This window comes from Mesoplodon mirus (genome assembly GCF_964341445.2).
Source record: "Mesoplodon mirus genome assembly, chromosome: 3".
In the NCBI taxonomy this organism is placed as follows: domain Eukaryota; kingdom Metazoa; phylum Chordata; class Mammalia; order Artiodactyla; family Ziphiidae; genus Mesoplodon; species Mesoplodon mirus.
The window spans coordinates 136,910,650-136,982,738 of NC_138978.1; the positions used below are offsets into that span (position 1 = coordinate 136,910,650).

General features: G+C 42.6%; 1 long non-coding RNA gene across 1 annotated transcript; it reads right to left on the bottom strand.

Moving 5' to 3' along the window:
* Positions 1-35,180: 35,180 nt before the first annotated feature.
* Positions 35,181-43,540, bottom strand: LOC309801130. Its single transcript, XR_014293532.1, has 4 exons — positions 43,467-43,540; positions 42,981-43,011; positions 38,357-38,422; positions 35,181-35,228 (listed from the first exon to the last, which is right to left on the bottom strand). It is a non-coding gene; the product is annotated as an uncharacterized lncRNA (long non-coding RNA).
* Between the last annotated feature and the right edge of the window lie 28,549 nt (positions 43,541-72,089).

Here is a 72,089-nt window from a genome sequence, read left to right on the forward strand (position 1 = left end):
GAGAAGGATAGGTGTTAGCTCTTCTCTAAATGCTTGATAGAATTCGCCTGTGAAGCCATCTGGTCCTGGGCTTTTGTTTGTTGGAAGATTTTTTATCACAGTTTCAATTTCAGTGCTTGTGATTGGTCTGTTCATATTTTCTATTTCTTCCTGATTCAGTCTTGGCAGGTTGTGCATTTCTAAGAATTTGTCCATTTCTTCCAGGTTGTCCATTTTATTGGCATAGAGTTGCTTATAGTAATCTCTCATGATCTTTTGTATTTCTGCAGTGTCAGTTGTTACTTCTCCTTTTTCATTTCTAATTCTATTGATTTGAGTCTTCTCCCTTTTTTTCTTGATGAGTCTGGCTAATGGTTTATCAATTTTGTTTATCTTCTCAAAGAACCAGCTTTTAGTTTTATTGATCTTTCCTATCGTTTCCTTCATTTCTTTTTCATTTATTTCTGATCTGATTTTTATGATTTCTTTCCTTCTGCTAACTTTGGGATGTTTTTGTTCTTCTTTCTCTAATTGCTTTAGGTGCAAGTTTAGGTTGTTTATTCGAGATGTTTCCTGTTTCTTAAGGTGGGATTGTATTGCTATAAACTTCCCTCTTAGAACTGCTTTTGCTGCATCCCATAGGTTTTGGGTCGTCGTGTCTCCATTGTCATTTGTTTCTAGGTATTTTTAAATTTCCTCTTTGATTTCTTCAGTGATCACTTCGTTATTAAGTAGTGTATTGTTTAGCCTCCATGTGTTTGTACTTTTTACAGCTCTTTTCCTGTAATTGATATCTAGTCTCATAGCATTGTGGTCGGAAAAGATACTTGATACAATTTCAATTTTCTTAAATTTACCAAGGCTTGATTTGTGACCCAAGATATGATCTATCCTGGAGAATGTTCCATGAGCACTTGAGAAAAATGTGTATTCTGTTGTTTTTGGATGGAATGTCCTATAAATATCAATTAAGTCCATCTTGTTTAATGTATCATTTAAAGCTTGTGTTTCCTTATTTATTTTCATTTTGGATGATCTGTCCATTGGTGAAAGTGGGGTGTTAAAGTCCCCTACTATGATTGTGTTACTGTCGATTTCTCCTTTTATGGCTGTTAGTATTTGCCTTATGTATTGAGGTGCTCCTATGTTTGGTGCATAAATATTTACAATTGTTATATCTTCTTCTTGGATCGATCCCTTGATCATTATGTAGTGTCCTTCTTTGTCTCTTCTAGTAGTCCTTATTTTAAAGTCTATTTTGTCTGATATGAGAATTGCTACTCCAGCTTTCTTTTGGTTTCCATTTGCATGGAATATCTTTTTCCATCCCCTTACTTTCAGTCTGTATGTGTCTCTAGGTCTGAAGTGGGTCTCTTGTAGACAGCATATAGATGGGTCTTGTTTTTGTATCCATTCAGCCACTCTGTGTCTTTTGGTGGGAGCATTTAGTCCATTTACATTTAAGGTAATTATCGATATGTATGTTCCTATTCCCATTTTCTTAATTGTTTTGGGTTCATTATTGTAGGTATATTCCTTCTGTTGTGTTTCTTGCCTAGAGAAGTTCCTTTAGCATTTGTTGTAAAGCTGGTTTGGTGGTGCTGAACTCTCTCAGCTTTTGCTTGTCTGTAAACGTTTTAATTTCTCCATCAAATCTGAATGAGATCCTTGCTGGGTAGAGTAATCTTGGTTGCAGGTTTTTCTCCTTCATCACTTTAAGTATGTCCTGCCACTCCCTTCTGGCTTGTAGAGTTTCTGCTGAGAGATCAGCTGTTATCCTGATGGGGATTCCCTTGTGTGTTATTTGTTGTTTTTGCCTTGCTGCTTTTAATAGGATTTCTTTGTGTTTAATTTTTGACAGTTTGATTAATATGTGTCTTGGCGTATTTCTCCTTGGATTTATTCTGTATGGGACTCTCTGTGCCTCCTGGACTTGATTAACTATTTCCTTTCCCATATTAGGGAAGTTTTCAACTATAATCTCTTCAAATATTTTCTCAGTCCCTTTCTATTTCTCTTCTTCTTCTGGAACCCCTATAATTCGAATGTTGGTGTGTTTAATGTTGTCCCAGAGGTCTCTGAGACTGTCCTCTGTTCTTTTCATTCTTTTTTCTTTATTTTGCTCTGCAGCAGTTATTTCCACTATTTTATCTTCCACCTCACTTATCCGTTCCTCTGCCTCAGTTATTCTGCTATTGATCCCATCTAGAGTATTTTTTATTTCATTTATTGTGTTTTTAATCGATGCTTGATTCATCTTTAGTTCTTCTAGGTCCTTGTTAACTGTTTCTTGCATTTTGTCTATTCTATTTCCAAGATTTTGGATCTGGGAAATAGAATCTTGGATCATCTTTACCATCATTATTCTGAATTCTTTTTCAGGTAGAGTGCCTATTACCTCTTCATTTGTTAGGTCTGGTGGGTTTTTATCTTGCTCCTTCTCCTGCTGTGTGTTTTTCTGTCTTCTCATTTTGCTTATGTTACTGTGTTTGGGGTCTCCTTTTTGCAGGCTGCAGGTTCGTAGTTCCCGTTGTTTTTGGTGTCTGTCCCCAGTGGCTAAGGTTGGTTTAGTGGGTTGTGTAGGCTTCCTGGTGGAGGGGACTAGTGCCTGTGTTCTGGTGGATGAGGCTGGATCTTGTCTTTCTGGTGGGCAGGTCCACGTCTGGTGGTGTGTTTTGGGGTGTCTGTGGACTTTTTATGATTTTAGGCCACCTCTCTGCTAATGGGTGGCGTTGTGTTCCTGTCTTGCTAGTTGTTTGGCTCAGGGTGTCCAGCACTGTAGCCTGCTGGTCGTTGAGTGAAGCTGGGTGCTGGTGTTGAGATGGAGATCTCTGGAAGATTTTCGCCGTTTGATATTATGTGGAGCTGGGAGGTCTCTTGTGGACCAGTGTCCTGAAGTTGGCTCTCCCACCTCAGAGGCACAGCACTGACTCCAGGCTCCTCAATTTGGGATGATGTGTTGTCTATTCATGTATTCCACAGATGCAGGATACATCAAGTTGATTGTGGAGCTTTAATCCGCTGCTTCTGAGGCTGCTGGGAGAGGTTTCCCTTTCTCTTCTTTGTTCTCACAGCTCCTGGGTCTCAGCTTTGGATTTGGCCCCGCCTCTGCGTGTAGGTAGCCGGAGGGCGTCTGCTCTTCGCTCAGATAGGACAGGGTTAAAGGAGCAGCCTCTTCGGGGACTCTGGCTCACTCAGGCCGGGAGGGAGGGAGGGGCACGTAGTGCGGGGCGAGCCTGCAGCGGCAGAGGTCGGCGTGACGTTGCACCAGCCCGAGGCGCGCCGTGCGTTCTCCCAGGGAAGCCGCCCCTGGATCCCGGGACCCCGGCAGTGGCGGGCTGCACAGGCTCCCGGAAGGGCGGTGTGGGCAGTGACCTGCGCTCGCACACAGGCTTCTTGGCGGCGGCAGCAGCAGCCCCAGCGTCCCACGCCCGTCACTGGGCTCCGCGCTTTCAGTCGCGACTCGCGCCCGTCTGTGGAGCCCCTTTAAGCAGCGCTCTTAATCCCCTCTCCTCGCGCACCAGGAAACCAAGAGGGAAGAAAAAGTCTCTTGCCTCTTCGGCAGCTCCAGAGTTTTCCCGGACTCCCTGCCGGCTAGCTGTGGCACATTAGCCCCTTTCAGGCTGAGTTCTCGCCGCCAGCCCCAGTCCTCTCCCTGCGCTCTGACCGAAGCCCGAGCCTCAGCTTCCAGCGCTGCGCGCCCCGGCGGGTGAGCAGACAAGCCTTTCGGGCTGGTGAGTGCCGCTCGGCACCGATCCTCTGTGTGCGGATCTCTCCGCTTTGCCCTACCCAGGTATGTGGGGAGTTTCTTGCCTTTTGGGAGGTCTGGGGTCTTCTGCCAGCGTTCAGTAGGTGTTCTGTAGGAGTTGTTTCACGTGTAGCTGTATTTCTGGTGTATCCGTGGGGAGGAAGGTGATCTCCGCGTCTTACTCTTCCGCCATCTTACCCGGAAGTCTCCACCTTCACTCTTAAACATGAACCAAATGTTGAATTTTAAATGCATGTTTACTTCCATCGTTAAAACAGTACCATCAGGTTTAGTAAGTTTCAATTTGAACACATGGAATAAAAGAAGAATACTGCTTAATATTTCATAGCTTTTTCTTCAATATGAGGCACTGAATCAACTAGAATAATTATTCTTGAGTGAACCGAATGAGACATTTTCCACAGTACCTTCAGCTGGGTCATTTATAGGGTGCACCCTAAAATGTGGCCGGATCCGGATCTTTTTCAGCCAGCCTGGGGTTGATATTCTTGACCTCTGATGAGTGTTTCTTCTTCTCGCATTCTGGGAGCAGCATCCTGGGAAATGCATTACAATAGAGACAACTATTGACATCTTGCTGGCAGAAGACCATGGGGAAATTAGCAATAATTTATTCACAGTTCAATCCTTTGGTCCCTTTCCTCACCAGCGGCCCAGCAGAGCCTCCTGAATCAAAGTTGGATTTAGGAAGATCTTGCAGTTTGGTATGCAGTGAAAACACCCAACAGACAGGTATTGTGGGCAAATATCTTTATTTAACTGAGAATGTCTAGAAAGTCAGCAAACCATTGGGACCATGACTGATGGACTGGATTCAAATCCCGATTAGAAGAAGCATGCACTTGGGAAAGATATGTAGATCCCTCTTTGCCTCAGTTCCCTGTTCTGAGATGTAGAAATGTTAATATGGCCTACTTTTAGCATTATGTCATGTGGCCAAAAATGATTGAATGCAGGTAAAATGTTTGAAAAATAAAGGACCAGTGCTTCCCAAATGCTCTATAAGTGTTCAATCCTGAATGATGGCAAGAAGAAGCTGGATATTTCGTAGCTGTTGAAAGGAGAGAAGGGATTTGACGGCTCCAAGTAAAGGGGGATTCAAGTTTACTCTTCAGCTTTTTCATGGGAACAAGGCTTTACAGCTCATGGAGAATATCCATTATCATGTCTGACACCCAGCCCTGTTGGGGGTGAAGGGGAGGGCAAAGTGGGGGGCTGTAACCCATATGTTATGGTGGAGGGTGTGGAAATTTAGGGAGATAAGTGACTGTCCAAGAGTCACAACGATGATGAATGATGGATCACGGACAGGACAGACAGAGCCAGTGCCTACCCTGAGCTCAATCCCTGGGGTAGATCTCTTGGTTCTGTCTTCACTGTATGCAGTGTTTCTTGCCCAGCACACAGAAACAGGGCCGGCACAAGTGATGGAAGACAGACTTTCTACAGGAGAAGGACATTTCGTTTCCTTAGCACAGAATCCGATAGTGAATATTAGCCTCAAAGGAGAAAGGTGGAGTGAATTTCCTCCATCTACTCCTGGAGGCTCCTTCTTTCTCGGACTCCTCCAGAACTGGGTGTGGCATGTGGGTACAAGCATGGGCTCCCTGCAAAAGGAAGGAGGCCTGCCTAGCACTAGGTGCTTCAGGTAAGGGGGGAGGACTCATCCCGAGGCTCTAATAGGAAACAGTTAGAATGAGGGAAGTGGCAGAGAGATGTATCATAACCATTCAGAATGCTATGAGACCTACTAAGAGATGAGATTTCTTATTAAATTAAGTTGTAATTGACCCAGTAGTAGGGATTCTGAAACCCAGTTTTGTTCATTAAGAATCCAGCCATGGGACCTGGAGGAAGATGGCTGAAGAGTAAGACGTAGAGATCACTTTCCTCCCCACAGATACATCAGAAATTCATCTACACGTGGAACATCTCCTGCAGAACACCTACTGAATGCTGACAGAAGACCTCAGATCCCACAAAAGGCGAGAAACTCCCCACATACCTGGGTAGGGCAAAAGAAAAAAAGAATAAACAGAGACAATAGGATAGGGACGGGACCTGCACCAGTGGGAGGGAGCCGTGAAGGAGGAAAGGTTTCCACACACTACAAGCCCCTTCGCGGGTGGAGACTGCAGGTGGCGGAGGGGGAAAGCTTCGGAGTAGCAGAGGAGAGCACAGCAACAGGGGTTTGGAGGGCAAAGTGGAGAGATTCCGGGACATTGGATCGGTGCCCGCAGGCACACCCCTGCCCAAGAGGCTTGTCTGCTCGGGCGCTGGGGCGGGCGGGGCTGGGAGCTGAGGTTCCGGTATCGGCTTTCAGTCGGAGCGCAGGGAGAGGACTGGGGCTGGCGGCAGGAAGAGAGCCTGAAGGGGTTAGTGCACCACGGCTAGCCCAGAGGGAGTCCGGGGAAAGGGTCTGGAGCTGCCGAAGAGGCAAGAGACTTTTTCTTCCCTTTTGTTTCCTGGTGCGTGAGGAGAGGGCATTAAGAGGGCTGCTTGGGGAAGCACCGGAGATGGGCGCGAGCTGCGGGTAGAGGCACGGACCCCGGAGACCGGCGTGGGACGCTGGGGCTGCTGCTGCCACCGCCGCGGGGCCTGTGTGTGAGCGCGGGTCACTGTCCGCCCTGCCTTCTGGGAGGCCTGTGCACCCCACCACTGCCGGGGTCCCGGGACCCAGGGACGGCTTTCCCGGGAAAGCGCACGGAGCACCTCGGTCTGGTGCAACGTCACAGCGGCCTCTGCCGCCGCAGGCCCGCCCCACTCTGTGTGCCCCTCCCTCCCCTATGCCTGAGTGAGCCAGAGCCCCTGAATCAGCGGCTCCTTTAAACCCGTCCTGTCTGAGCGAAGAACGGACGCCCTCCGGTGACCGATGCGCAGAGGTGGGGCCAGGTCCAAGGCTGAGACCCGGGAGCTGTGAGAGCAGAGAAGAGACAGGGAAATCTCTCTGTGCAGCCTTGGAGGCAGCGGATTAAAGCTCCACGGTCCACTTGATGTGCCCTGCATCTGTGGAGTGCATGAATGGACAGCGAATCATGCCAAATTGAGGAAGTGGACTTTGAGGACAAGATTTAAGACTTTCCCCCCTTTTCCCCTTTTTACAACGAATTATCCGAAATTAAGGAGGTGGACTTAGAGAGCAAGATTTCAGACTTCTCGCCCTTTTCCTCTTTTTACAACGAATTATCCCAAATTGAGGAGGTGGACTTGGAGAGCAAGATTTTTGATTTTTCCCCCTGCTCTCTTTTTGTGAATGTGTATGTGTATTCTTCTGTGTGAGATTCTCTCTGTATAGCTTTGCTTCCACCATATGTCCCAGGGTTCTATCTGTCCATTTTTTTTTCAATAATTACTTTTTAATTTTAATAACGCTACTATATTTCATACTTTATTCTATTTTACTTTACCTGCTCTTTTTTTCCTACCTTCCCTTCCTCCCTCCCTCCCTCCGCCCCTCCTTTCCTTCTTTCTCTCTTTCATTCCTTCCTCCCTCCCTCGCTCCCTTCTTCCGTTCACTCTTTTTCTTTCCTTCCTCCCTCCCTCCATCCCTCCTGTCCTTCTTTCCTCCCTCCCTCCTCCCACGCTTCTTCCTTTCACTTTCTTTTTATTTCCTTCCTCCCTCCCTCACTCCTGCTTTCTTTCTTTCCTTCCTTCCTCCCTCCCTCCCTCCCTTCTCCCTTTCACTCTTTCTTTTACTTTCCTTCCTCCCTCCCTCACTCCTTTCTTTCTTTCTTTCTTTCCTTCCTTCATCCCTTCTTCCATTCACTCTTCCTTTTCCTTTCATTCCTCCCTCCCTCCTTTCTTTCTTTCTTTCTTTCCATCCTTCCTCCCTCCCTCCCTCCTTTCTTTCTTTCTTTCTTCCTTCCTTCCTTCCTTCCTTCCTTTCTTTACTTTTCCTTTCTTTCTCTCTCTCTCTCTCTCTTTCTTCTACTAATTCTTTCTACTTTTTCTCCCTGTTATTCTGAGCTGGGTGGATGAAAGGCTCTTGGTGCTGCAGCCAGGAGTCAGTGCTGTGCCTCTGAAGTGGGAGAGCCAACTTCAGGACACGGATCCACAAGAGACCTCCCAGCTCCACATAATATCAAGCAGCGAATATCTCCCAGAGATCTCCATCTCAACACTAGCATCCAGCTTCAGTCAACGACCAGCAAACTACAGTGCTGGTCAAGCTATACCAAGCAACTAGCAAGGCAGGAACACAACCCCACCCATTAACAGAGAGGCTGCCTAAAAACATAATAAGGCCACAGGCACCCCAAAACACACCACCAGACGTGGACCTGTCCACCAGAAAGACAAGATCGAGCCTCAACCACAAGAACACAGGCACTAGTCCCCCCCACCAGGAAGCCTATACAACCTACTGAAACAAACTTAGCCATTGGGGACAGACACCAAAAACAACGGGAACTACGAACCTGCAGCCTGCAAAAAGGAGACCTCAAACACAGTAAGATAAGCAAAATGAGAAGACAGAAAAACACACAGCAGGTGAAGGAGCGAGATAAAAACCTACCAGACCTAACAAATGAAGAGGTAATAGGCAGACTACCTGAAAAAGAATTCAGAATAATGATAGTAAAGATGATCCAAGATTCTATTTCCCAGATCCAAAATCTTGGAAATAGAATAGACAAAATGCAAGAAACAGTTAACAAGGACCTAGAAGAACTAAAGATGAATCAAGCATCGATTAAAAACACAATAGGTGAAATGAAAAATACTCTAGATGGGATCAATAGCAGAATAACTGAGGCAGAAGAACGGATAAGTGAGGTGGAAGATAAAATAGTGGAAATAACTGCTGCAGAGCAAAATAAAGAAAAAAGAATGAAAAGAACAGAGGACAGTCTCAGAGACCTCTGGGACAACATTAAACGCACCAACATTCGAATTATAGGGGTTCCAGAAGAAGAAGAGAAAAAGAAAGGGACTGAGAAAATATTTGAAGAGATTATAGTTGAAAACTTCCCTAATATGGGAAAGGAAATAGTTAATCAAGTCCAGGAGGCACAGAGAGTCCCATACAGAATAAATCCAAGGAGAAATACACCAAGACACATATTAATCAAACTGTCAAAAATTAAACACAAAGAAATCATATTAAAAGCAGCAAGGGAAAAACAACAAATAACACACAAGGGAATCCCCATCAGGTTAACAGCTGATCTCTCAGCAGAAACTCTACAAGCCAGAAGGGAGTGGCAGGACATAATTAAAGTGATGAAGGAGAGAAACCTGCAACCAAGATTACTCTACCCAGCAAGGATCTCATTCAGATTTGATGGAGAAATTAAAACGTTTACAGACAAGCAAAAGCTGAGAGAGTTCAGCACCACCAAACCAGCTTTACAACAAATGCTAAAGGAACTTCTCTAGGCAAGAAACACAACAGAAGGAATAGACCTACAATAACGAACCCAAAGCAATTAAGGAAATGGGAATAGGAACATACATATCAATAATTACCTTAAATGTAAATGGACTAAATGCTCCCACCAAAAGACACAGAGTGGCTGAATGGATACACAAACAAGACCCATATATATGCTGTCTACAAGAGACCCACTTCAGACCTAGAGACACATACAGATTGAAAGTAAGGGGATGGAAAAAGATATTCCATGCAAATGGAAATCAAAAGAAAGCTGGAGTAGCAATTCTTATATCAGACAAAATAGACTTTAAAATAAAGACTATTACAAGAGACAAAGAAGGACACTACATAACGATAAAGGGATCAATCCAAGAAGAAGATATAACAATTGTAAATATTTATGCACCCAACATAGGAGCACCTCAATACATAAGGCAAATACTAACAGCCATAAAAGGGGAAATCGACAGTAACACACTCATAGTAGGGGACTTTAACACCCCATTTTCACCAATGGACAGATCATCCAAAATGAAAATAAATAAGGAAACACAAGCTTTAAATGATACATTAAACAAGATGGACTTAATTGATATTTATAGGACATTCCATCCAAAAACAACAGAATACATATTTTTCTCAAGTGCTCATGGAACATTCTCCAGGATAGATCATATCTTGGGTCACAAATCAAGCCTTGGTAAATTTAAGAAAATTGAAATTGTATCAAGTATCTTTTCCAACCACAATGCTATGAGACTAGACATCAATTACAGGAATAGATCTGTAAAAAATACAAACACATGGAGGCTAAACAATACATTACTCAATAACGAAGTGATCACTGAAGAAATCAAAGAGGAAATAAAAAAATACCTAGAAACAAATGACAATGGAGACATGATGACCCAAAACCTATGGGACGCAGCAAAAGCAGTTCTAAGGGGGAAGTTTTTAGCAATACAATCCCACCTTAAGAAACAGGAAACATCTCGAGTAAACAACCTGACCCTGCACCTAAAGCAATTAGAGAAAGAACAAAAAACCCCAAAGCTAGCAGAAGGAAAGAAATCATAAAGATCAGATCAGAAATAAATGAAAACGAAATGAAGGAAACGATAGCAAAGATCAATAAAACTAAAAGTTGGTTCTTTGAGAAGATAAATAAAATTGACAAACCATTAGCCAGACTCATCAAGAAAAATAGGGAGAAGACTCAAATCAATAGAATTAGAAACGAAAAAGGAGAAGTAACAACTGACACTGCAGAAATACAAAAGATCATGAGAGATTACTACAAGAAACTCTATGCCAATAAAATGGACAACCTGGAAGAAATGGACAAATTCTTAGAAATGCACAACCTGCCAAGACTGAATCAGGAAGAAATAGAAAATATGAACAGACCAATCACAAGCACTGACATTGAAACTGTGATAAAAAATCTTCCAACAAACAAAAGCCGAGGACCAGATGGCTTCACAGGCGAATTCTATCAAGCATTTAGAGAAGAGCTAACACCCATCCTTCTCAAACTCTTCCAAACAATTTCAGAGTAAGGAACACTCCCAAACTCATTCTACGAGGCCACCATCACCTTGATACCAAAACCAGGCAAGGATGTCACAAAGAAAACTACAGGCCAATCTCACTGATGAACATAGATGCAAAAATCCTCAACAAAATACTAGCAAACAGAATCCAACAGCACATTCAAAGGATCATACACCATGATCAAGTGGGGTTTATTCCAGGAATGCAAGGATTCTTCAATACACGCAAATCAATTAATGTGATACACCATATTAACAAGTTGAAGGAGAAAAACCATATGATCATCTCAATAGATGCAGAGAAAGCTTTCGACAAAATTCAACACCCATTTATGATAAAAACTCTGCAGAAAGTAGGCATAGAGGGAACTTTCCTCAACATAATAAAGGCCATATATGACAAACCCACAGCCAACATTGTCCTCAATGGTGAAAAACTGAAACCATTTCCACTAAGATCAGGAGCAAGACAAGGCTGCCCACTCTCACCAATATTATTCAACCTAGTTTTGGAAGTTTTAGCCACAGCAATCAGAGAAGAAAAGGAAATAAAAGGAATCCAAATTGGAAAAGAAGAAGTAAAGCTGTCACTGTTTGCAGATGACTTGATACTGTACATAGAGAATCCTAAAGATGCTACCAGAAAACTACTAGAGCTAATCAATGACTTTGGAAAAGTAGAGGATACAAAATTAATGCAAAGAAATCTCTGGCATTCCTGTACACTAATGATGAAAAATCTGAAAATGAAATCAAGAAAACACTCCCATTTACCATTGCAACAAAAAGAATAAAATATCTAGGAATAAACCTACCTAAGGAGACAAAAGACCTGTATGCAGAAAATTATAAGACACTGATGAAAGAAATTAAAGATGATACAAATAGATGGAGAGATATACCATGCTCCTGGATTGGAAGAATCAATATTGTGAAAATGACTCTACTACCCAAAGCAATCTACAGATTCAATGCAATCCCTATCAAACTACCACTGGCATTTTTCACAGAACTAGAACAAAAAATTTCAAAATTTGTATGGAAACACAAAAGACCCCGAATAGCCAAAGCAATCTTGAGAACGAAAAAAGGAGCTGGAGGAATCAGGCTCCCTGACTTCAGACTATACTACAAAGCTACAGTAATCAAGACAGTGTGGTACTGGCACAAAAACAGAAAGATAGATCAATGGAACAGGATAGAAAGCCCAGAGATAAACCCACGCACATATGGTCAACTTATCTTTGATAAAGGAGGCAGGAATGTACAGTGGAGAAAGGACAGCCTCTTCAATAAGTGGTGCTGGGAAAACTGGACAGGGACATGTAAAAGTATGAGATTAGATCACTCCCTAACACCATACACAAAAATAAGCTCCAAATGGATTAAAGACCTAAATGTAAGGCCAGAAACTATCAAACTCTTAGAGGAAAACATAGGCAGAACACTCTATGACATCAATCACAGCAAGATCCTTTTGGACCCACCTCCTAGAGAAATGGAAATAAAAACAAAGATAAACAAATGGGACCTAATGAAACTTCAAAGCTTTTGCACAGCAAAGGAAACCATAAACAAGACCAAAAGACAACCCTCAGAATGGGAGAAAATATTTGCAAATGAAGCAACTGACAAAGGAGTAATCTCCAAAATTTATAAGCAGCTCATGCAGCTCAATAGCAAAAAAACAAACAACCCAATCCAAAAATGGGCAGAAGACTTAAATAGGCATTTCTCCAAAGAAGATATACAGATTGCCAACAAACACATGAAAGAATGCTCAACATCATTAATCATTAGAGAAATGCAAATCAAAACTACAATGAGATATCATCTCACACCAGTCAGAATGGCCATCATCAAGAAATCTAGAAACAATAAATGCTGGAGAGGGTGTGGAGAAAAGGGAACACACTTGCACTGCTGGTGGGAATGTGAATTGGTACAGCCACTATGGAGAACAGTATGGAGGTTCCTTAAAAAACTACAAATAGAACTACAGTATGACCCACCAATCCCACTACTAGGCATATACCCTGAGAAAACCATAATTCAAAAAGAGACATGTACCAAAATGTTCATTGCAGCTCTATTCACAATAGCCCGGAGCTGGAAACAACCTAAATGTCCATCATCAGATGAATGGATAAAGAAGATGTGGCACATATATACAATGGAATATTACTCAGCCATAAAAAGAAATGAAACTGAGCTATTTGTAATGAGGTGGGTAGACCTAGAGTCTGTCATACAGAGTGAAGTAAGTCAGAAAGAGAAAGACAAATACTGTATGCTAACACATATATATGGAATTAAAAAAAATGTCATGAAGAACCTAGGGGTAAAACGGGAATAAAGACACAGGCCTACTTGAGAATGGACTTGAGGATATGGGGAGGAGGAAAGGTAAGCTGTGACAAAGCGAAAGAGAGGCATGGACATATATACAGTACCAAACGTAAGGTAGATAGATAGTGGGAACCAGCCACAGAGCACAGGGACATCAGCTCGGTGCTTTGTGACCGCCTGGAGGGGAGGGATGGGGAGGTTGGGAGGGAGGGAGATGCATGAGGAAAGGGATGTGGGAACAGATGTAAATGTATAACTGATTCACTTTGTTATAAAGCAGAAACTAATAAAAAAATTATCTTTGAGCCGAAAAGGAAAAAAAAGAAGTAATCAATAAAAATTATTAATATACTCTCTCAAATAAAAAAAACAAAAAAAGAATTTAGCCATGGAGCAACTAAGCCTGTGCACCAAAACAACTAAGCCTGTGCTCTAGAGCCCGCAAGTCACAACTACTGAGCCCACGTGCCACAACTATTGAAGCCCATGCACCTAGAGCCCGTGTTCTGGAACAACAGAAGCCACCGAAATGAGAAGCCCGCACACTGCAACGAAGACCCAACACAGCCAAAAAAAAAAAAAAAAGAATCCAGTAAACATTTGCCTGGGTGGTGATAGGATTTGTTTTCCAGGTTAAATGAGGCTCACTTGGTATAAAATCAATGCACACACTGAAAGTGTACAGTTTATTTATTTTTATATCCATACCCATTCAAGATGCAGTCGTGATGGGAATATTTTCTAGAAAGTTGGCACCAGTAACAGTGATGTTTAGGGGAACATAAATCAAGGGAAACACAACACAAAAAGTTCACATACACACACAGAGTCATACCACTCATTTCACATACAGACACACCCAGTCTCATGCACACAAACCTACACCATCTAACCGTAATAAAGCTTCTTCTTGGGACTATAGTAATTGGTCACATTACTTGTAAATCACTTTCTATCACCAGGACTCTACTCTCATTCCCAGCACAAATTTGGAATCAGTTTGTCCTCTACACTAAAACCAGCAAGAATGTCCCATTTTCTCATCTTCAAAGTTCTTCCTCCCCAAGTGACTGATTCCAGAATACATATCGGTTTCATGTTCTGTGAAGGTCACCTGCAATTACAGAAGAGAAAACACTATGAGGATAAGATCACAGTGATGCTCAGGTCTTTTGATCATTTGCTGACAGTAGAAAACCTGATAAGAAACAGTGGTCCAGGGAAACCAGCAAGGGTTATCAGAGCAAACCTACTCAGGGTGAAAAGCAAGAACTTTGCTGGGAGGATGGAACTTCCAAGTCCATTTAGGTTGGAAATTACAGAATTCTTTTCCTAGAGGAAAAATCGCTGCAGGAGAGAGAGCTCCGTACACTACAGGCTGTAATGGATGCTGTCAATTGTAATGTCCTGTGGAGTCAGGCACCATGGGTTGGTAATAGTCTCTCACTCCACAATCTCCCAACTAAGGGAATTGTATGTATCTGGAAGGAATAACCTCAAATATTCATAACTTAATTCTATTGAAAGAGAAATAAAGCAATATTTCTATCTCAGACCAGAAGAAATCTAGCTTACCTTGGGGATACACGAAGGCTTTTCTTCTGTCCTATCATGGTGCATGTCATCCGCCACATCCTCAGGGAGAGCTGGAGGGACACAGAGTAACTGTCAGGACACTGGTGATGCTGCTCAGGAATTACTCAGGGTCTTTCTTCTCGATGAGGACATGGGGTGGTGTGTATGGATGTGGGAGGTTAGTAAGTGTGGGCTGAGCTGGTGTTGGGCCATCCTCTTTGGGGGAAGAAGGAAGGCAAAGGACAAGAGGAAGGAAATGAAAACAGAGCTTTGGCTTTCTAGCTAAGGGGAGCCTCATCAGAAGGGAAGGGTCGATCTAAAAAATGGTAAACACTAAAATGCATGCTCTGTTTCAATGACACAGACCCATGACCCAACCTGCCTCTTTTGAGCTTCTGCTAAATTGCCACTGTCTCTTGATTTTTCCCAGATCACTCTTTCCCCAGCATCCACAATTCCAGCTACTGCATTTGTCAGGTCTTCTATTGTACAATATTTTGTACTTGATTAACAGCAACCTCTATTAAAGGACTGAATTCAATACAAGACAAAATATGCTATATTTATTCACTAATCACTTGTCTTAAAGAAAATCAAATACACAAGATTTGACAAAACTGAAATCCTACCATTTAGATACAGCCACTATCAATCGTATCATATTTTACACCCAGTCTTTGTTTTCTATAAAATGTATGTATGCCCACTGTGTCAGGGGCTGTCCATACTCTTGGGAGCTGTTCCATAAGTGGGACAATTCGTTATGAAGAGGGAGCCCGGACTGAGCACAGCCTGTCTCTAACCCAGCTGTGCAGGAGAAGTGTACAGGCTAACAGTCAGGTTCCACATTGAGTCCTTGGGTGTGGGCTACAGGAATTGACCAATTCTAAGGCTTATGGTAATGTTATCCAATACAATAAAATAGCTCCCTGATTCTTATCTGCTTTTGGCCTTGTTTAAGCAATGACACCAGCACTGACAGATATGACCTGTACTGTATACATGGGGTCTCACACCTCTCAGAATCTGTGAGCTGACCAGGAGAATGCAGGTCTTGAGGTGAATTTCACCTTAATGACTGTGCCAAAGTCAACTGATAAGCCCACCCATAGCTGCCCTGCATTCTGTGACCACTAAGGCCACCTGATGGGCAAGGTCTGGACCTTTGGAGATGCTAGGACTTCCAGCCAAGGATACGGATGCAGGGACTCCCTTGCTCCATGACTGAGGATCCCTTGGCTGAGTGGTAAGTGCAGGTCAGGGATCCAGAGCACCCACATTGGGACCCACCCCTGGGTTCTCAGTTTGGCTTTTCCACTTAGGAGGTCAAGAGCTTAGAACATTTATCTCTGCACCATCTCCTTCTGAGGAAAAGGAATATTAACCAAATCTGGGCAACAGCTGTGTTGAGGGAAGAACAAGGTAGTGTACAGACAGTGTGCAGTGGTGATGAGCTTTGTTGACAGGTGAATTGTGCTGTGTAAGAGGGAAATATCTCCTCAGGAAACACACACACGCTTATGCATGCAGGTTCACAAACACACCACATAGGCTCACACATGGACCCCACCCCAACCCTGATACACACAAACCCACATCATCTAAATGATGCAGTTACTTCCAGGACCATAGAACTTGGGCATGGCTTTTTACTGGGAAATCAGTCTCTAGCACTACACCCCCAGCCCTCATCCCTGTAGGGACCCTGAATCAGGGTGTCTCTCCAAGCAAAGCCAGCAAGAGAGTCCCACCTTCTTCATCATCTAGATTGTTCCTCAGCAGAGGGGTGATCTCTGAATACGTACCGTTTTTGTTTGCTGTCCTATCCACCTGTGATTAGAGAAGAGAAAACAGTGTAAGGATCTCAGCATCCTGTGCTCTGCGGACACAGGTATTTCATCTCTTTTTTTGTCCTCAGAAAACCAAATTGGGAACTGTTGTTGAGTCAATAGCCCCAAAAGAAACCAGAGAAGACAGCTGTGGGAAAGGCTGGAGCTTTGCCTGGAAGATCTCTCAGGTCCAATTTGAGGGGCAAATACAAAAGTCTATTTCAAGGAGGGAAATTTTCTGCTGAGGAAAGTGTGTCTGACTATACAGTTTCTAACTGATGTTGCCATTTTTTAAATGGACTTTTGAATGAGTTATCTGTTGGGAAAGACCTTCAATCAGCATTCATCCAACCAAGCAAAACTGTATACATCAGCTGTCTTGAACACTGTAGATCTTCATATCTGAAATCAATTGGTAAAGAAAGAAATGAAGCAAACTTTTAATCTCTGATAAATAAGGGGAGCTTACCCTGGAGGTAGAAGGAGCCTCTTCAACTGCCCTCACATAGGGCTGTTCTTCCAACAGGTCCTCAGGGGGCTCTAGGAGGACACAGGGTAAGTGTCAGGACACTGGTGATGCTGCTCAGGAATTACTCAGAGAGCCTCGTTAATGTTCACACAGGGTGGGAGTGTATGGATGCAGGTGGTTAATGAGTGTGGACTGAGGTGCTGTTGGACAAACCTCCCTGGTGGGTGGAGGAAGGCAAAGGGGAGGAACATTTCAGAAATGAGGAAGAGAACCTTTAGCTTTCTAGCTGTAGGGAACCTAATCAATTTGAAAGTGTCAGTCTGAAAAAGCTTAAACACTAACATTGCACTATGTTTCAGTATAGAGTCCCACGGCCCCTCTGCCCATTTCAAAGTCCCTCCAAATCCCCCTTCTTCTTGAAATGTTACAAGACTCTTTCAGCTTCCTTCTAATCAAATCTGTCGCTCCTTCATTCATCGTCCATTCTGTTGGATTTTTGACTTATTTTATTGTGATGAAATATACATATTTATGCTTTTCATAATTTTTAAGTAGACAGTTCACTAGCATTTCTTACTTTCACAATGCTGTGTACCCATCAACACAATCTACATCTTAATCTTTTTCATCATTTCAACGTAACCTCTGTACCCATTAAATCATAATCCACCTTACTCCTGCCTCCTGACCTTGGTAATTTCTACTTCCGGTGTCTGTGAGTTTGCCTACACTAGGTTCCTCATACTAGTGGAATCATATAATATTTGTCTTTCTGTGCCTGCCTAATTTCACTAACAATAAAATATTTTTTATATTATTTGGATCATTCATTTTGTAGCATAAGTCAATCTTTAATTCCTTTTTATGGTTGAAAATTATTCCATTCTGTGTATATATCACATTTTATTTATCCATTCATCACCTCATGGACTTTGGATTGTTTGTATCTTTTGGCTACTAAGAATAATGCTACTATGAACATTAGTGTACACATTTCTGTATGGCACCATAATGGTGACAAATAATATTGTACATATTTCAAATATCATTGAATATAACAACACAAGGGGTGACTCTTAGGTGAACTACGGACTTTTCATTAGTAAAAATATACTTACATTGTTTCACTAATTGTAACAAATGTACTTCACCTATGCTATATATTATTAATAGCTGAAACTGGAGTGATAGGATACAGGAATTTTCTGTACTGCATGTACAACTTTTATGTCAATATAATCCTGTTCTAAATAATGTCTAATAATTTAAAGAAATCTCAAAACATGGTTTCAGGGAGGGATGTGTTGTTGCTAACGTTCAAAAATCAGCTAAAGTCTAAACCGTAACTAGAGACCATCTTCACTCTTAAACATGAACCAAATGTTGAATTTTAAATGTATGTTTACTTCCATGGTTAAAACAGTACCAGCTGGCTTAGTAAGTTTCAATTTGAACACATGGAATAAAAGAAGAATACTGCTTAATATTTCATAGCTTTTTCTTCAATATGAGGCACTGAATCAACTAGAATAATTATTCTTGAGTGAACCTAATGAAAAATTTTCCACAGTACCTTCAGCTGGGTCATTTATAGGGTGCCCCCTAAAATGTGGCCAGATGCGGAACTTTTTCAGCCAGCCTGGGGTTGATATTCTTGACCTCTGATGAGTGTTTCTTCTTCTGGCACTCTGGGAGCAGCATCCTGGGAAATGCATTACAATAGAGACAATTATTGACATCTTGCTGGCAGAAGACAATGGGGAAATTAGCAATAATTTATTCACAGTTCAATCCTTTGGTCCCTTTCCTCACCAGCTGCCCAGCAGAGCCTCCTGAAACAAAGTTGGACTTAGGAAGATATTGCAGTTTGGTATGCAGTGAAAACACCCAACAGACATGTTTTGTGGGCAAATATCTTTATTTAACTGAGAATGTCTAGAAACTCAGCAAACCATTGGGACCATGACTGATGGACTGGATTCAAATCCCGTTTGGAAGAAGCATGTACTTGGGAATGATATGTAGATCCCTCTTTGCCTCAGTTCCCTGTTCTGAGATGTAGAAATGTTAATATGGCCTACATTTAGCATTATGTCATGTGGCCAAAAATGATTGAATACAGGTAAAATGTTTGAAAAATAAAGGACCGGTGCTTCACAAATGCTCTATAAGTGTTCAATCCTGAATGATGGCAAGAAGAAGCTGGATATTTCGTAGCTGTTGAAAGGAGAGAAGGGATTTGACGGCTCCAAGTAAAGGGGGATTCAAGCTTACTCTTCAGCTTTTTCATGGGAACAATGCTTTACAGCTCATGGAGAATATCCATTATCATGTCTGACACCCAGCCCTGTTGGGGGTGAAGGGGAGGGCAAAGTGGGGGCTGTAACCCATATGTTATGGTGGAGGGTGTGGAAATTTAGAGAGATAAGTGTCTGTCCAAGAGTCACAACCATGATGAATGATGGATCACGGACAGGACAGACAGAGCCAGTGCCCACCCTGAGATCAATACCTGGGGTAGATCTCTTGGGTCTGTCTTCACTGTATGCAGTGTTTCTTGCCCAGCACACAGAAACAGGGCCGGCACAAGTGATGGAAGACAGACTTTCCACAGGAGATGGACATTTCGTTTCCTTAGCACAGAATCCGATAGTGAATATTAGCCTCAAAGGAGAAAGGTGGAGTGAATTTCCTCCATCTACTCCTGGAGGCTCCTTCTTTCTCGGACTCCTCCAGAACTGGGTGTGGCATGTGGGTACAAGCATGGGCTCCCTGCAAAAGGAAGGAGGCCTGCCTAGCACTAGGTGCTTCAGGGAAGGGGGGAGGACTCATCCCGAGGCTCTAATAGGAAACACAATGAGGGAAGTGGCAGAGAGATGTATCATAACCATTCAGAATGCTATGAGACCTACTAAGAGATGAGATTTCTTATTAAATGAAGTTGTAATTGACCCAGTAGTAGGGATGCTGAAACCCAGTTGTGTTCATTAAGAATCCAGCCATGGAGCAACTAAGTCCGTGCACCACAACTACAAAGCCTGTGCTCTAGAGCCCGCAAATCACAACTACTGAGCCCACGTGCCACAACTATTGAAGCCCATGAACCTAGAGCCCGTGCTCTGGAACAAGAGAAGCCACCGAAATGAGAAGCCCGTGCACTGCAACGAAGAGCCAACACAGCCAAAAAAAAAAAAAAAGAATCCAGTAAACATTTGCCTGGGTGGTGATAGGATTTGTTTTCCAGGTTAAATGAGGCTCACTTGGTATAAAATCAATGCACACACTGAAAGTGTACAGTTTATTTACTTTTATATCCATACCCATTCATGATGCAGTGGTGATGGGAATATTTTCTAGAAAGTTGGCACCAGTAACAGTGATGTTTAGGGGAACATAAATCAAGGGAAACACAACACAAAAAGTTCACATACACACACAGAGTCATCCCACTCATTTCACATACAGACACACCCAGTCTCATGCACACAAACCTACACCACCTAACCGTAATGCAGATTCTTCCTGGGACTATAGTAATTGGTCACATTACTTGTAAATCACTTTCTATCACCAGGACCCCTACTCTCATTCCCAGCACAAATTTGGAATCAGTTTGCCCTCTACACTAAAACCAGCAAGAATGTCCCACTTTCTCATCTTCAAAGTTCTTCCTCCCCAAGTGACTGATTCCAGAATACATACCGTTTTCACGTTCTGGGAAGGTCACCTGCAATTACAGAAGAGAAAACACTATGAGGATAAGATCACAGTGATGCTCAGGTCTTTTGTTCATTTGCTGACAGTAGAAAACCTGATAAGAAACAGTGGTCCAGGGAACCCAGCAAGGGTTATCAGAGCAAACCTACTCAGGCTGAAAGGCAAGAACTTTGCTAGGAGGATGGAACTTCCAAGTCCATTTAGGTTGGAAATTACAGAATTCTTTGCCTAGAGGAAAAATCGCTGTAGGAGAGAGAACTCTGTACTCTACAGGCTGTAATGGATGCAGTCAATTTTAATGTCCTGTGGAATCAGGCACCATGAGTTGGTAACAGACTCTCACTCCACATTCTCCCAACCAAGGGAATTGTATGTATCTGGAATGAATACCCTCAAATATTCATAACTTAATTCTATTGAAAGAGAAATAAAGAAATATTTCTATCTCAGACCAGAAGAAATCTAGCTTACCTTGGGGATCCACGGAGGCTTTTCTTCTGTCCTATCATGGTGCATGTCAACCGCCACATACTCAGGGAGAGCTGGAGGGACACAGAGTAACTGTCAGGACACTGGTGATGCTGCTCAGGAATTACTCAGGGGCTTTCTTCTCGATGAGGACATGGGGTGGTGTGTATGGATGTGGGAGGTTAGTAAGTGTGGCGGGAGCTGGTGTTGGGCCATCCTCTTTGGTGGAGGAAGAAAGGCAAAGGACAAGAGGAAGGAAATGAAAACAGAGCTTTGGCTTTCTAGCTAAGGGGAGCCTAATCAGAAGGGAAGGGTCGATCTAAACAATGGTAAACACTAAAATGCATGCTCTGTTTCAATGACACAGACCCATGACCCATCCTGCCTCTTTTGAGCTTCTGCTAAATTGCCACTGTCTCTTGATTTTTCCCAGATCACTCTTTCCCCAGCATCCACAATGCCAGCTACTGCATTTATCATGTCTTCTGTTGTATGATATTTTATACTTGATTAACAGCAACCTCCATTAAAGGACTGAATTCAATCCTAGACAAAATATGCTATATTTATTCACTAATCACTTGTCTTAAAGAACATCAAATACACAAGATTTGACAAAACTGAAATCCTACCCTTTAGATACAGCCACTATCAATCGTATCATATTTTTCTCCCAGTCTTTGTTTTCTATACAATGTACGTATGCCCACTGAGTCAGGGCCTGTCCATACTCTAGGGAGCTGTTCCATAAGTGGGACACTTCGTTATGAAGAGGGAGCCCGGACTGAGCACAGCCTGTCTCTAACCCAGCTGTGCAGGAGAAGTGTACAGGCTAACAGTCAGGTTCCACTTTGAGTCCTTGGGTGTGGGCTACAGGAATTGACCAATGCTAAGGCTTATGGTAATGTTATCCAATACAATAAAATAGCTCCCTGATTCTTATCTGCTTTTGGCCTTGTTTAAGCAATGACACCAGCACTGACAGATATGACCTGTACTGTATACATGGGGTCTCACACCTCTCAGAATCTGTGAGCTGACCAGGAGAATGCAGGTCCTGAGGTGAATTTCACCTTAATGACTGTGCCAAAGTCAACTGATAAGCCCACCCATAGCTGCCCTGCATTCTGTGACCACTAAGGCCACCTGATGGGCAAGGTCTGGACCTTTGGAGATGCTAGGACTTCCAGCCAAGGATACGGATGCAGGGACTCCCTTGCTCCATGACTGAGGATCCCTTGGCTGAGTGGTAAGTGCAGGTCAGGGATCCAGAGCACCCACATTGGGACCCACCCCTGGGTTCTCAGTTTGGCTTTTCCACTTAGGAGGTCAAGAGCTGAGAACATTTATCTCTGCACCATCTCCTTCTGAGGAAAAGGAATATTAACCAAATCTGGGCAACAGCTGTGTTGAGGGAAGAACAAGGTTGTGGACAGACAGTGTGCAGTGGTGATGAGCTTTGTTGACAGGTGAATTGTGCTGTGTAAGAGGGAAATATCTCCTCAGGAAACACACACACGCTTATGCATGGAGGTTCACAAACACACCACATAGGCTCACACATGGACCACACCCCAACCCTGATACACACAAACCCACATCATCTAAATGATGCAGTTACTTCCAGGACCATAGAACTTGGGCATGGCTTTTTACTGGGAAATCAGTCTCTAGCTCTACACCCCCAGCCCTCATCCCTGTAGGGACCCTGAATCAGGGTGTCTCTCCAAGCAAAGCCAGCAAGAGAGTCCCACCGTCTTCATCATCTAGATTGTTCCTCAGCAGAGGGGTGATCTCTGAATACGTACCGTTTTTGTTTGCTGTCCTATCCACCTGTGATTAGAGAAGAGAAAACAGTGTAAGGATCTCAGCATCCTGTGCTCTGCGGACACAGGTATTTCATCTCTTTTTTTGTCCTCAGAAAACCAAATTGGGAACTGTTGTTGAGTCAATAGCCCCAAAAGAAACCAGAGAAGACAGCTGTGGGAAAGGCTGGAGCTTTGCCTGGAAGATCTCTCAGGTCCAATTTGAGGGGCAAATACAAAAGTCTATTTCAAGGAGGGAAATTTTCTGCTGAGGAAAGTGTGTCTGACTATACAGTTTCTAACTGATGTTGCCATTTTTTAAATGGACTTTTGAATGAGTTATCTGTTGGGAAAGACCTTCAATCAGCATTCATCCAACCAAGCAAAACTGTATACATCAGCTGTCTTGAACACTGTAGATCTTCATATCTGAAATCAATTGGAAAAGAAAGAAATGAAGCAAACTTTTAATCTCTGATAAATAAGGGGAGCTTACCCTGGAGGTAGAAGGAGCCTCTTCAACTGCCCTCACATAGGGCAGTTCTTCCAACAGGTCCTCAGGGGGCTCTAGGAGGACACAGGGTTAATGTCAGGACACTGGTGATGCTGCTCAGGAATTACTCAGAGAGCCTCGTTAATGTTCACACAGGGTGGGAGTGTATGGATGCAGGTGGTTAATGAGTGTGGACTGAGGTGCTGTTGGACAAACCTCCCTGGTGGGTGGAAGAAGGCAAAGGGGAGGAACATTTCAGAAATGAGGAAGAGAACCTTTAGCTTTCTAGCTGTAGGGAACCTAATCAATTTGAAAGTGTCAGTCTGAAAAAGCTTAAACACTAACATTGCACTATGTTTCAGTATAGAGTCCCACGGCCCCGCTGCCCATTTCAAAGTCCCTCCAAATCCCCCTTCTTCTTGAAATGTTACAAGACTCTTTCAGCTTCCTTCTAATCAAATCTGTCGCTCCTTCATTCATCGTCCATTCTGTTGGATTTTTGACTTATTTTATTGTGATGAAATATACATATTTATGCTTTTCATAATTTTTAAGTAGACAGTTCACTAGCATTTCTTACTTTCACAATGCTGTGTAGCCATCAACACAATCTACATCTTAATCTTTTTCATTATTTCAACGTAACCTCTGTACCCATTAAATCATAATCCACCTTACTCCTGCCTCCTGACCTTGGTAATTTCTACTTCCGGTGTCTGTGAGTTTGCCTACACTAGGTACCTCATAATAGTGGAATCATATAATATTTGTCTTTCTGTGCCTGCCTAATTTCACTAACAATAAAATATTTTTTATATTATTTGGATCATTCATTTTGTAGCATAAGTCAATCTTTAATTCCTTTTTATGGTTGAAAATTATTCCATTCTGTGTATATATCACATTTTATTTATCCATTCATCACCTCATGGACTTTGGATTGTTTGTATCTTTTGGCTACTAAGAATAATGCTACTATGAACATTAGTGTACACATTTCTGTATGGCACCATAATGGTGACAAATAATATTGTACATATTTCAAATATCATTGAATATAACAACACAAGGGGTGACTCTTAGGTGAACTACGGACTTTTCATTAGTAAAAATATACTTACATTGTTTCACTAATTGTAACAAATGTACTTCACCTATGCTATATATTATTAATAGCTGAAACTGGAGTGATAGGATACAGGAATTTTCTGTACTGCATGTACAACTTTTATGTCAATATAATCCTGTTCTAAATAATGTCTAATAATTTAAAGAAATCTCAAAACATGGTTTCAGGGAGGGATGTGTTGTTGCTAACGTTCAAAAATCAGCTAAAGTCTAAACCGTAACTAGAGACCATCTTCACTCTTAAACATGAACCAAATGTTGAATTTTAAATGTATGTTTACTTCCATGGTTAAAACAGTACCAGCTGGCTTAGTAAGTTTCAATTTGAACACATGGAATAAAAGAAGAATACTGCTTAATATTTCATAGCTTTTTCTTCAATATGAGGCACTGAATCAACTAGAATAATTATTCTTGAGTGAACCTAATGAAAAATTTTCCACAGTACCTTCAGCTGGGTCATTTATAGGGTGCCCCCTAAAATGTGGCCAGATGCGGAACTTTTTCAGCCAGCCTGGGGTTGATATTCTTGACCTCTGATGAGTGTTTCTTCTTCTGGCACTCTGGGAGCAGCATCCTGGGAAATGCATTACAATAGAGACAATTATTGACATCTTGCTGGCAGAAGACAATGGGGAAATTAGCAATAATTTATTCACAGTTCAATCCTTTGGTCCCTTTCCTCACCAGCTGCCCAGCAGAGCCTCCTGAAACAAAGTTGGACTTAGGAAGATATTGCAGTTTGGTATGCAGTGAAAACACCCAACAGACATGTTTTGTGGGCAAATATCTTTATTTAACTGAGAATGTCTAGAAACTCAGCAAACCATTGGGACCATGACTGATGGACTGGATTCAAATCCCGTTTGGAAGAAGCATGTACTTGGGAATGATATGTAGATCCCTCTTTGCCTCAGTTCCCTGTTCTGAGATGTAGAAATGTTAATATGGCCTACATTTAGCATTATGTCATGTGGCCAAAAATGATTAATACAGGTAAAATGTTTGAAAAATAAAGGACCGGTGCTTCACAAATTCTCTATAAATGTTCAATCCTGAATGATGGCAAGAAGAAGCTGGATATTTCGTAGCTGTTGAAAGGAGAGAAGGGATTTGACGGCTCCAAGTAAAGGGGGATTCAAGCTTACTCTTCAGCTTTTTCATGGGAACAATGCTTTACAGCTCATGGAGAATATCCATTATCATGTCTGACACCCAGCCCTGTTGGGGGTGAAGGGGAGGGCAAAGTGGGGGCTGTAACCCATATGTTATGGTGGAGGGTGTGGAAATTTAGAGAGATAAGTGTCTGTCCAAGAGTCACAACCATGATGAATGATGGATCACGGACAGGACAGACAGAGCCAGTGCCCACCCTGAGATCAATACCTGGGGTAGATCTCTTGGGTCTGTCTTCACTGTATGCAGTGTTTCTTGCCCAGCACACAGAAACAGAGTCGGCACAAGTGATGGAAGACAGACTTTCCACAGGAGAAGAACATTTCGTTTCCTTAGCACAGAATCCGATAGTGAATATTAGCCTCAAAGGAGAAAGGTGGAGTGAATTTCCTCCATCTACTCCTGGAGGCTCCTTCTTTCTCGGACTCCTCCAGAACTGGGTGTGGCATGTGGGTACAAGCATGGGCTCCCTGCAAAAGGAAGGAGGCCTGCCTAGCACTAGGTGCTTCAGGTAAGGGGGGAGGACTCATCCCGAGGCTCTAATAGGAAACACAATGAGGGAAGTGGCAGAGAGATGTATCATAACCATTCAGAATGCTATGAGACCTACTAAGAGATGAGATTTCTTATTAAATGAAGTTGTAATTGACCCAGTAGTAGGGATGCTGAAACCCAGTTGTGTTCATTAAGAATCCAGCCATGGAGCAACTAAGTCCGTGCACCACAACTACAAAGCCTGTGCTCTAGAGCCCGCAAATCACAACTACTGAGCCCACGTGCCACAACTATTGAAGCCCATGAACCTAGAGCCCGTGCTCTGGAACAAGAGAAGCCACCGAAATGAGAAGCCCGTGCACTGCAACGAAGAGCCAACACAGCCAAAAAAAAAAAAAAAGAATCCAGTAAACATTTGCCTGGGTGGTGATAGGATTTGTTTTCCAGGTTAAATGAGGCTCACTTGGTATAAAATCAATGCACACACTGAAAGTGTACAGTTTATTTACTTTTATATCCATACCCATTCATGATGCAGTGGTGATGGGAATATTTTCTAGAAAGTTGGCACCAGTAACAGTGATGTTTAGGGGAACATAAATCAAGGGAAACACAACACAAAAAGTTCACATACACACACAGAGTCATCCCACTCATTTCACATACAGACACACCCAGTCTCATGCACACAAACCTACACCACCTAACCGTAATGCAGATTCTTCCTGGGACTATAGTAATTGGTCACATTACTTGTAAATCACTTTCTATCACCAGGGACCCTACTCTCATTCCCAGGACAAATTTGGAATCAGTTTGCCCTCTACACTAAAACCAGCAAGAATGTCCCACTTTCTCATCTTCAAAGTTCTTCCTCCCCAAGTGACTGATTCCAGAATACATACCGTTTTCACGTTCTGGGAAGGTCACCTGCAATTACAGAAGAGAAAACACTATGAGGATAAGATCACAGTGATGCTCAGGTCTTTTGTTCATTTGCTGACAGTAGAAAACCTGATAAGAAACAGTGGTCCAGGGAACCCAGCAAGGGTTATCAGAGCAAACCTACTCAGGCTGAAAGGCAAGAACTTTGCTAGGAGGATGGAACTTCCAAGTCCATTTAGGTTGGAAATTACAGAATTCTTTGCCTAGAGGAAAAATCGCTGTAGGAGAGAGAACTCTGTACTCTACAGGCTGTAATGGATGCAGTCAATTTTAATGTCCTGTGGAATCAGGCACCATGAGTTGGTAATAGACTCTCACTCCACATTCTCCCAACCAAGGGAATTGTATGTATCTGGAATGAATACCCTCAAATATTCATAACTTAATTCTATTGAAAGAGAAATAAAGAAATATTTCTATCTCAGACTAGAAGAAATCTAGCTTACCTTGGGGATCCACGGAGGCTTTTCTTCTGTCCTATCATGGTGCATGTCAACCGCCACATACTCAGGGAGAGCTGGAGGGACACAGAGTAACTGTCAGGACACTGGTGATGCTGCTCAGGAATTACTCAGGGGCTTTCTTCTCGATGAGGACATGGGGTGGTGTGTATGGATGTGGGAGGTTAGTAAGTGTGGCGTGAGCTGGTGTTGGGCCATCCTCTTTGGTGGAGGAAGAAAGGCAAAGGACAAGAGGAAGGAAATGAAAACAGAGCTTTGGCTTTCTAGCTAAGGGGAGCCTAATCAGAAGGGAAGGGTCGATCTAAAAAATGGTAAACACTAAAATGCATGCTCTGTTTCAATGACACAGACCCATGACCCATCCTGCCTCTTTTGAGCTTCTGCTAAATTGCCACTGTCTCTTGATTTTTCCCAGATCACTCTTTCCCCAGCATCCACAATGCCAGCTACTGCATTTATCATGTCTTCTGTTGTATGATATTTTATACTTGATTAACAGCAACCTCCATTAAAGGACTGAATTCAATCCTAGACAAAATATGCTATATTTATTCACTAATCACTTGTCTTAAAGAAAATCAAATACACAAGATTTGACAAAACTGAAATCCTACCCTTTAGATACAGCCACTATCAATCGTGTCATATTTTTCTCCCAGTCTTTGTTTTCTATACAATGTACGTATGCCCACTGAGTCAGGGGCTGTCCATACTCTAGGGAGCTGTTCCATAAGTGGGACACTTCGTTATGAAGAGGGAGCCCGGACTGAGCACAGCCTGTCTCTAACCCAGCTGTGCAGGAGAAGTGTACAGGCTAACAGTCAGGTTCCACTTTGAGTCCTTGGGTGTGGGCTACAGGAATTGACCAATGCTAAGGCTTATGGTAATGTTATCCAATACAATAAAATAGCTCCCTGATTCTTATCTGCTTTTGGCCTTGTTTAAGCAATGACACCAGCACTGACAGATATGACCTGTACTGTATACATGGGGTCTCACACCTCTCAGAATCTGTGAGCTGACCAGGAGAATGCAGGTCCTGAGGTGAATTTCACCTTAATGACTGTGCCAAAGTCAACTGATAAGCCCACCCATAGCTGCCCTGCATTCTGTGACCACTAAGGCCACCTGATGGGCAAGGTCTGGACCTTTGGAGATGCTAGGACTTCCAGCCAAGGATACGGATGCAGGGACTCCCTTGCTCCATGACTGAGGATCCCTTGGCTGAGTGGTAAGTGCAGGTCAGGGATCCAGAGCACCCACATTGGGACCCACCCCTGGGTTCTCAGTTTGGCTTTTCCACTTAGGAGGTCAAGAGCTTAGAACATTTATCTCTGCACCATCTCCTTCTGAGGAAAAGGAATATTAACCAAATCTGGGCAACAGCTGTGTTGAGGGAAGAACAAGGTTGTGGACAGACAGTGTGCAGTGGTGATGAGCTTTGTTGACAGGTGAATTGTGCTGTGTAAGAGGGAAATATCTCCTCAGGAAACACACACACGCTTATGCATGGAGGTTCACAAACACACCACATAGGCTCACACAAGGACCACACCCCAACCCTGATACACACAAACCCACATCATCTAAATGATGCAGTTACTTCCAGGACCATAGAACTTGGGCATGGCTTTTTACTGGGAAATCAGTCTCTAGCTCTACACCCCCAGCCCTCATCCCTGTAGGGACCCTGAATCAGGGTGTCTCTCCAAGCAAAGCCAGCAAGAGAGTCCCACCGTCTTCATCATCTAGATTGTTCCTCAGCAGAGGGGTGATCTCTGAATACGTACCGTTTTTGTTTGCTGTCCTATCCACCTGTGATTAGAGAAGAGAAAACAGTGTAAGGATCTCAGCATCCTGTGCTCTGCGGACACAGGTATTTCATCTCTTTTTTTGTCCTCAGAAAACCAAATTGGGAACTGTTGTTGAGTCAATAGCCCCAAAAGAAACCAGAGAAGACAGCTGTGGGAAAGGCTGGAGCTTTGCCTGGAAGATCTCTCAGGTCCAATTTGAGGGGCAAATACAAAAGTCTATTTCAAGGAGGGAAATTTTCTGCTGAGGAAAGTGTGTCTGACTATACAGTTTCTAACTGATGTTGCCATTTTTTAAATGGACTTTTGAATGAGTTATCTGTTGGGAAAGACCTTCAATCAGCATTCATCCAACCAAGCAAAACTGTATACATCAGCTGTCTTGAACACTGTAGATCTTCATATCTGAAATCAATTGGAAAAGAAAGAAATGAAGCAAACTTTTAATCTCTGATAAATAAGGGGAGCTTACCCTGGAGGTAGAAGGAGCCTCTTCAACTGCCCTCACATAGGGCAGTTCTTCCAACAGGTCCTCAGGGGGCTCTAGGAGGACACAGGGTTAATGTCAGGACACTGGTGATGCTGCTCAGGAATTACTCAGAGAGCCTCGTTAATGTTCACACAGGGTGGGAGTGTATGGATGCAGGTGGTTAATGAGTGTGGACTGAGGTGCTGTTGGACAAACCTCCCTGGTGGGTGGAAGAAGGCAAAGGGGAGGAACATTTCAGAAATGAGGAAGAGAACCTTTAGCTTTCTAGCTGTAGGGAACCTAATCAATTTGAAAGTGTCAGTCTGAAAAAGCTTAAACACTAACATTGCACTATGTTTCAGTATAGAGTCCCACGGCCCCTCTGCCCATTTCAAAGTCCCTCCAAATCCCCCTTCTTCTTGAAATGTTACAAGACTCTTTCAGCTTCCTTCTAATCAAATCTGTCGCTCCTTCATTCATCGTCCATTCTGTTGGATTTTTGACTTATTTTATTGTGATGAAATATACATATTTATGCTTTTCATAATTTTTAAGTAGACAGTTCACTAGCATTTCTTACTTTCACAATGCTGTGTAGCCATCAACACAATCTACATCTTAATCTTTTTCATTAATTCAACGTAACCTCTGTACCCATTAAATCATAATCCACCTTACTCCTGCCTCCTGACCTTGGTAATTTCTACTTCCGGTGTCTGTGAGTTTGCCTACACTAGGTACCTCATAATAGTGGAATCATATAATATTTGTCTTTCTGTGCCTGCCTAATTTCACTAACAATAAAATATTTTTTATATTATTTGGATCATTCATTTTGTAGCATAAGTCAATCTTTAATTCCTTTTTATGGTTGAAAATTATTCCATTCTGTGTATATATCACATTTTATTTATCCATTCATCACCTCATGGACTTTGGATTGTTTGTATCTTTTGGCTACTAAGAATAATGCTACTATGAACATTAGTGTACACATTTCTGTATGGCACCATAATGGTGACAAATAATATTGTACATATTTCAAATATCATTGAATATAACAACACAAGGGGTGACTCTGAGGTGAACTACGGACTTTTCATTAGTAAAAATATACTTACATTGTTTCACTAATTGTAACAAATGTACTTCACCTATGCTATATATTATTAATAGCTGAAACTGGAGTGATAGGATACAGGAATTTTCTGTACTGCATGTACAACTTTTATGTCAATATAATCCTGTTCTAAATAATGTCTAATAATTTAAAGAAATCTCAAAACATGGTTTCAGGGAGGGATGAGTTGTTGCTAACGTTCAAAAATCAGCTAAAGTCTAAACCGTAACTAGAGACCATCTTCACTCTTAAACATGAACCAAATGTTGAATTTTAAATGTATGTTTACTTCCATGGTTAAAACAGTACCAGCTGGCTTAGTAAGTTTCAATTTGAACACATGGAATAAAAGAAGAATACTGCTTAATATTTCATAGCTTTTTCTTCAATATGAGGCACTGAATCAACTAGAATAATTATTCTTGAGTGAACCTAATGAAAAATTTTCCACAGTACCTTCAGCTGGGTCATTTATAGGGTGCCCCCTAAAATGTGGCCAGATGCGGAACTTTTTCAGCCAGCCTGGGATTGATATTCTTGACCTCTCATGAGTGTTTCTTCTTCTGGCATTCTGGGAGCAGCATCCTGGGAAATGCATTACAATAGAGACAATTATTGACATCTTGCTGGCAGAAGACAATGGGGAAATTAGCAATAATTTATTCACAGTTCAATCCTTTGGTCCCTTTCCTCACCAGCGGCCCAGCAGAGCCTCCTGAAACAAAGTTGGACTTAGGAAGATATTGCAGTTTGGTATGCAGTGCAAACACCCAACAGACATGTTTTGTGGGCAAATATCTTTATTTAACTGAGAATGTCTAGAAACTCAGCAAACCATTGGGACCATGACTGATGGACTGGATTCAAATCCCGTTTGGAAGAAGCATGTGCTTGGGAATGATATGTAGATCCCTCTTTGCCTCAGTTCCCTGTTCTGAGATGTAGAAATGTTAATATGGCCTACTTTTAGCATTATGTCATGTGGCCAAAAATGATTGAATACAGGTAAAATGTTTGAAAAATAAAGGACCGGTGCTTCACAAATGCTCTATAAGTGTTCAATCCTGAATGATGGCATGAAGAAGCTGGATATTTCGTAGCTGTTGAAAGGAGAGAAGGGATTTGACGGCTCCAAGTAAAGGGGGATTCAAGCTTACTCTTCAGCTTTTTCATGGGAACAATGCTTTACAGCTCATGGAGAATATCCATTATCATGTCTGACACCCAGCCCTGTTGGGGGTGAAGGGGAGGGCAAAGTGGGGGCTGTAACCCATATGTTATGGTGGAGGGTGTGGAAATTTAGAGAGATAAGTGTCTGTCCAAGAGTCACAACCATGATGAATGATGGATCACGGACAGGACAGACAGAGCCAGTGCCCACCCTGAGATCAATACCTGGGGTAGATCTCTTGGGTCTGTCTTCACTGTATGCATTGTTTCTTGCCCAGCACACAGAAACAGAGTCGGCACAAGTGATGGAAGACAGACTTTCCACAGGAGAAGGACATTTCGTTTCCTTAGCACAGAATCCGATAGTGAATATTAGCCTCAAAGGAGAAAGGTGGAGTGAATTTCCTCCATCTACTCCTGGAGGCTCCTTCTTTCTCGGACTCCTCCAGAACTGGGTGTGGCATGTGGGTACAAGCATGGGCTCCCTGCAAAAGGAAGGAGGCCTGCCTAGCACTAGGTGCTTCAGGTAAGGGGGGAGGACTCATCCCGAGGCTCTAATAGGAAACACAATGAGGGAAGTGGCAGAGAGATGTATCATAACCATTCAGAATGCTATGAGACCTACTAAGAAATGAGATTTCTTATTAAATGAAGTTGTAATTGACCCAGTAGTAGAGATGCTGAAACCCAGTTGTGTTCATTAAGAATCCAGCCATGGAGCAACTAAGTCCGTGCACCACAACTACAAAGCCTGTGCTCTAGAGCCCGCAAATCACAACTACTGAGCCCACGTGCCACAACTATTGAAGCCCATGAACCTAGAGCCCGTGCTCTGGAACAAGAGAAGCCACCGAAATGAGAAGCCCGTGCACTGCAACAAAGAGCCAACACAGCCAAAAAAAAAAAAAAAGAATCCAGTAAACATTTGCCTGGGTGGTGATAGGATTTGTTTTCCAGGTTAAATGAGGCTCACTTGGTATAAAATCAATGCACACACTGAAAGTGTACAGTTTATTTACTTTTATATCCATACCCATTCATGATGCAGTGGTGATGGGAATATTTTCTAGAAAGTTGGCACCAGTAACAGTGATGTTTAGGGGAACATAAATCAAGGGAAACATAACACCAAAAGTTCACATACACACACAGAATCATCCCACTCATTTCACATACAGACACACCCAGTCTCATGCACACGAACCTACACCACCTAACCGTAATGCAGATTCTTCCTGGGACTATAGTAATTGGTCACATTACTTGTAAATCACTTTCTATCACCAGGGACCCTACTCTCATTCCCAGCACAAATTTGGAATCAGTTTGCCCTCTACACTAAAACCAGCAAGAATGTCCCACTTTCTCATCTTCAAAGTTCTTCCTCCCCAAGTGACTGATTCCAGAATACATACCGTTTTCACGTTCTGGGAAGGTCACCTGCAATTACAGAAGAGAAAACACTATGAGGATAAGATCACAGTGATGCTCAGGTCTTTTGTTCATTTGCTGACAGTAGAAAACCTGATAAGAAACAGTGGTCCAGGGGACCCAGCAAGGGTTATCAGAGCAAACCTACTCAGGCTGAAAGGCAAGAACTTTGCTAGGAGGATGGAACTTCCAAGTCCATTTAGGTTGGAAATTACAGAATTCTTTGCCTAGAGGAAAAATCGCTGCAGGAGAGAGAGCTCTGTACTCTACAGGCTGTAATGGATGCTGTCAATTTTAATGTCCTGTGGAATCAGGCACCATGAGTTGGTAATAGACTCTCACTCCACATTCTCCCAATCAAGGGAATTGTATGTATCTGGAATGAATACCCTCAAATATTCATAACTTAATTCTATTGAAAGAGAAATAAAGCCATATTTCTATCTCAGACCAGAAGAAATCCAGCTTACCTTGGGGATACACGGAGGCTTTTCTTCTGTCCTATCACGGTGCATGTCATCCGCCACATCCTCAGGGAGAGCTGGAGGGACAGAGAGTAACTGTCAGGACACTGGTGATGCTGCTCAGGAATTACTCAGGGTCTTTCTTCTCGAGAGGACATGGGGTGGTGTGTATGGATGTGGGAGGTTAGTAAGTGTGCGCTGAGCTGGTGATGGGCCATCCCCTTTGGGGAAGAAGGAAGGCAAAGGACAAGAGGAAGGAAATGAAAACAGAGATTTGGCTTTGAAGCTAAGGGAATCCTAATCAGAAGGGAAGGGTCGATCTAAGAAATTGTAAACACTAAAATGCATGCTGTGTTTCAATTACAGAGACACATGACCCATCCTGCCTCTTTTGAGCTTCTGCTAAATTGCCACTGTCGCTTGATTTTTCCCAGATCACTCTTCCCCCAGCATCCACAATGCCAGCTACTGCATTTATCATGTCTTCTGTTGTATATTATATACTTGATTAACAGCAACCTCTATTAAAGGAGTGAATACAATCCTAGACAAAATATGCTATATTTATTCACTAATCTCTTGTCTTAAAGAAAATCAAATACACAAGATTTGGCAAAACTGAAATCCTACCATTTAGATACAACCACTATCAATCCTATCATATTTTTCTCCCAGTCTTTGTTTTCAATACAATGTACGTATGCCCACTGAGTCAGGGGCTGTCCGTACTCTAGGGAGCTGTTCCATAAGTGGGACACTTCGTTATGAAGACGGAGCCCAGACTGAGCACAGCCTGTCTCTAACCTTACACAATACCCTACATGTGCTAACCAGAACACAAACTTCCATATTAGGCAGTGACAAGCACAAGAAAGAGCAGCTCATGTGCAAAAGATCATTTTTGATGAGCAAATCAAGAAAAGGTGATTGTAGAGCACAGTCATGTCTAAGGACACAATTTCTCTCTATTGTATCATTAAAATATGAAAAAAAAGTCAGAACTCTACACATATTTCATTCTTCTCTCTGATTTCATATCCACTTTCCTCAGTCTCCAAAGGAGGAGATTTAACCCTAAAGTTCCAGGAACCCTCTGCCATTAGATCCTACCTAAGTGTTGTTCCTACCTGTATCCTTTTCCTCATCACAGCCACAAATGCTATCCAGAGTCGATTCTGTAGAAACACGAATACGAATGTACAAGTCTTATGGATACATTTAAAATGTGACTAATGTGACTGAGTAATTGGTTATTTTATTTTGTTTTATTTTAATACACTAAGATAATCATTGACTGAATTAAATAAATTGTAACAGGCACATCTAGCTAGTGGCTACCACATTGTAATACACATCCCTCTCTCTCTCTCCATATAAATGTATATATATATATATAATATATGGAGAATGTTACCACCACTCCCCTGTTTATTCACCTCTGTATGTTGTATCAATTAAAGTTGACTATTTGCTGATGGTTTAATGAAGGTAAAACCTCTGCCCCGTGAAGGTACTTAGCCAAAGGGGTAAGAGGGATGTGTCCCTCTGCTGGTTTCCCTGGTAACCGATGAGCCCATCTGCTGTCAATTCCCCCTTTAACTGGAAGCCTGCCTATTCCGCCCAGAGAGAAGAATGCTGCTACTGCTGCTGCTGCGTTCTGCCTGCCATCGCCTATCTACAGTGGGATGTCTCTCCAGGACCACTTTGCTTAAGACGTGAAAGATCTCCCATCTATTAAACCATGAATGTCTCTGTCCCTGACTCCGGGCTCTTTCCTTAGCCCTGAGGCTGAGCAAGTACAGGGCTTGCAGGCGTGAGAGGTGCAGCCCAACACCTTCTGCAGGGCAGTTTGCTGGCCACATTTGATGATTCCTTTGTAGGTGCTTCCTAGGCTCATGCACACTTGCCAGGCACTCATGAGACCTTGGGGACACTGAAACAGTAATGTCAACTCCCAGATCCTAGAGGAATTCCCGACAGGTGTTCCACTTGAGGGGAGAGGTAATGAGCATGGCCCAGTGCACCTGTGCTAGACATAATCAGCGAGCAGGTGCAGAAGGGAGGGAGGGACATTCACTCACATCATGAGGCCATCCTTCTCACCACTGCCTCTGAAAAATCCAGGGAAGGAAGGGACAAAATGCCCTTAGAAGGTAAATGGCCTGTACACTGAAAACTATAAACCACTGCTGAAAGAATTAAACAGGGAAAAAATAATTGAAATGACATAGCATATTCATAGACTGGAGACATATTATTGTTGACATTTCTACACTACACGAAGGTAAGTAGTAATTCATTGTAATACATATAAAAATCCCAATGTCATTTTCAAAGTAAAAGAAAAAAAATCCTAAAATACATATGGAACCACTAAGGACTCCTAACAGACAAAACAATCCTGAGAACAAAGAACATAGATGGAGGCTTCTCACTTCCTGACTTCAAAACACATTACAAAGCCACAGGAATCAAAACTGTACAGTATGGACATAGAAACAGATACATAGGCCTAAAGACCAGAATAAATAACCCCCAAGAAAACTCATAGATACATGGCCAAATGAAATTCACCAAGCTTCTAAGACAACAAATAGGGAAAGTATAGTTTTTTCAACAGTCAATAGGATGAAAATATAACTTACAGAAAGATTACAAACATATATCAGAAAAGGAGCAAATGTCCAAAACATCTAAGAAAAACACTACAATTCAAATGCAAAATACATTAAAAAATTAAAAAGGGCAAATAACTGGGTTCAGAAATGTGCAAAGACTTAAATAAGACATTTCCTGAAAAAGACATACAAATGGCTAACAAATATAGGAAAAGGTTCACAGCCTCACTAATCATCAGGGCAAGGAAAATGAACACCTCACACCTGTTAGGCTGTGTATTATAAAGAAAAAAATTAACAGCTTAAGGCAAAGATGTAGGGAATTGGAAACTTTGTACACTGCTGGTGGGAATGTAAAATAGTGCAGCTCTTATGAAAAACAGTACGGGGGTTCCTTATAAAATTATAAACAGAAATATCATATGATTCAGCAATCACAGTTCTGGGTATATATCCAAAGGAAATTAAATCAGTATCACAATGAGATGAACTTAAGTTCATTGCAGCATTCTCCACAATAGCCTAGATATGCAACCAACTTCACAAAACAAGTAAGGGTCCTGTGCCAGAGCTAACCTTAGGTACTTCAAAACAACTCCATAAGTCTCTTAGCCCCTTAGAGAGGATGAAAGCAATATTAGAGTTAAAAGTAACTTGAACCAATTCCCTTAGTCTGGAATACTGAAACAAAAGTTCTACAGCAGGGGAAGCCTCCTAAACACACAGCACCTGCCAGGGTTTACACAAGCCTTGGAAGAACTGGGAAGGATAAGACCAAGGCAGGCCTGAGGTAAGGTCAGAGCGTAGGCAGGACTGGGGTGTGGGGAGCAGGGGCAGGGCTGTCCGGATGGAGCAGTGGGTTGCAAGAAGAGCAGTGACCCTGGGTCCTGCTGCCCTGAGTCTCTCTCCTGGGCCTGGTGAATTTCAGGAGACCAGGTTTGCAGGTCTGTGAGAGCCAGTGTGTATAGCAAGCCCAGCAACCCCTTCACAGAGTCCTCTAGAATGCCTGCCAGCCATGAAGGGTCTTTAGGATCAGCTGGACGTGGAGGCCTCTCAAATGGAAAAATGTCTGCACATCAGCCTTGGGAGGTGCTGAGGCTGAAATGAGGAGACTGAGCACACGCATTGATTCCAAAGTATGTGTTCTGTGACTCATCCACCTCTGGGAGCGCGCATTCCATGAGGAATAAACAGTGAGGACAAAAGTAAGATGAAGCTACAAGTCCTGAACGTGTAGAGGGAGAGAGTTCAAGTCTCATCAACCACCTGACACTCACTATAAGAATTTATTCTCTAGTGTCATGTGACTATGAGACTTTTGTTCCCACTAGGATATGGCCATCATACGTGAATGTAAAACTGAAACCAAAATCCTGGTGCAAAATACTCTACAGGTACCAAACAGAAACGAACCTTTCATCTTTGACAGTGAAAAAGCAATGAAAGAATAGTCTTGTGAGAAAGAAAATTTCTGAATGGCAAAGCAAGAAAAGATGACTATAAGCACAGTACAGTCAAAGGACATGGACACAATAACTCTATTATATCATTAAAATTTGGAAAGAGCAAATCAGAATCCTACACATATTTTCTTCTTCTCCCTGATTTCATATTCACCTTCCTTAGTTTCTAAAGAACCGGGTGGAACCCAAGTGTTCTAGGAATTGTTTCGCTTTATATCCTACCTGAGAGTTGTTCGCTATGTGAATCGTCATCAGCATCAGTGCTATGTATGCTCTCCAAGATCCATTCTGTACAAACACAACCATGAGCATAAAGTTATTATACAAGTTGACCCACCCATTTCTCCTACTCGACTTGCTGGCTCACACAGCATCACCCTGGTCTTCCCTCCAGGTTCTCAGACCTCATCTGTGCTCTGTGCAGACAGAGTCCTTCAATAAGATATTGATCACAGTTGAAAATTTCAAATGAGGGAGAGATGCTGAGAAAATCACCTTTCGACCCCTCACTTCTATAGACCCATTTATAGCTTTCACCGTCAACCTTACCAACCTGAAATTCCAGATGGTACAGACACACTTCAAACATGGCTAGTGTGACCAAGCAATTGTGTGTTTTTTGCATTTTTTAATAGAATGAGTTAATTATTCTTTGAACTAAATTAATTATAAATAGACACATTTGGTTCGTGACTACCACACTGGAAAGCTCAGCTGTAAGAAATCCAAAGATGAGAAAGAGGCAACCAGCCACCCTTCCCCTGGTTGTTCTTTACTGCAGAAAATTTGATGGCCTGATCTGATCCTTCGTATGTAGGTATATCTTGGGCTCTTGAACCCACGCCAGGCATTGGGAGGGTCCTTGTGGACACTGAAATAGTACAGTCAACACTCAGATCCAAGAGGAATTCCCAGCAAGGGGCCCACTTGTAGACAGAGGTGAAGGGCATGGCCCAGTACACCTGTATTAGACATTATCAGAGAGTAGGTGCAGGGGGAGGGAGGGATTTCACTCTCTCCATGAGTCCATCCTTCTCAATCCTGACTCTAGAAGGCCTGAGGCAGGCAGTGGAAAAGGCCCCGTAGGAGGTGAAAATTTGTATACTGAAAACTACAGGACACTCTAGAAAGAAATTAAAGAAGAGACAAGTAATTGGAATGACATACCATGTTCATAGACTGGATTATTAAATACTGTTGGCATTTCTATACTACATAAAGTGATGTACACATATATCACAACAACCCAGAAAATTCCATGTCATTATTATAGAAGTGGACAGAATTCTAAAATACATATGGAACCCCCCAAGTAGATAAAACAATCTTGAGAGAAAACAGCAATGATGGAGATTAACACTTCCTGAACTCAAAACACATAACAATGCCACAGTAGTCAAAACAGTCTGCTACTGGGATCAAGATAGTGATATAGACCAATGAAATATAATAGAGAGACCCCAAATAAACGCACATATATATGGCCAACTGATCTTTGCCAAGGTTCTAAGATTACCAAGTGAAGAAAGGATAGTCTCTTCAATAATCAACAGAATGAAAAGGCAACCTATAGGATGGGAGGAAATATGTGTAAACCTTGTATCTGAATAAGGGACCAATATCCAGAATATATAAGAAACTACTACAAGTCAATTTCAAAAAAACAGCGGGCAAATAACTGAGTTTCAAAATGGGTAAAAAGCTTCACTAGACATTTCTCCATAAAGACATACAAGTGGTCAATCTACATATGAAAATTTGCTCAACCTCGCTAAGCATCAGGGAAATGGAAATCAAGCCACAAGGAGATATCACTCACACCTGTTAGGTTGTGTATTATAAAAAGGCAATTAGGGCTTCCCTGCTGGCACAGTGGATGAGAGTCCGCCTGCCGATGCAGGGGACACATGTTCGTGCCCAGGTCTGGGAGGATCCCACATGCCGCTGAGCAGCTTGTCCCATGAGCCATGGCCGCTGAGCCTGTGTGTTTGGAGCCTGCGCTCCGCAACGGGAGAGCCCACAACAATGAGAGACACATGTACTGCAAAAAAAAAAAAAAAAAAAAAAAAAAAGAAAGAAAGAAAATTAATGGATGCTGGCAGAGATGTGAAGAAGTGGAACTCCTGTACCCTGTTTTGTACCCTGTAGTAATGTAAAATGGTGTAGCCATTATGGAAAACAGAATGGATGTCACCCAAAAATTATTAAGAGAACTCTCATAAAATCCAGCAGTCACTCATTTAGGTTTATATACAAAGGAGATAAAACAAGAATATCCAAGAGATATCTACAATCTCATGTCCATGGCAGCATTATACACAATACACAACATAGGAAAACTGCCTAGTGTCCATGGGAAGATGAATTAATAAAGAAAATGTGGTGTATACATAGAGTGGAATGCCATTCAGTCTTTGCAAAAGAAGGAAATCCTGCTATTTGCAGCAACACGAAAGAACTTGGAGGACATTTGTAAGAGTGAAATAAGCCAGTCACGGAAGGTCAAAAACTGAAAGAAAACTCTTAGAAGCAGAGTGTAGAAGGGTGGTTCCAAGAGCTGGCAGGAGGTTGACATGGGGAGTCTCTGTTCAATGGTTAGAATGTGTTATTTCAAAATGGAAAAGTTCTAGACACATGCTGTACAACAAGGTGCATGTAGTCAACAGGACTGACTGGACATTTCAAAACTTGTTAAGACGTTGGATTTCATCGTATGTGTACTTTTACAACAATAAAATATACATATGTAAAATAAATACCAAGTGGAAAAAGGGGAAAAAAGAAGAAAAATAAGGAAAGGGAGTCAACAGAGGGAAAGAAGAAAGGAGGAAGGGTCTCGAATGTACACAGGTATCAGGAGATAATGGGAGAGAAGCTCCTCTCCCCAGGCTTTAAAGAAGACATCTCTCCACAGTTCACTCCAGCAGGAGGGGGATGTCCTTTCTCTTCCCCATTCAACCAGAAGTGCCAATAGCATCCTAAGTGTGGCCCAGGCTGTGCTCTGGTGTACACTTTTCCTTGATCTCTAAACCAACCACACCTGACTCCCCATGGCTCAGGTGTCCTTAAAGTATCTCCTTCCACTTCTCTAAAGCATTTCCCTCTTCAAGTGCAGCCCGAGGCGGCAATCCTGTCCTCACACGTGGGGTCCACTGGGCGGGTCTCTGAGTTCTTAAGAGCCTCCCTGTGAGTAGCAGGCACTGAATCGCACACCAGGGTTCCCCTCAGCACCATCAGGTAACTACGACCTAGGGATTGACGATTTCTAGAACAACTTTACTCATAGACAGTCTCATGGTTAAACAAGTGACATTTTACAATCAAGCATTTTCAGTTTTTTCTTTGGTGGGGAAAATATTGACACATATAAGGCAATCATATTCTATTAAAGTATGTATTTCTCAAAGGACTCACTATCGAAAAAAAATTTTAAGTATAACTTTCCATGTTTTAATTGACTTTACTCTCAGACTTGTTTGCTTGCAAAAGCCTTCAGAAAATACCAAGAACATACATCATCTGGCAGTTTGCACAGCAACATGAGTGGAGATCCTCTTGTCACACTGCTTGATTTCTCTGTCCCACCTTGCAAAGCACAACCTCCTGTCCTCCCTCCTGGGAAGGGAGCCAGTGCCCACCCTGTGCTCAATCCTTGGGGTAGATATCTTGGTTCTGTCTTCACTGTATGCAGTGTTTCTTGCCCAGCACACAGAAACAGGGCCGGCACAAGTGATGGAAGACAGGCTTTCTACAGGAGAAGGACATTGCGTTTCCTTAGCAGAGAATCCGATAGTGAATATTAGCCTCAAAGGAGAAAGGTGGAGTGAATTTCCTCCATCTACTCCTGGAGGCTCCTTCTTTCTCGGACTCCTCCAGAACTGGGTGTGGCATGTGGGTACAATCATGGGCTCCCTGCAAAAAGAAGGAGTCCTGCCTAGCACTAGGTGCTTCAGGTAAGGGGGGAGGACTCCTCCTGAGGCTCTAATAGGAAACAGTTAGAATGAGGGAAGTGGCAGAGAGATGTATCATAACCATTCAGAATGTTATGAGACGTACTAAGAGATGAGATTTCTTATTAAATGAAGTTGTAATTGGCCCAGTAGTAGGCATGCTGAAACCCAGTTTTGTTCACTAAGAATCCAGCCATGGAGCAACTAAACCCGTGCACCACAACTACTAAGCCTGTGCTCTAGACCCTGAAAATCACAACTACTGAGCCCACGTGCCACAAATTTTGTAGCCCATGCACTTAGAGCCCGTGGTCTGGAACAACAGTAGCCACCGAAATGAGAAGCCCGCACAGTGCAACGAAGACCCAACACAGCCAAAAGAAAAAAAAAAGAATCCAGTAAACATTTGCCTGGTTGGTGATAGGATTTGTTTTCCAGGTTAAATGAGGCTCACTTGGTATAAAATCAATGCACACCCTGAAAGTGTACAGTTTATTTACTTTTATATCCATACCCATTCATGATGCAGAGTTGATGGGAAAATTTTTTAGAAAGATGGCACAAGGAACAGTGATGTTTATGGGAACATAAGTCAAGGGAAACACAACACAAAATGTTCACATACACACACAGAGTCATCCCACTCATTTCACATACAGACACACCCAGTCTCATGCACACAAACTTACACCACCTAACCGTAATACAGCTTCTTCCTGGGACTATAGTAACTGGTCACATTACTTGTAAATCTCTTTCTATCACCAGGACCCCTACTCTCATTCCCAGCACAAATTTGGAATCAGTTTGCCCTCTACACTAAAACCAGCAAGAATGTCCCACTTTCTCATCTTCAAAGTTCTTCCTCCCCAAGTGACTGATTCCAGAATACATACCGTTTTCACGTTCTGTGAAGGCCACCTGCAACTACAGAAGAGAAAACACTATGAGGATAAGATCACAGTGATGCTCAGGTCTTTTGTTCATTTGCTGACAGTAGAAAACCTGATAAGAAACAGTGGTCCAGGGAACCCAGCAAGGGTTATCAGAGCAAACCTACTCAGGCTGAAAGGCAAGAACTTTTCTAGGAGGATGGAACTTCCAAGTCCATTTAGGTTGGAAATTACAGAATTCTCTGCCTAGAGGAAAAATCGCTCCAGGAGAGAGAGCTCCATACTCTACAGGCTGTAATGGATGCTGTCAATTTTAATGTCCTGAGGAATCAGGCACCATGAGTTGGTAATAGACTCTCACTCCACATTCTCCCAACCAAGGGAATTGTATGTATCTGGAAGGAATACCCTCAAATATTCATAACTTAAATCTATTGAAAGAGAAATAAAGCAATATTTCGATCTCAGACCAGAAAAAATCCAGCTTACCTTGATGATCCTCGGAGGCTTTTCTTCTGTCCTATCACGGTGCAGGTCTACCGCCACATCATCAGGGAGAGCTGGAGGGACACAGAGTAACTGTCAGGACACTGGTGATGCAGCTCAGGAATGACTCAGGGCCTTTCTTCTCAATGAGGACATGGGGTGGTGTGTATGGATGTGGGAGGTTAGTAAGTGTGGGCTGAGCTGGTGTTGGGCCATCCTCTTTGGGGGATGAAGGAAGGTAAAGGACAAGAGGAAGGAAATGAAAACAGAGCTTTGGCTTTGTAGCTAAAGGGAGCCTAATCAGAAGGGAAGGGTCGATCTAAAAAATGGTAAACATTAAAATGCATGCTCTGTTTCAATGACAGAGACCCATGACCCATCCTGCCTCTTTTGAGCTTCTGCTAAATTGCCACTGTCTCTTGATTTTTCCCAGATCACTCTTTCCCCAGCATCCACAATGCCAGCTACTGCATTTATCATGACTTCTGTTGTATGATATTTTATACTTGATTAACAGCAACCTCCATTAAAGGACTGAATTCAATCCTAGACAAAATATGCTACATTTATTCACTAATCACTTGTCTTAAAGAAAATCAAATACACAAGATTTGACAAAACTGAAATCCTACCCTTTAGATACAGCCACTATCAATCGTATCATATTTTTCTCCCAGTCTTTGTTTGCTATACAATGTACGTATGCCCACTGAGTCAGCGGCTGTCCATACTCTAGGGAGCTGTTCCATAAGTGGGACACTTTGTTATGAAGAGGGAGCCCGGACTCAGCACAGCCTGTTTCTAACCCAGCTGTGCAGGAGAAGTGTACAGGCTAACAGTCAGGTTCCACTTTGAGTCCTTGGGTGTGGGCTACAGGAATTGACCAATTCTATGGCTTGTGGTAATGTTATCCAATACAATAAATAGCTCCCTGATTCTTATCTGCTTTCGGCCTTGTTTAAGCAATGACACCAGCACTGACAGATATGACCTGTACTGTGTACATGGTGTCTCAAACCTCTCAGAATCTGTAGCTGACCAGGAGAATGCAGGTCTTGAGGTGAATTTCACATTAATGACTGTGCCAAAGTCAACTGATAAGTCCAGCCATAGCTGCCCTGGATTCTGTGATCATTAAGGCCACCTGATGGGCAAGGTCTGGACCTTTGTAGATGCTAGGACTTCCAGCCAAGGATACGAATGCAGGGACTCCCTTGCTCCATGACTGAGGATCCCTTGGCTGAGTTGTAAGTGCAGGTCAGGGATCCAGAGCATCCATATTGGGACCAACCCCTGGGTTCTCAGTTTGGCTTTTCCACTTAGGAGATCAAGAGCTTAGAACATTTATCTCTGCACCATCTCCTTCTGAGGAAAAGGAATATTAACCAAATCTGGGCAACAGCTGTGTTGAGGGAAGAACATGCAACCAACTTCACAAAACAAGTAAGGGTTCTGTGCCTGAGCTAACCTTAGGTACTTCAAAAGAACTCCGTAAGTATCTTAGCCCCTTAGAGCGGATGAAAGCAATATTAGAGTTAAAAGTAACTTGTCCCAATTCCCTTAATCTGGAAAACTGAAACAAAATTCTACAGCAGAGGAAGCCTCATAAACACAGAGCACCTGCCTGGGTATACCCCAGCCTTGGAAGAACTGGGAAGGATAAGACCAAGGCAGGCCTGAGGAAAGGTCAGAGGGTAGGCAGGACTGTGCGGTGGGGAGCAAGAGCAGGGCTGTCTGGAAGGAGCAGTGGGTTGTAAGAAGAGCAGTGACCCTGGGTCCTGCTGCCCTGAGTCTCTGTCCTGGGCCTGGTCAACCCCAGGAGACCAGGTCAGCAGGGCTTTGAAAGCAAGTGTGTGAAATAGCCCAGCAGCACCTTCACACTGTCCTCTAGAATTCCTGCCGGCCATGAAGGGTCTTTAGGGGCAGCTGGACGTGGACCCCTCTCAAATGGAAGCATGTCAGCACATCAGCCTTGGGGAAATGGAGAGGCTGAGATGAGTTCAAGGTGACTGAGCACATGCAGTGTTCCCAGAGCATGTGTTCTGTGACTCATCCATCTCTGGGACTGTCCTTTACAAGAGGAACTAACAGTGAGGACAAAACATGAGGTGGAGCCACAAGTCCTGAAAGTGCAGAGGGAGACAGTTCACTTCTCATCCACCACCTCACCCTTTCTAGAAGAACTTGGTCTCAAGTTTCAAGGGCCCATGAGTGTTTTGACCCATGAGTGTTTTGTTCTGTCCATCATGGGTCAATATGCAAAAGAAAACAAACTCTCCTGTGCACAATACCCTACATGTGCTAACCAGAAAACAAACTTCCATATTAGGGAGTGACAAGCACAAGAAAGAGCAGCTCATGTGCAAAAGATCATTTTTGATGAGCAAATCAAGAAAATGTGATTATAGAGCACAGTCACGTCTAAGGACACAATTGCTTTCTCTTGTATCATTAAAATATGAAAAAAACAAGTCCGAACTCTACACATATTTTATTCTTCTTTCTGATTTCATATCCACCTTCCTCAGTCTCCAAAGCAGGAGATATAACCCTAAAGTTCCAGGAACCCTCTGCCATTAGATCCTACCTAAGTGTTGTTCCTACCTGTATCCTTTTCCTTATCACGGCCACAAATGCTATCCAGAGTCGAATCTGTAGAAACACGAACATGAATTTACAAGTCTTATGGATACATTTAAAATGTGACTAATGTGACTGAGTAATTGGATATTTTATTTGTTTTATTTTAATACTATGAGTTAATCATTAATTGAGTTAAATAAATTATAACAGGCACATCTAGCTAGTGGCTACCACACTGTAATACACATCCCTCTCTTTCTCTCTCTCCATATATATATATATATATATATATATATATATATATATATATATATATACCCATTCAAGATGGCTGTTTGCTGATGGTTTATCAAAGGAAAAACTTGTGCCCAGTGAAGTACTTAGTACAAGAGGTAAGAGGGATGCGTCACTCTGCTGGTTTCCCTGGTAACCGATGAGCCCAACTGCTGTCAATTCCCCCTTTAACTGGTAGCCTGCCTATTCCGCCCAGAGTGAAGAATGCTCCTACTGCTGCTGCTGCGTTCTGACTGCCATTGGCTATCTACAGTGGGATGTCTCTCCAGGACTACATTGCTTCTGACGTGAAAGATCTCCCATCTATTAAACCATGAATGTCTCTGTCCCTGATTCCAGGCTCTGTTCTTAGCCCTGAGGTTGAGCAAGTACAGGGCTTGCAGGTGTGAGAGGTGCAGCCCAACACATTCTGCAGGGCAGTTTGCTTGCCAGATTTGATGATTCATTTGTAGGTGTTTCCTAGGATCAGGCACACTTGCCAGGCACTCATGAGACCTTGGGGACACTGAAACAGTAATGTCAACACCCAGATCCTAGAGGAATTCCCGACAGGTGTTCCACTTGGGGGGAGAGGTAATGAGCATGGCCCAGTGCAACTGTGCTAGACATAATCAGCGAGCAGCTGCAGAAGGGAGAGAGGGACATTCAATCACTTCATGAGGCCATCGTTCTCACCACTGCCTCTGAAATATCCAGGGAAGGAAGGGACAAAATGCCCTTAGAAGGTAAATGGCCTGTACACTGAAAACTACAAACCACTGCTGAAAGTATTTAACAAGGAAAAAATAATTGAAATGGCATATCATATTCATAGACTGGAGATTTCTTATTGTTGACATTTCTACACTACCCAAAGGTAATTATAAATTCATTGTAATACATATCAAAATCCCAATGTCATTTTCAAAGAAATAGAAAAAAAAAGATCCTAAAATATATATGGAAACACTAAGGAGTCCAAACAGACAAAACAATCCTGAGAACAAAGAACATAGATGGAGTCTTCTCACTTCCTCTCTTCAAAACACACTACAAAGCCACAGGAATCAAAACTGTATGGTACTGACATAGAAACAGATACATAGGCCTAAAGACCAGAATAAATAAATCCCAAGAAAACTCATAGATACAGGGCCAAATGAAATTCACCAAGCTTCTAAGACAACAAATAGGGAAAGTATAGTTTTTTCAACAGTCAATAGGATGAAAATATAACTTACAGAAAGATTACAAACATATATCAGAAAAGGAGCTAATGTCCAAAACATCTAAGAAAAACACTACAACTCAAATGCAAAATACATTAAAAAATTAAAAAGGGTAAATAAATGGGTTAAGAAATGTGCAAAGACTTAAATAAGACATTTCCTGAAAAAGACATACAAATGAGTAACAAATATAGGAAAAGGTTCTCAACCTCACTAATCATCAGGGCAATGCAAATGAACACCTCACACCTGTTAGGCTGTGTATTATAAAGAAAAAAATTAACAGTTTAAGGCCAAGATGTGGGGAATTGGAAACTTTGTACACAGCTGGTGGTAATGTAAAATGGTGCAGCTCTTATGAAAAAGAGGATGGGGGTTCCTTATAAAATTATAAACAGAAATATCATATGATTCAGAAATCACAGTTCTGGGTATATATCCAAAGGAAGTTAAATCAGTATCACAATGAGATGAACTTAGGTTCATTGCAGCATTCTCCACAATAGCCTAGATATGCAACCAACTTCACAAAAAAAGTAAGTGTCCTGTGACTGAGCTAACCTTAGGTACTTCAAAACAACTCCATAACTCTCTTAGCCCCTTAGAGAGGATGAAAGCAATATTAGAGTTAAAAGTAGCTTGAACCAATTCCCTTAGTCTGGAATACTGAAACAAAAGTTCTACAGCAGGGGAAGCCTCCTAAACACACAGCACCTGCCAGGGTTTACCCCAGCCTTGGAAGAACTGGGAAGGATAAGCCCAAGGAAGGCCTGAGGAAAGGTCCGAGGGAAGGCAGGACTGGAGTGTGGGGAGCAGGGGCAGGGCTGTCCGGATGGAGCAGTGGGTTGTAAGAAGAGCAGTGACCCTGGGTCCTGCCGCCCTGAGTCTCTGTCCTGGGCCTGGTGAATTCCAGGAGACCAGGTTAGCAGGGCTGTGACAGCCAGTGTGTGAAGCGAGCCCATCAGACCCTTCACACAGTCCTCTAGAATTCTTGCCGGCCATGAAGGGTCTTTAGGGGCAGTTGGACGTGGAGCCCTCTCAATTGGAAACCTCTCAGCACATCAGCCTTGGGAGGTGCTGAGGCTGAAATGAGGAGACTGAGCACATGCAGTGATCCAAAAGAATGTGTTCTGAGACTCATCCATCTCTGGGAGCGCGCTTTCCATGAGGAATAAACAGTGAGGACAAAAGTAACATTAAGCTACAAGTCCTGAAAGTGTAGAGGGAGAGAGTTCAAGTCTCATCCACCACCTGACACTCACTATAAGAACTTGTTCTCCAGTGTCAAGTGACTATGGGAGTTTTGTTCCCACTAGGATATGGCCATCATACGTGAATGTAAAAATGAAATCAAAACCTTGGTGCAAAATACCCTCCAGGTATCAAACAGAAACGAACCTTTCATTTTTGGCAGTGAAAAAGCAATGAAAGAGTAGTCTTGTGAGAAAGAAAATTTCTGAATGGCAAAGCAAGAAAAGATGACTATAAGCACAGTACAGTCAAAAGACATGGACACAATAACTCTATTATATCATTAAAATTTGGAAAGAACAAATCAGAATTCTACACATATTTCCTTCTTCTTCCTGATTTCATGTTCACCTTCCTTCATTTCTAAAGAACCGGGTGGAATCAAAGTGTTCTAGGAATTGTGTCCCTTTAGATCCTACCTGAGAGTTGTTCCCTATGTGAATCGTCCTCAGCATCACTGCTATCTATGCTCTCCACCATGCATTTTGTACAAACACAACTATGAGCCTAAAGTTATCATACAAGTTGACCCACCCATTTCTCCTACTCGACTTGCTGGCTCACACAGCATCACCCTGGTCTTCCCTCCAGGTTCTCAGACCTCCCCTGTGCTCTGTGCAGACAGAGTCCTTCAATAAGATATTGATCACAGTTGAAAATTTCAAATGAGGAAGAGATGCTGAGAAAATAACCTTCCAACCCCTCACTTCTATAGACCCATTTATAGCTTTCACCGTCAACTTTACCAACCTGAAATTCCAGATGTTACAGACACACTTGGAACATGGCTAGTGTGACCAAGCAATTGTGTGGTTTTTGCATTTTTTAATAGAATGATTTAATTATTTTTCGAACTAAATTAATTATAAATAGAGACATTTGGTTAGTGGCTACCACACTGGAAAGCTCAGCTCTAAGAAATCCAAAGATGAGATAGAGGCAACCAGCCACCCCTCCCCTGGCTGTTCCTTACGGCAGAAAATTTGATGGCCTGATCTGATCATTCGTATGTAGGTATATCTTGGGCTCTTGTACCCACGCCAGGCATTGGGAGAGTCCTTGTGGACACTGAAATAGTACAGTCAACACTCAGATCCAAGAGGAATTCCCAGCAAGGGGCCCAATTGTAGACAGAGGTGAAGGGCATGGCCCAGTACACCTGTATTAGACATAATCAGAGAGTAGGTGCAGAGGGGCGGGATGGATTTCACTCTCTCCATGAGTCCATCCTTCTCACCCCTGACTCTAGAGGACCTGAGGAAGGCAGTGGAAAAGGCCCCGTAGGAGGTGAAAAAATTGTATACTGAAAACTACAGGACATTGCGGAAAGAAATTAAAGAAGAGACAAGTAAAGGGAATGACATACCATGTTCATAGACTGGATTATTAAATACTATTGGCATTTCTATACTACATAAAGGGATGTACACATATATCACAACAACCCACAAAATTCCATGTCATTATTATAGAAGTGGACAGAATTCGAAAATACATATGGAACACCCCCAAGTAGATTAAACAATCTTGAGAGCAAAAAGCAATGATGGAGATTAACACTTCCTGAACTCAAAACACATAACAATGCCACAGTAGTCAAAATAGTCTGCTACTGGCATCAAGACAGTGAGATAGACCAATGAAATATAATAGAGAGACCCCAAATAAACGCACATATATATGGCCAACTGATCTTGGCCAAGGTTCTAAGATTACCAAGTGAAGAGAGGATAGTCCCTTCAACAATCAACAGAATGAAAAGGCAACATATAGGATGGGAGGAAATATGTGTAAACCTTGTATCTGCATAAGGGACCAATATCCAGAATATATAAGAAACTACTACAAGTCAATTTCAGAAAAACACGGGCAAATAATGGACTTTAAAAATGGGTAAAAAGCTTCACTAGACATTTGTCCATAAAGACATACAAGTGGTCAATCTACATATGAAAATTTGCTCAACATCGCTAAGCATCAGGGAAATGGAAATGAAGCCCCAAGGAGATATCACCGACACCTCTTAGAATGTGTATTATAAAAAGACAATTAGGGCCTCACGGTTGGCACAGTGGTTGAGAGTCCGCATGCCGAGGCAGGGGACACGTGTTTGTGCCCCGGTCTGGGAGGATCCCACATGCCGCTGAGCAGCTGGGCCCATGAGCCATGGCCGTTTAGCCTGTGCGTTTGGAGCCTGTGCTCCTCAACGGGAGAGCCCACAACAATGAGAAGCCCGTGTAATGCAAAAAAAAAAAAAAAAAAAAAAAAAAGAAAATTAACGGATGCTGGCAAAGATGTGAAGAAGTGGAACTTCTGTACCCTATTTTGTAACCTGAAATAATGTAAAATGGTGTAGCCATTATGGAAAACAGAATGGAGGTCCCCCAAAAATTATTAAGAGAACTCTCATAAAATCCAGCAATCACTCATTTAGGTTTATATAGAAAGGAGATAAAACAAGAATGTCCAAGAGATATCTACAATCTCATGTCCATTGCAGCATTATACACAATACACAACATAGGAAAACTGCCTAGTGTCCATGGGAAGATGAATTAATAAAGAAAATGTGGTGTATACATACAGTGGAATGTCATTCAGTCTTTGAAAAGGAAGGAAATCCTGCTATTTGCAGCAACACGGAAGAACTTGGAGGACATTTGTAAGAGTGAAATAAGCCAGTCACAGAAGGTCAAAAACTGAAAGAAAACTCCGAGAAGCAGAGAGTAGAAGGGATGTTCCAAGAGCTGGCAGGAGGTTGACATGGGAAGTCTCTGTTCAATGGTTAGAATGTGTTATTTGCAAAATGGAAAAGTTCTAGACACATGCTGTACAACAAGGTGCATGTAGTCAACAGGACTGCCTGGACATTTCAAAACTTGTAAAGACGTTGGATTTTATCGTATGTGTACTCTTATAACAATAAAATATACATATGTAAAATAAATACAAAGTGGAAAAAGGGGAAAAAAGAAGAAAAATAAGGAAAGGGAGTCAACAGAGTGAAAGAAGAAAGCAGGAAGGGTCTCGAATGTACACAGGTATCAGGAGATAATGGGAGAGAAGCTCCTCTCCCCAGGCTTTAAAGAAGACATCTCTCCAGAGTTCACTCCAGCAAGAGGGGGATGTCCTTTCTCTTCCCCATTCAACCAGAAGTGCCAATAGCATCCTAAGTGTGGCCCAGGCTGTGCTCAGGTGTACACTTTTCCTTGATGTCTAAACCAAGCACCCCTGACTCCCCATGGCTCAGGTGCCCTTCCTGTATCTCCTTCCACTTCTCTAAAGCATTTCCCTCTTCAAGTCCAGCCCGAGGCTCCAATCCTGTCCTCACACGTGGGGTCCACTGGGCGGGTCTCTGCGTTCTTAAGAGCCTCCCTGTGAGTAGCAGGCACTGAATCGCACACCAGGGTTCCCCTCAGCACCATCAGGAAACTACGACCTAGGGATTGAGGATTTCTAGAACAACTTTACTCATAGACAGTCTCTTGGGTAAACAAGTGACATTTTACAATCAAGCATTTTCAGTGTTTTCTTTGGTGGGGAAAATATTGACACATATAAGGCAATCATATTCTATTAAAGTATGTATTTCTCAAAGGACTCACTATCGAAAAAAAATTTTTAAGTATATCTTTCCATGTTTTAATTGACTTTACTCCCAGACTTGTTTGCTTGCAAAAGCCTTCAGAAAATACCAAGAACCTACTTCATCTGGCAGTTTGCACAGCAACATGAGTGGAGATGCTCTTGTCACACTGCTTGGTTTCTCTGTCCCACCTTGCAAAGCACAACCTCCTCTCCGCCCTCCTGGGAAGGGAGTCAGTGCCCACCCTGAGCTCAATCCCTGGGGTAGATCTCTTGGTTCTGTCTTCACTGTATGCAGTGTTTCTTGCCCAGCACACAGAAACAGGGCCGGCACAAGTGATGGAAGACAGACTTTCCACAGGAGAAAGACATTGCGTTTCCTTAGCACAGAATCCGATAGTGAATATTAGCCTCAAAGGAGAAAGGTGGAGTGAATTTCCTCCATCTACTCCTGGAGGCTCCTTCTTTCTCGGACTCCTCCAGAACTGGGTGTGGCATGTGGGGACAAGCATGGGCTCCCTACAAAATGAAGGAGGCCTACCTAAAACTAGGTGCTTCAGGTAAGGGGGGAGGACTCATCCCGAAGCTCTAATAGGAAAGAGTTAGAATGAGGGAAGTGGTAGAGAGTTGTATCATAACCATTCAGAATGCTATGAGACCCATTAAGAGATGAGATTTCTTATTAAATGAAGTTGTAATTGACCCAGTAGTAGGCATGCTGAAACCCAGTTTTGTTCACTAAGAATCCAGTCATGGAGCAACTAAGCCCGTGCCCCACAACTACTAAGCCCGTGCTCTAGAGCCCGCAAGTCAAGGCCAAGATGTGGGGAATTGGAAACTTTGTACACTGCTGGTGGGAATGTAAAATGGTGCCGCTATTATGAAAAAGAGTATGGGGGTTCCTTTTAAAATTATAAACAGAAATATCATATGATTCAGCAATCACAGTTCTGGGTATATAGCCAAAGGAAATTAAATCAGTATCACAATGAGATGAACTTATGTTCATTGCAGCATTCTCCACAATAGCCTAGATATGCAACCAACTTCACAAAACAAGTAAGGGTCCTGTGCCTGAGCTAACATTAGGTACATCAAAACTACTCCGTAAGTCTCTTAGCTCCTTAGAGAGGATGAAAGCAGTGTTAGAGTTAAAAGTAACTTTTCCCTATTCCCTTAGCCTGGAATACTGACACAATATTCTACAGCAGAGGAAGCCTCATAAACACACAGCAACTGCCAGGGTTTACACCAGTCTTAGAAGAACTGGGAAGGATAAGACCAACGCAGGCCTGAGGAAAGGTCAGAGGGTAGGCAGGACTGGAGTGTGGGGAGCAGGGGCAGGTCTGTCCGGATGGAGCAGTGGGTTGTAAGAAGAGCAGTGACCCTGGGCCCTGCTGCCATGAGTCTCTGTCCTGGGCCTGGTGAATTCCAGGAGACCAGGTTAGCAGGGCTGTGAGAACCAGTGTGTGAAGTGAGCCCAGCAGCCTCTTCACACAGTCCTCTAAAATTCCTGCCGGCCATGAAGGGTCTTAAGGGGCAGCTGGACGTGGACCCCTCTCAAATGGAAGCACCTTCAGCACATCAGCCTTGGGAGGTGCTGAGGCTGAAATGAGGAGACTGAGCACATGCAGTGGCCCCAAAGCATGTGTTCTGTGACTCATCCATCTCTGGGAGCGCATTTTCCATGAGGATTAAACAGTGAGGACAAAAGTAACATTAAGCTACAAGTCCTGAAAGTGTAGAGGGAGAGAGTTCAAGTCTCATCCACCACCTGATACTCAGTATAAGAACTTGTTCTCCAGTGTCAAGTGACTATGAGAGTTTTGTTCCCACTAGGATATGGCCATCATACGCGAATGTAAAAAGGAAACCAAAATCCCTGGTGCAAAATACCCTCCAGGTACCAAACAGAAACGAACCTTTCATCTTTGGCAGAGAAAAATCAATGAAAGAGTAGTCTTGTGAGAAAGAAAATTTCTGAATGGCAAAGCAAGAAAAGATGACTATAAGCACAGTACAGTCAAAGGACATGGACACAATAACTCTATTATATCATTAAAATTTGGAAAGAGCAAATCAGAATTCTACACATATTTCCTTCTTCTTCCTGTTTGCATATTCACCTTCCTTAGTTTCTAAAGAACCGGGTGGAACCCAAGTGTTCTAGGAGTTGTCTCGCTTTAGATCCTACCTGAGAGTTGTTCGCTATCAGAATCGTCATCAGCATCACTGCTATATATGCTCTCCATGATCCATTCTGTACAAACACAACATGAGCATAAAGTTATTATACAAGTTGACCCACCCATTTCTCCTACTCGTCTTGCTGGCTCACAGAGCATCCCCCTGGTCTTCCCTCCAGGTTCTCAGACCTCCCCTGTGCTCTGTGCAGACAGAGTCCTTCAATAAGATATTGATCACAGTTGAAAATTTCAAATGAGGAGGAGGTGCTGAGAAAATCACCTTTCAACCCCTTACTTCTATAGACCCATTTACAGCTTTCACCGTCAACCTTACCAACCTGAAATTCCAGATGTTATAGACACACTTCAAACATGGCTAGTGTGACCAAGCAATTGTGTGGTTTTTGCATTTTTTAATAGAATGAGTTAAGTCTTGTTTGAACTAAATTAATTATAAATAGACACATTTGGTTAGTGGCTACCACACTGGAAACTCAGTTCTAAGAAATCCAAAGATGAGAAAGAGGCAACCAGCCACCATTCCAATGGTTGTTATTTACTGCAGAAAATTTGATGGCCTGATCTGATCATTCATATGTAGGTATATCTTGGGCTCTTGGACCCAAGCCAGACATTGGGAGAGTCCTTGTGGACACTGAAATAGTACAGTCAACACTCAGATCCAAGAGGAATTCCCAGCAAGGGGCCCACTTGTAGACAGAGGCGAAGGGCATGGCCCAGTACACCTGTATTACACATAATCAGAGAGTAGGTGCAGGGGGAGGGAGGGATTTCAATCTCTCTATGAGTCCATCCTTCTCAATCCTGACTCTATAAGACCTGAGAAAGGCAGTGAAAAACACCCCGTAGGAGGTGAAAAATTTATATACTGAAAACTACAGGACATTGCTGAAAAAAATTAAAGAAGAGACAAGTAATTGGAATGACATACCATGTTCATAGACTGGATTATTAAATACTGTTGGCATTTCTATTCTACATAAAGTGATGTACACATATATCGCAACAACCCACAAAATTCAATGTCATTATTATAGAAGTGGACAGAATCCTAAAATACATATGGAACCCCCACAAGTAGATAAAACAATCTTGAGAGCAAAGAGCAATGATGGAGATTAACACTTCCTGAACTCAAAACACATAACAATGCCACAGTAGTCAAAATAGTCTGCGACTGGCATCAAGACAGTGAGATAGACCAATGAAATATAATAGAGAGACCTCAAATAAACGCACATATATATGGCCAACTGATCTTGGCCAAGGTTCTAAGATTACCAAGTGAAGACAGGATAGTCGCTTCAACAATCAACAGCATGAAAAGGCAACCTATAGGATGGGAGGAAATATGTGTAAACCTTGTATCTGAATGAGAGACCAATATCCAGAATATATAAGAGACTACTACAAGTCAATTTCAGAAAAACAGCAGGCAAATAACTGAGTTTAAAAATGGGTAAAAATCTTCACTAGACATTTCTCCATAAAGACATACAAGTGGTCAATCTACATATGAAAATTTGCTCAACCTCGCTAAGCATCAGGGAACTGGAAATCAAGCCACAGGGAGATATTACTCACACCTGTTAGGATGTGTATTATAAAAAGACAAATAGATCTTCCGTGGTGGCACAGTGGTTGAGAGTCCGCCTGCCGAGGCAGGGGACACATGTTCATTCCCCGGTCTGGGAGGATGCCACATGCCGCTGAGCGGCTGGGCCCATGTCCCATGGCTGCTGAGCCTGTGCATTTGGAGCCTGTGCTCTGCAACGGGAGAGCCCACAACAATGAGAGACACGTGTGCTGCAAAAAAAAAAAATAAATAAATAAGAAAGAAAGAAAATTAATGGATGCTGGCAAAGATGTGAAGAAGTGGAACTCCTGTACCCTGTTTTGTACCCTGGAGTAATGTAAAATGGTGTAGCCATTATGGAAAACAGAATGGAGGTCCCTGAAAAATTATTAAGAGAACTATCATAAAATCCTGCAGTCACTCATTTAGGTTTATATACAAAGGAGATAAAACAATAATGTCCAAGAGATATCTACAATCTCATGTCTATTGCAGCATTATACACAATACACAACATAGGAAAACTGCCTAGTGTCCATGGGAAGATGAATTAATAAAGAAAATGTGGTGTATACATACAGTGGAAAGTCACTCAGACTTTGAAAAAGAAGGAAATCCTGCCATTTGCAGCAACACGAAAGAAATTAGAGGACATTTCTAAGAGTGAAATAAGCCAGTCACAGAAGGTCAAAAACTGAAAGAAAACTCCGAGAAGCAGAGAGCAGAAGGGGGGTTCCAAGAGCTGGCAGGAGGTTGACATGGGAAGTCTCTGTTCAATGGTTAGAATGTGTTATTTCAAATTGGAACAGTTCTAGATACATGCTGTAAAACAAGGTGCATGTAGTCAACAGGACTGCCTGGACATTTCAAAACTTGTTAAGACGTTGGATTTCATCGTATAAGTATTTTTACAACAATAAAATACACATATGTAAAATAAATACAATGTGGAAAAAGGGGAAAAAAGAAGAAAAATAAGGAAAGGGAGTCGACAGAGGGAAAGAAGAAAGCAGGAAGGGTCTCGAATGTACACAGGTATCAGGAGATAATGGGAGAGAAGCTCCTCTCCCCAGGCTTTAAAGAAGACATCTCTCCAGAGTTCACTCCAGCAAGAGGGGGATGTCCTTTCTCTTCCCCATTCAACCAGAAGTGCCAACAGCATCCTAAGTGTGGCCCAGGCTGTGCTCAGGTGTACACTTTTCCTTGATCTCTAAACCAACCACATCTGATTCCCCATGGCTCAGGTGCCCTTCCTGTATCTCCTTCCACTTCTCTAAAGCATTTCCCCCTTCAAGTCCAGCCCGAGGCGCCAATCCTGTCCTCACACGTGGGGTCCACTGGGCGGGTCTCTGAGTTCTTAAGAGCCTCCCTGTGAGTAGCAGGCACTGAATCGCACACCAGGGTTCCCCTCAGCACCATCAGCAAACTACGACCTAGGGACTGAGGATTTCTAGAACAACTTTACTCATAGACAGTCTCTTTGTTAAACAAGTGACATTTTACAATGAAGCATTTTCAGTTTTTTCTTTGGTGGGGAAAATATTGACACATATAAGGCAATCATATTCTATTAATGTATGTATTTCTCAAAGGACTCACTATCGCAAAAAATTTTTTAAGTATAACTTTCCATGTTTTAATTGACTTTACTCCCAGACTTGTTTGCTTGCAAAGGCCATCAGAAAATACCACAACCTATATCATCTGGCAGTTTGCACAGCAACATGAGTGGAGATGCTCTTGTCACACTGCTTGGTTTCTCTGTCCCACCTTCTAAAGCACAATCTCCTGTCCGCCCTCCTGGGAAAGGAGCCAGTGCCCACCCTGAGCTCAATCCCTGGGGTAGATCTCTTGGTTCTGTCTTCACTGTATGCAGTGTTTCTTGCCCAGCACACAGAAACAGGGCCGGCACAAGTGATGGAAGACAGACTTTCCACAGGAGAAGGACATTGCGTTTCCTTAGCACAGAATCTGATAGTGAATATTAGCCTCAAAGGAGAAAGGTGGAGTGAATTTCCTCCATCTACTCCTGGAGGCTCCTTCTTTCTCGGACTCCTCCAGAACTGGGTGTGGCATGTGGGTAGAAGCATGGGCTCCTTGCAAAAGGAAGGAGGCCTGCATAGCACTAGGTGCTTCAGGTAAGGGGGGAGGACTCATCGGGAGGCTCTAATAGGAAACAGTTAGAATGAGGGAAGTGGTAGAGAGATGTATCATAACCATTCAGAATGCTATGAGACGTACTAAGAGATGAGATTTCTTATTAAATGAAGTTGTAATGGACCCAGTAGTAGGCATGCTGAAACCCAGTTTTGTTCACTAAGAATCCAGCCATGGAGCAACTAAACCCGTGCACCACAACTACTAAGCCTGTGCTCTAGAGCCTGAAAGTCACAACTACTGAGCCCACGTGCCACAACAATTGAAGCCCATGCACCTAGAGCCCGTGGTCTGGAACAACAGTAGACACCGAAATGAGAAGCCCGCGCAGTGCAACGAAGTCCCAACACAGCCAAAAGAAAAAAAAATAATAATCCAGTAAACATTTGCCTGGGTTGTGATAGGATTTGTTTTCCTGGTTAAATGAGGCTCAATTGGTATAAAATCAATGCAGACCCTGAAAGTGTACAGTTTATTTACTTTTATATCCATACCCATTCATGATGCACTGTTGATGGGAATATATTTTAGAAAGTTGGCACCAGTCACAGTGATGTTTAGGGGAACATGAATCAAGGGAAAGACAACACAAAATGTTCACATACACACACAGAATCATCCCACTCATTTCACATACAGACACACCCAGTCTCATGCACACAAACCTACACCACCTAACCGTAATACAGACTCTTCCTGGGACTATAGTAATTGGTCACATTACCTGTAAATCACTTTCTGTCACCAGGGCCCCTACTCTCATTCCCAGCACAAATTTGGAATCAGTTTGCCCTCTACACTAAAACCAGCAAGAATGTCCCACTTTCTCATCTTCAAAGTTCTTCCTCCCCAAGTGACTGATTCCAGAATACATACTGTTTACACGTTCTTTGAAGGCCACCTGTAATTACAGAAGAGAAAACACTATGAGGATAAGATCACAGAGATGCTCAGGTCTTTTGTTCATTTGCTGACAGTAGAAAACCTCATAAGAAACAGTGGTCCAGGGAACCCAGCAAGGGTTATCAGAGCAAACCTACTCAGGCTGAAAGGCAAGAACTTTGCTGGGAGGATGGAACTTCCAAGTCCATTTAGGTTGGAAATTACAGAATTCTTTGCCTAGAGGAAAAATCGCTGCAGGAGAGAGAGCTCCATACTCTACAGGCTGTAATGGATGCTATCAATTTTAATGTCCTGAGGAATCAGGAACCAAGGGTTGGTAATAGACTCTCACTCCACATTCTCCCAACCAAGGTAATTGTATGTATCTGGAAGGAATACCCTCAAATATTCATAACTTAAATCTATTGAAAGAGAAATAAAGCAATATTTCTATCTCAGACCAGAAAAAATCCAGCTTACCTTGATGATCCACGGAGGCTTTTCTTCTGTCCTATCACGGTGCAGGTCAACCGCCACATCCTCTGGGAGAGCTGGAGGGACATAGAGTAACTGTCAGGACACTGGTGATGCTGCTCAGGAATTACTCAGGGGCTTTCTTCTCGATGAGGACATGGGGTGGTGTGTATGGATGTGGGAGGATAGTAAGTGTCGGCTGAGCTGGTGTTGGGCCATCCTCTTTGGGGGATGAAGGAAGGCAAAGGACAAGAGGAAGGAAATGAAAACAGAGCTTTGACTTTGTAGCTAAGGGGAGCCTAATCAGAAGGGAAGGGTCGATCTAAAAAATGGTAAACACTAAATTGCATGCTCTGTGTCAATGACACAGACCCATGACCCATGCTTTGAGCTTCTGCTAAATTGCCACTGTCTCTTGATTCTTCACAGATCACTCTTTACCCAGCATCCACAATTCCAGCTACTGCATTTATCATGTCTTCTGTTGTATAATATTTTATACTTGATTAACAGCAACCTCCATTAAAGGACTGAATTCAGTCCTAGACAAAATATGCTATATTTATTCACTAATCACTTGTCTTAAAGAACATCAAATACACAAGATTTGACAAAACTGAAATCCTACCCTTTAGATACAGCCACTATCAATCGTATCATATTTTTCTCCCAGTCTTTGTTTTCTATACAATGTATGTATGCCCACTGAGTCAGGGGCTGTCCATACTCTAGGGAGCTGTTCCATAAGTGGGACACTTCGTTATGAAGAGGGAGCCTGAACTGAGCACAGCCTGTCTCTAACCCAGCTGTGCAGGAGAAGTGTACAGGCTAACAGTCAGGGTCCACTTTGAGTCCTTGGGTGTGGGCTACAGGAATTGACCAATGCTATGGCTTATGGTAATGTTATCCAATACAATAAAATAGCTCCTTGATTCTTATTTGCTTTTGGCCTTGTTTAAGCAATGACACCAGCACTGACAGATATGACCTGTACTGTATACATGGGGTCTCACACCTCTCAGAATCTGGGAGCTTACCAGAATTCAGGTCTTGAGGTGAATTTCACATTAATGACTGTGCCAAAGTCAACTGATAAGCCCACCCATAGCTGCCCTGGATTCTGTGATCATTAAGGCCACCTGATGGGCAAGGTCTGGACCTTTGGAGATGCTAGGACTTCCAGCCAAGGATACGAATGCAGGGACTCCCTTGCTCCATGACTGAGGATCCCTTGGCTGAGTGGTAAGTGCAGGTCAGGGATCCGGAGCATCCATATTGGGACCCACACCTGTGTTCTCAGTTTGGCTTTTCCACATAGGAGGTCAAGAGCTGAGAACATTTATCTCTGCACCATCTCCTTCTGAGGAAAAGGAATATTAACCAAATCTGGGCAACAGCTGTGTTGAGGGAAGAACAAGGTAGTGTTCAGGCAGTGTGCAGTGGTGATGAGCTTTGTTGACAGGTGAATTGTGCTGTGTAAGAGGGAAATATCTCCTCAGGAGATATAAATGTAAAATGATGCCACTATTATGAAAAAGAGTATGGGGGTTCCTTATAAAATTATAAACAGAAATATCATATGATTCAGCAATCACAGTACTGGGTTTATATCCAAAGGAAATTAAATCAGTATCACAATGAGATGAACTTAGGTTCATTGCAGCATTCTCCACAATAGCCTAGATATGCAACCAAATTCACAAAACAAGTAAGGGTCCAGTGCCTGAGCTAACCTTAGGTACTTCAAAACAACTCCATAAGTCTCTTAGCCCCTTAGAGAGGATGAAAGCAATATTAGAGTTAAAAGTAACTTGAACCAATTCCCTTAGTCTGGAATACTGAAACAAAAGTTCTACAGCAGGGGAAGCCTCCAAAACACACAGCACGTGTCAGGGTTTACCCCAGCCTTGGAAGAACTGGGAAGGATAAGCCCAAGGAAGGCCTGAGGAAAGGTCCGAGGGTAGGCAGGACTGGGGTGTGGGGAGCCGGGGCAGGGCTGTCCGGATGAAGCAGTGGGTTGTAAGAAGAGCAGTGACACTGGGTCCTGCTGCCCTGAGTCTCTGTCCTGGGCCTGGTGAATTCCAGGAGACCAGGTTAGCAGGGCTGTGAGAGCCAGTGTGTGAAACGAGCCCAACAGCCCCTTCACACAGTCCTCTACAATTCCTGCCGGCCATGAAGGGTCTTTAGAGGCAGTTGCACGTGGAGCCCTCTCAATTGGAAGCAACTCAGCACATCAGCCTTGGGAGGTGCTGAGGCTGAAATGAGGAGACTGAGCACATGCAGTGGCTCCAAAGCATGTGTTCTGTGACTCATCCACCTCTGGGAGCGCCCTTTCCATGAGGAATAAACAGTGAGGATAAAAGTAAGGTGAAGCTACAAGTCCTGAAAGTGTAGAGGGAGAGAGTTCAAGTCTCATCCACCACCTGACACTCACTATAAGAACTTGTTCTCCAGTGTCAAGTGACTATGACAGTTTTGTTCATACTAGGATATGGCCATCATACGTGAATGTAAAACTGAAACCAAAATCCTGGTGCAAAATACCCTTCAGGTAACAAACAGAAACGAACCTTTCATTTTTGGCAGTGAAAAAGCAATGAAAGAGTAGTCTTGTGAGAAAGAAAATTTCTGAATGGCAAAGCAAGAAAAGATGACTATAAGCACAGTACAGTCAAAGGACATGGACACAATAACTCTATTATATCATTAAAATTTGGAAAGAACAAATCAGAATTCTACACATATTTCCTTCTTCTTCCTGATTTCATATTCACCTTCCTTCGTTTCTAAAGAACCGGGTGGAACCAAAGTGTTCTAGGAATTGCCTCGTTTTAGATCCTAACTGAGAGTTGTTCCCTACGTGAATCGTCATCAGCATCACTGCTATGTATGCTCTCTACCATGCATTTTGTACAAACACAACCATGAGCATAAATTTATTATACAAGTTGACCCACCCATTTCTCCTACTCGACTTGCTGGCTCACAGAGCATCACCCTGGTCTTCCCTGCAGGTTCTCAGACCTCCCCTGTGCTCTGTGCAGACAGAGTCCTTCAATAAGATATTGATCACAGCTGAAAATTTCAAATGAGGGAGAGATGCTGAGAAAATCACCTTCCGACCCCTCACTTCTATAGACCCATTTATAGCTTTCACCGTCAACTTTACCAACCTGAAATTCCAGATGTTACAGACACACTTGAAACATGGCTAGTGTGACCAAGCAATTGTGTGGTTTTTGTGCTTTTTAATAGAATGATTTAATTATTGTTTGAACTAAATTAATTATAAATAGACACATTTGGTTAGTGGCTACCACACTAGAAAGCTCAGGTGTAAGAAATCCAAAGATGAGAAAGAGGCAACCAGCCACCCCTCCCCTGGCTGTTCCTTACTGCAGAAAATTTGATGGCCTGATCTGATGATTCGTATGTAGGTATATCTTGGGCTCTTGTACCCACGCCAGGCATTGGGAGAGTCCTTGTGGACACTGAAATAGTACAGTCAACACTCAGATCCAAGAGGAATTCCCAGCAAGGGGCTCAATTGTAGACAGAGGTGAAGGGCATGGCCCAGTACACCTGTATTAGACATAATCAGAGAGTAGGTGCAGAGGGGAGGGATGGATGTCACTCTCTCCATGAGTCCATCCTTCTCAGCCCTGACTCTAGAAGACCTGAGGAAGGGAGTGGAAAAGGCCCCGTAGGAGGTGAAAAATTTGTATACTGAAAACTACAGGACATTGCGGAAAGAAATTAAAGAAGAGACAAGGAATTGGAATGACATACCATGTACATAGACTGGATTATTAATTACTGTTGGCATTTCTATACTACATAAATGGATGTACACATATATTGCAACAACCCACAAAATTCCATGTCATTATTATAGAAGTGGACAGAATTCGAAAATACATATGGAATACCCCCAAGTAGATAAAACAATCTTGAGAGCAAAGAGCAATGATGGAGATTAACACTTCCTGAACTCAAAACACATAACAATGCCACAGTAGTCAAAACAGTCTGCTACTGGCATCAAGACAGTGAGATAGACCAATGAAATATAATAGAGACCCCAAATAAACGCACATATATATGGCCAACTAATATGTGCCAAGGTTCTAAGATTACCAAGTGAAGAGAGGATAGTCTCTTCAACAATCAACAGAATGAAAAGGCAACTTATAGGATGGGAGGAAATATGTGTAAACCTTGTATATGAATAAGGGACCAATATCCAGAATATATAAGAAACTACTACAAGTCAATTTCCAAAAAAGACGGGCAAATAACTGAGTTTCAAAATGGGTAAAAAGCTTCACTAGACATTTCTCCATAAAGACATACAAGTGGTCAATCTACATATGAAAATTTGCTCAGCATCGCTAAGCATCAGGGAAATGGAAATGAAACCACAAGGAGATATCACTCACACCTCTTAGGATGTGAATTATAAAAAGACAGTTAGGGCCTTCCGTTTGGCACAGTGGTTGAGAGTCTGCGTGCCTATGCAGGGGAGACGTGTTTGTGCCCCGGTCTGGGAGGATCCCACATGCCACTGAGCGGCTGGGCCCGTGAGCCATGGCTGCTTAGCCTGTGCGTTTGGAGCCTGTGCTCCACAACAGGAGAGCCCACAACAATGAGAGGCCAGTGTGCTGCAAAAAAAAAAAAAAAAAAAAGAAAAGAAAAGAAAAGAAAAGAAAATTAATGGATGCTGGCAAAGATGTGAAGAAGTGGAACTTCTGTACCCTGTAGTAATGTAAAATGGTGTAGCCATTATGGAAAACAGAATGGAGGTCCCCCAAAAATTATTAAGAGAACTATCATAAAATCCAGCAATCACTCATTTAGGTTTATATACAAAGGAGATAAAACAAGAATGTCCAAGAGATATCTACAATCTCATGTCCATTGCAGCATTATACACAATACACAACATAGGAAAACTGCCTAGTGTCCATGGGAAGATGAATTAATAAAGAAAATGTGGTGTATACATACAGTGGAATGTCATTCAGTCTTTGAAAAAGAAGGAAATCCTGCCATTTGCAGAAACACGAAAGAACTTGGAGGACATTTGTAAGAGTGAAATAAGCCAGTCACAGAAGGTCAAAAACTGAAAGAAAACTCCGAGAAGCAGAGAGTAGAAGGGTGGTTCCAAGAGCTGGCAGGAGGTTGACATGGGAATTCTCTGTTCAATAGTTAGAATGTGTTATTTGCAAAATGGAAAAGTTCTAGACATATGCTGTACAACAAGGTGCATGTAGTCAACAGGACTGACTGGACATTTCAAAACTTGTTAAGACGTTGGATTTCATCATATATGTACTTTTACAACAATAAAATATACATATGTAAAATAAATACAAAGTGGAAAAAGGGGGAAAAAGAAGAATAATAAGGAAAGGGAGTCAACAGAGGGAAAAAAGAAAGCAGGAAGGGTCTCGAATGTACACAGGTATCAGGAGATAATGGGAGAGAAGCTCCTCTCCCCAGGCTTTAAAGAAGACATCTATCCAGAGTTCAGTCCAGCAGGAGGGGGATGTCCTTTCTCTTCCCCATTCAACCAGAAGTGCCAATAGCATCCTAAGTGTGGCCCAGGCTGTGCTCAGGTGTACACTTTTCCTTGAGGTCTAAACCAGCCACCCCTGACTCCCCATGGCTCAGGTGCCCTTCCTTTATCTCCTTCCACTTCTCTAAAGCATTTCCCTCTTCAAGTCCAGCCCGAGGCGCCAATCCTGTCCTCACACGTGGGGTCCACTGGGCGGGTCTCTGCGTTCTTAAGAGCCTCCCTGTGAGTAGCAGGCACTGAATCGCACACCAGGGTTCCCCTCAGCACCATCAGCAAACTACGACCTAGGGATTGAGGATTTCTAGAACAACTTTAGTCATACCCAGTCTCTTGGGTAAACAAGTGACATTTTACAATCAAGCATTTTCAGATTTTTCTTTGGTGGGGAAAATATTGACACATATAAGGCAATCATATTCTATTAAAGTATGTATTTCTCAAAGGACTCACTATCGAAAAAAAAATTTTAAGTATAACTTTCCATGTTTTAATTGACTTTACTCCCAGACTTGTTTGCTTGCAAAGGCCATCAGAAAATACCACAACCTATATCATCTGGCAGTTTGCACAGCAACATGAGTGGAGATGCTCTTGTCACACTGCTTGGTTTCTCTGTCCCACCTTGTAAAGCACAATCTCCTGTCCACCCTCCTGGGAAGGGAGCCAGTGCCCACCCTGAGCTGAAGCCCTGGGTTAGATCTCTTGGTTCTGTCTTCACTGTATGCTGTGTTTCTTGCCCAGCACACAGAAACAGGGCCGGCACAAGTGATGGAAGACTGACTTTCCACAGGAGAAGGACATTGCACTTCCTTAGTACAGAATCTGATAGTGAATATTAGCCTCAAAGGAGAAAGGTGGAGTGAATTTCCTCCATCTACTCCTGGAGGCTCCTTCTTTCTTGGACTCCTCCAGACCTGGGTGTGGCATGTGCGTACAAGCATGGGCTCCCTGCAAAAAGAAAGAGGCATGCCTAGCACTAGGTGCTTCATGTAAGGGGGGAGGACTCATCCCGAGGCTCTAATAGGAAACAGTTAGAGTGAGGGAAGTGGCAGAGAGATGTATCATAACGATTCATAATGTTATGAGACCTACTAAGAGATGAGATTTCTTATTAAATGAAGTTGTAATTGACCCAGTAGTAGGGATGCTGAAACCCAGTTTTGTTCATTTAGAATCCAGCCATGGAGCAACTAAACCCGTGCACCACAACTACTAAGCCTGTGCTCTAGAACCTGAAAGTCACAACTACTGAGCCCACGTGCCACAACTATTGAAGCCCATGCACCTAGAGACCGTGGTCTGGAACAACAGTTGCCACCGAAATGAGAAGCCCACGCAGTGCAACGATGACTCAACACAGCCAAAAGAAAAAAAAAAGAATCCAGTAAACATTTGCCTGGGTGGTGATAGGATTTGTTTTCCAGGTTAAATGAGGCTCACTTGGTATAAAAGCAATGCAAGACTTCCGGGTAAGATGGCGGAAGAGTAAGACACGGAGATCACCTTCCTCCCCACGGATACACCAGAAATACAGCTACACATGGAACAACTCCTACAGAACACCTACTGAACGCTGGCATAAGACCCCAGACCTCCCAAAAGGCAAGAAACTCCCCACATACCTGGGTAGGGCAAAGCGGAGAGATCCCCACACAGAGGATCGGTGCCGAGCGGCACTCACCAGCCTGAGAGGCTTGTCTGCTCGCCCGCCGGGGCGCGCAGTGCTGGAAGCTGAGGCTCGGGCTTCGGTCAGAGCGCAGGGAGAGGACTGGGGCTGGCGGCGAGAACTCAGCGTGAAGGGGGCTAATGTGCCACAGCTAGCCGGCAGGGAGTCCGGGAAAACTCTGGAGCTGCCGAAGAGGCAAGAGAGTTTTTCTTCCCTTTTGGTTTCCTGGTGCGTGAGGAGAGGGGATTAAGAGCGCTGCTTAAAGGGGCTCCACAGACGGGCGCGAGTCGCGACTGAAAGCGCGGAGCCCAGTGACGGGTGTGGGACGCTGGGGCTGCTGCTGCTGCCGCCAAGAAGCCTGTGTGCGAGCGCAGGTCACTGCCCACACCGCCCTTCCGGGAGCCTGTGCAGCCCGCCACTGCCGGGGTCCCGGGATCCAGGGGCGGCTTTCCTGGGAGAACGCACGGCGCGCCTCGGGCTGGTGCAACGTCACGCCGACCTCTGCCGCTGCAGGCTCGCCCCGCACTACGTGCCCCTCCCTCCCGCCCGGCCTGAGTGAGCAAGAGTCCCCGAAGCGGCTGCTCCTTTAACCCTGTCCTGTCTGAGCGAAGAACAGACGCCCTCCGGCGACCTACACGCAGAGGCGGGGCCAAATCCAAAGCTGAGACCCAGGAGCTGTGAGAACAAAGAAGAGAAAGGGAAACCTCTCCCAGCAGCCTCAGAAGCAGCGGATTAAAGCTCCACAATCAACTTGATGAACCCTGCATCTGTGGAATACATGAATAGACAACACATCATCCCAAATTGAGGAGCCTGGAGTCAGTGCTGTGCCTCTGAGGTGGGAGAGCCAACTTCAGGACACTGGTCCACAAGAGACCTCCCAGCTCCACATAATATCAAGCGGCGAAAATCTTCCAGAGATCTCCATCTCAACACCAGCACCCAGCTTCACTCAACGACAAGCAAGCTACAGTGCTGGACACCCTATGCCAAACAACTAGCAAGACAGGAACACAACGCCACCCATTAGCAGAGAGGTGGCCTAAAATCATAAAAAGTCCGCAGACACCCCAAAACACACCACCAGACGTGGACCTGCCCACCAGAAAGACAAGATCCAGCCTCATCCACCAGAACTAGTCCCCTCCACCAGGAAGCCTACACAACCCACTAAACCAACCTTAGCCACTGGGGACAGACACCAAAAACAACGGGAACTACGAACCTGCAGCCTGCAAAAAGGAGACCCCAAACACAGTAACATAAGCAAAATGAGAAGACAGAAAAACACACAGCAGGAGAAGGAGCAAGATAAAAACCCACCAGATCTAACAAATGAAGAGGTAATAGGCAGTCTACCTGAAAAAGAATTCAGAATAATGATGGTAAAGATGATCCAAGATTCTATTTCCCAGATCCAAAATCTTGGAAATAGAATAGACAAAATGCAAGACACAGTTAACAAGGACCTAGAAGAACTAAAGATGAATCAAGCATCAATTAAAAACACAATACATGAAATAAAAAATACTCTAGACGGGATCAATAGCAGAATAACTGAGGCAGAAGAACGGATAAGTGAGGTGGAAGATAAAATAGTGGAAATAACTGCTGCAGAGCAAAATAAAGAAAAAAGAATGAAAAGAACAGAGGACAGTCTCAGAGACCTCTGGGAAAACATTAAACGCACCAACATTCGAATTATAGGGGTCCCAGAAGAAGAAGAGAAAAAGAAAGGGACTGAGAAAATATTTGAAGAGATTATAGTTGAAAACTTCCCTAATATGGGAAAGGAAATAGTTAATCAAGTCCAGGAGGCACAGAGAGTCCCATACAGAATAAATCCAAGGAGAAATACGCCAAGACACATATTAATCAAACTGTCAAAAATTAAACACAAAGAAATCATATTAAAAGCAGCAAGGCAAAAACAACAAATAACACACAAGGGAATCCCCATCAGGATAACAGCTGATCTCTCAGCAGAAACTCTACAAGCCAGAAGGGAGTGGCAGGACATAATTAAAGTGATGAAGGAGAAAAACCTGCAACCAAGATTACTCTACCCAGCAAGGATCTCATTCAGATTTGATGGAGAAATTAAAACGTTTACAGACAAGCAAAAGCTGAGAGAGTTCAGCACCACCAAACCAGCTTTACAACAAATGCTAAAGGAACTTCTCTAGGCAAGAAACACAACAGAAGTAAAAGACCTACAATAACGAACCCAAAACAAGAAAATGGGAATAGGAACATACATATCGATAATTACCTTAAATGTAAATGGACTAAATGCTCCCACCAAAAGACACAGAGTGGCTGAATGGATACAAAAACAAGACCCATATATATATGCTGTCTACAAGAGACCCACTTCAGACCTACAGACACATACAGACTGAAAGTAAGGGGATGGAAAAAGATATTCCATGCAAATGGAAATCAAAAGAAAGCTGGAGTAGCAATTCTCATATCAGACAAAATAGACTTTAAAATAAAGACTACTAGAAGAGACAAAGAAGGACACTACCTAATGATCAAGGGATCGATCCAAGAAGAAGATATAACAATTGTAAATATTTATGCACCCAACATAGGAGCACCTCAATACATAAGGCAAATACTAACAGCCATAAAAGGAGAAATCGACAGTAACACAATCATAGTAGGGGACTTTAACACCCCACTTTCACCAATGGACAGATCATCCAAAATGAAAATAAATAAGGAAACACAAGCTTTAAATGATACATTAAACAAGATGGACTTAATTGATATTTATAGGACATTCCATCCAAAAACAAGAGAATACACATTTTTCTCAAGTGCTCATGGAACATTCTCCAGGATAGATCATATCTTGGGTCACAAATCAAGCCTTGGTAAATTTAAGAAAATTGAAATTGTATCAAGTATCTTTTCCGACCACAATGCTATGAGACTAGATATCAATTACAGGAAAAGAGCTGTAAAAAATACAAACACATGGAGGCTAAACAATAGACTACTTAATAACGAAGTGATCACTGAAGAAATCAAAGAGGAAATTAAAAAATACCTAGAAACAAATGACAATGGAGACACGACGACCCAAAACCTATGGGATGCAGCAAAAGCAGTTCTAAGAGGGAAGTTTATAGCAATACAATCCCACCTTAAGAAACAGGAAACATCTCGAATAAACAACCTAAACTTGCACCTAAAGCAATTAGAGAAAGAAGAACAAAAACATCCCAAAGTCAGCAGAAGGAAAGAAATCATAAAAATCAGATCAGAAATAAATGAAAAAGAAATGAAGGAAACGATAGCAAAGATCAACCAAACTAAAAGCTGGTTCTTTGAGAAGATAAACAAAATTGATAAACCATTAGCCAGACTCATCAAGAAAAAAAGGGAGAAGACTCAAATCAATAGAATTAGAAATGAAAAAGGAGAAGTAACAACTGACACTGCAGAAATAAAAAAGATCATGAGAGATTACAACAAGCAACTCTATGCCAATAAAATGGACAACCTGGAAGAAATGGACAAATTCTTAGAAATGCACAACCTGCCGAGACTGAACCAGGAAGAAATAGAAAATATGAACAGACCAATCACAAGCACTGAAATTGAAACTGTGATAAAAATTCTTCCAACAAACAAAAGCCGAGGACCAGATGGCTTCACAGGCGAATTCTATCAAGCATTTAGAGAAGAGCTAACACCTATCCTTCTCAAACTCTTCCAAAATATAGCAGAGGGGGGAACACTCCCAAACTCATTCTACGAGGCCACCATCACCTTGATACCAAAACCAGACAAGGATGTCACAAAGAAAGAAAACTACAGGCCAATATCACTGATGAACATAGATGCAAAAATCCTCAACAAAATACTAGCAAACAGAATCCAACAGCACATTAAAAGGATCATACACCATGATCAAGTGGGGTTTATTCCAGGAATGCAAGGATTCTTCAATATATGCAAATCAATCAACGTGATACACCATATTAACAAACTGAAGAAGAAAAATCATATGATCATCTCAATAGATGCAGAGAAAGCTTTCAACAAAATTCAACACCCATTTATGATAAAAACCCTGCAGAAAGTAGGCATAGAGGGAACTTTCCTCAACATAATAAAGGCCATATATGACAAACCCACAGCCAGCATCGTCCTCAATGGTGAAAAACTGAAACCATTTCCACTAAGATCAGGAACAAGACAAGGTTGCCCACTCTCACCACTCTTATTCAACCTAGTTTTGGAAGTTTTAGCCACAGCAATCAGAGAAGAAAAGGAAATAAAAGGAATCCAAATTGGAAAAGAAGAAGTAAAGCTGTCACTGTTTGCAGATGACATGATACTATAGATAGAGAATCCTAAAGATGCTACCAGAAAACTACTAGAGCTAATCAATGAATTTGGTAAAGTTGCCGGATACAAAATTAATGCACAGAAATCTCTGGCATTCCTATATACTAATGATGAAAAATCTGAAAGTGAAATCAAGGAAACACTCCCATTTACCATTGCAACAAAGAATAAAATATCTAGGAATAAACCTACCTAAGGAGACAAAAGACCTGTATGCAGAAAATTATAAGACACTGATGAAAGAAATTAAAGATGATACAAATAGATGGAGAGATGTACCATGTTCTTGGATTGGAAGAATCAACATTGTGAAAATGACTCTACTACCCAAAGCAATCTACAGGTTCAATGCAATCCCTATCAAACTACCACTGGCATTTTTCACAGAACTAGAACAAAAAATTTCACAATTTGTATGGAAACACAAAAGACCCCGAATAGCCAAAGCAATCTTGAGAACGAAAAATGGAGCTGGAGGAATCAGGCTCCCTGACTTCAGACTCTACTACAAAGCTACAGTAATCAAGACAGTATGGTACTGGCACAAAAACAGAAAGATAGATCAATGGAACAGGATAGAAAGCCCAGAGATAAACCCACGGACATATGGTCACCTTATCTTTGATAAAGGAGGCAGGAATGTACAGTGGAGAAAGGACAGTCTCTTCAATAAGTGGTGCTGGGAAAACTGGATAGGGACATGTAAAAGTATGAGATTAGATCACTCCCTAACACCATACACAAAAATAACCTCAAAATGGATTAACGACCTAAATGTAAGGCCAGACACTATTAAACTC